Source organism: Papaver somniferum, unplaced genomic scaffold, assembly GCF_003573695.1.
Source record: "Papaver somniferum cultivar HN1 unplaced genomic scaffold, ASM357369v1 unplaced-scaffold_137, whole genome shotgun sequence".
In the NCBI taxonomy this organism is placed as follows: domain Eukaryota; kingdom Viridiplantae; phylum Streptophyta; class Magnoliopsida; order Ranunculales; family Papaveraceae; genus Papaver; species Papaver somniferum.
The window spans coordinates 20,846,131-20,918,219 of record NW_020622934.1 but is presented as its reverse complement, the minus strand read 5'-3'; the positions used below and the strand labels follow the sequence as shown (position 1 = coordinate 20,918,219).

General features: G+C 35.3%; 1 protein-coding gene, 1 long non-coding RNA gene, 1 other non-coding gene and 1 pseudogene across 6 annotated transcripts; all 4 read left to right on the top strand.

Moving 5' to 3' along the window:
• Positions 1–15,661: 15,661 nt before the first annotated feature.
• On the top strand, positions 15,662–18,156 carry LOC113334676 (glycoprotein 3-alpha-L-fucosyltransferase A-like). Its single transcript, XM_026580875.1, has 4 exons — positions 15,662–15,769; positions 16,716–16,885; positions 17,275–17,513; positions 18,152–18,156. The coding sequence occupies exons 1-4, from the start codon at positions 15,662–15,664 to the stop codon at positions 18,154–18,156; spliced, it is 522 nt and encodes a 173-aa protein (XP_026436660.1).
• An 851-nt stretch (positions 18,157–19,007) lies between these two features.
• LOC113334920 lies at positions 19,008–23,185 on the top strand. Of its 4 annotated transcripts, none has more exons than XR_003353046.1 (8): positions 19,008–19,254; positions 19,358–19,437; positions 19,621–19,806; positions 19,985–20,066; positions 20,634–20,714; positions 20,812–21,177; positions 22,629–22,698; positions 22,799–23,185. It is a non-coding gene; the product is annotated as an uncharacterized LOC113334920 (long non-coding RNA). The 4 variants fall into 4 exon arrangements; XR_003353044.1 differs by having other exon boundaries at positions 19,358–19,450; XR_003353047.1 differs by having other exon boundaries at positions 19,358–19,450; positions 20,600–20,714.
• A 2,592-nt stretch (positions 23,186–25,777) lies between these two features.
• Positions 25,778–53,767, top strand: LOC113334675 (annotated as a pseudogene).
• A 7,452-nt stretch (positions 53,768–61,219) lies between these two features.
• On the top strand, positions 61,220–61,291 carry TRNAD-GUC. The gene has a single exon. It is a non-coding gene; the product is annotated as a tRNA-Asp (tRNA).
• Positions 61,292–72,089: the final 10,798 nt, after the last annotated feature.

The following is a 72,089-nucleotide window of genomic DNA, read 5'->3' as shown; positions in this document are numbered from 1 at the left end:
CGATCTCTAAGAAAAGAAATCAACCACTATTATCGAGGATGAGATTACTTACTCACCTTCACATCCGATTGCCAATTATGATAACACCACTCTCACGGCATCCAATAGAAACGTCTTCGCTCCTCATTTTCATCTTCTTGGTCGTCGTCTTCGGCTTCAACTATTGATGATAAATGCTCGAACTTCGTAATTCCTTGACAATTTGTAACTTTCTTCCTCAAAATCCTTGTCGCTTGAAACTTCCTAATAGATTTTCCTTCCCCACGGCTTATTAAATAAATAAAAACAAAAATTTCTCTTGTCTCATTTTTTTTTAGAGACAAGAGAAATAAAATACAAAACAAAGTGAAAATAAAAACAAACCATGGCCGTGGGAAAAGTACTTTACCGCTTGATTCTTCACAACTTGTATCGTCTCGAAATCATAAACTTCAATAATTCTCACCTTTTGTTTTTCTTTGCTCTTGTAAATAAGTCTTCAACTTGGATATAAAATTATGCTCATTGCTATGTAAGTCTTCAACATGTATATATAAAAATCCGCTCATTTTATGTTGTTTTACTTGGATATGAAATTTACTCTTTTCTTGTTCCGTTGCTTGTAAACCTTGAACATTTTCAACTTTCCTTCTAGATTTTGATGTCGCTCCCTTGTTGATGATGATGGTGTTTCTATGGATCCGTTGTTGTCGAGAGAGAGAATGGTGCTAACTGCAAATCGAATTACAAGAAGGAGGCTTTCATCTATAGACGTCACCCTCATGATTGACAAAATTAGCACTCAAGAGATCAAAGAGTAGTGCTTCTATTGGTGGGAGGTTGGATAGCTCACCATTCTACCCGGAATTAATGTACGGTGACACACACTCAAAAGAAAGCTCTTAAGTTATTTATAAATAAATCTGGTCGGTGCCTCGCATGATATAAATAGGGTAGTCTCCACTAATGATTGATCAGCAACTCTAATAATGCATGTCTCCCTGATCCTAATCTGCATCACCGACATTATTAAATCCATTATTTAACACTCTAACAAGCAAGAAATCCGAATGTAGTTCCCTAACACTTCCAAGTTCAGTTATGTCGGTCAGAATTCTCTATGTAAACATACCTAGAAGTATGCTAGTGACTCTAAAATCTCTAAAAGTTGGAGGTTTTATGCAATTTTTTTTTTAAAATATGCTTAACCACTCCCCCACACTTAAACCTTACATTGTCCTCAATGTAATTGAATCGTCCAAGTAAAGTCAAGGTGGGAAATCCTAGTATGATATGGAATAAGAAAAATAAATAAGCCAAACAAAAAGAAAATAAAAAGTAAAAGGATAAGAAATACAAAACCTATGGGTTGCCTCCCGTTAAGCGCTTGTTTTAAAGTCGACGGCCCGACTTAGCTTCTTGTAAGATTCACTCCCCATATACTAACAATATGAAAATTTGGGGATCCACCCACAGTACCTGTTTTGCAAACAATAACTCCATACAAATGTTAGCACAAGAAAATAATAATAATTTTATCGCTCGATAGAAATTTCCCCCACACTTAGTCTTGTCCACACTCGGAAGTGTATAAAGAACATAGAATTTGGGAACTTCCATGTATTTCTGTTGGCAAACTTGCATAGTGTTAGCATCAAGTGTTTCCAATGGTGGATATCTAGAAACAAAATCATCCAAAAATACTTTCGAAGCACATACATTCAAACCAATAAGAGGTAAAGGAGAAGAATCAATATGCAAAGGGTTTGACAAACCTTGCACAATTTCTTGTATGACGGAATCCTCTTCATCCTTAAAAAATTCAAGTGAATTACTTACCTCTTGTATATCGTGGTCCTCTATCAAACCTTGCAACCATTCTTCGTCGTTTTCTACCTTAACCAAAGTCTCGGCATCATTAAAATCATTGGCAAGTTCAATTGGGTCTTCCACAAAATCAATGAATTTGGTTTCATCCTCTAGCATCATCTCTTCAACATTCTCATCATCGAAATCGGGCCATTCACTTGGTCGTTTAGTGTTCAGCATTAGACACTTTATGGAGCCTCACAGTGATACATAAAATATGGATCAGGAAAGATCAATACTGCGGAATAACACAAGGATTCATTTTATTTTCCATCACTATTCGCATAACGACATTCAATAGACATAATCCTTACAAACAAAAGATTTTAACCTATATTCCATCAATAATTGACATAATAGGCTTAACTTTTGTATTTTTCAAAAGTCTATTCATTCTTTTATCAATACATGCATATCGACATACGAAAGACTTTACTTTTGACAAGGTATGGGACAATCATAGTTCACGGACGCAAACACACATATCCCATAAGAATTGCAATATATGAAACCATAAGGATTAATACTGCAAATATCATCTTCCAAATAAATTTAGAATTTAAACTAATAAATCTAAAAACATGAAGATGAAAACGTTGGACATAGCTATGTGTAAGCACAATAATGGCTATTCCAAACTCTAGTAATACTTCTTAAAAGAAGAATAAATTCTCATAAGAATTTTCCTAGGCATCAGGACAAACTCGTAATGCACATATAAGATGATTTGTCCTTTGAGGGTAGAACCAATCTTTTTCGCCTGGATTTACACCAAGAATAGCTACCAAAGGCGTATAAACATATTTTCTTAACAAAGAAGAACATACAAAGTCATTAACGACCATGCACTACAGTTCACAGAAGATGATTGTGAACATTCAAGAATCCCATAGTGCATGCTACTGCCTGTTCTTGAACTTCCTTCTTTGTGATTCACCAACAACATTCTTTTAAAAGCTACAATGAGCTTAGAAGATTAGTACTCCAAGAATACAAGTGCCAAGTCCAAGAGAAGTGGAACAAGTGTAACGAAACTGAGCAAAACACTCAAAAACAAGAGACAGGACAAATACCAATCTTAACTCATCTACATACAATAATTTTCATATCCATTTTGAATAGAATTCAAAGAGGAAGATAATTCAAAGAGAATGAGGTCATTCCGAGTTCGGACGAAGAAGTTACGGCCAAAACAAGTTTACCGAATATCGACGTCAAGTATGCATACGGGTTTGCAAACGAATTTTCAAGTCCGCGAACTTAAACCCCTGGATTTTTATTTTAAAAGATGTTATGCATACTTGGTAGGTGTACCATGAAGTCCAAACATCCCGAACTACTATTTTCAAACCTAAACGTTTAAGAACCTTAAACACAGATCAAGTTAGGTAGAAAAGAACGATAAGAAAGGTACATGAATCATTATAAGTTCTCAAACAAATAAAAGCACAAATCTCGCTCAAGTGTATAGACATACCTTTTTAGATGAATCCAATTGAATTCTACAGCCTTACCGAACATAATCTGTGCTCCCCAATTTTCGTGCTTCCTCACCGTATACATAGCAGGGCATTCCTTGGTGAGGATGCATTTACAACAGAATCAAGTTGTGTTGGGGTGAACAATGTCTTGTTCACCACAATTGACCTTTGGATTATCATGAAAGGGATCACTTTTAGAGCATTTCACATCCAATTCCATTTTTCCAAAAAACTTGTTAAGTTCCAACATCATGGATACTGCCTTCTCCATAGTCATGGAATTTTCTGGAAGATCATTCCTTTTCACACTCAAAGCATCGTTATCTTTCGTTGGTAGCCACTTCTGAGTACGTTTAGGAACAACCAGAACCTTCTTCCCATTACTCTCTTCAAGATTTCTCGGAAGAGAATTGGATTGACTATTCTTTTGCAAGTTAGTCTTTCTCTAATTGGGAGCATTGGATCTTGTCTTCGTCTTTAAGAAATTATCCTTTTGATAACCATTACGATTGTGAAAAGGCTTAGTATAACGTTTATATGCAAATCTAGGTTTATCACAACGTTTCCTTTGCCTAAAGGTTGAAAAGTTACAACCTGTAATATTAAGGGGATTAGCCTTAGCATATGATCTTGGTTTCACAACTTATATTGATGCCCAAACAATAACATCATGAAGTTTCTTATTCCTTATACGAAAACGACATCTCCTTTCCAGGTGACCTTTATTTCCGCAATAGTGGCAAACATAAGGAATGTTCTTACCTCGATCTGTATGTATTGACTTTGGAGGTTGATATTCTTTGATCTTTCCAACCTTAATTGCTGGTGAAGGTATTTCACTTTTGCCATCAGTGGAAACCTTTTGTTAAGAAGAATCACTATCCTTGACAAATTTTACCTCTTTGCTAATACTTGGAACATCTATTCCCTTATAGCCAAATCCTCGTGTATCACGATGATTTTTACTTGATCCTAGCATAGTGGTTAATTTGCTTGAACTAGTATTGAACTTTTTCAAGTCATCTCCCAACATCTTTATTTTATCAAGAGCAGCAGCTAAATCAGCCTGAAGGCGTTTTACTCGAGCGAGACAAGCACTTTCTCTGTCATCAAAACTAATTTGTTGAGAGTTAAACCTTGCTTCAGATTCTGCAAGTTTCTCTTCCAACAAAAAGTAATTTTGATAAATATTATCACATTCAAGTGACTTCATACATAGGTTTTCCTCAGAAACCTTGAGGATCGATTCGTTAGAACGATTCGAAAAATAAACACCTGCATAACATCTTCTCAATTTCTTGTTTTCTCGACAGAGAGGAGTTAGAAGAGGTGAGACATGAGAAGTTGTAATCTTCTTCATCTTCCACGAATCCAAAAGCTTAACATAATCTGAGACTTCCTCATCAACATCTTTATAAATATCTGAATCACCTTCATCAAAAATTTCATCCAACTGTTCTTCTAGAAGAGTTTCCCAATCAACAGTTTTTACATCAAGAGAATTGTTTAGATATTTACTTAGATGTGATAGTTCTCTCAGGTGAATCCAATATTTTAGAATCATCTGGTAATTTCTTAACTGGTACGTTATTAGAGATAGACTCGTCCATAATCAGATCACTACAAACACAGACTTATAAGGTCTTTAACGTGTTTGCCTGCTCTGATACCAATTGAAAAAGCGGGGGTCTACCAACACCACCCAATATTTCGGTTAGAAATCTGTATGGACAAACTCGAATATAATTTCAAGAGAATCAACATGACTCAATCAATTAAAAGTATATCAACGAGTTTATATCTCTCTGTTGATATGATTTACTCAAGCAGGAACTGCGAGTTCTAATCAAATACAAGGAATAACTTGGATGGTACCAAAGACCAATATCCAAGGATCAATCAATGACAATCAACAACCAAAGGTTGGATTATTCTAATTGATGATCTAAATGCACAACCTGTATTATTTCAATTATAAAGATAAAAAAATATAATGCGGAAATAGAAATAACACAGACACCAGAAATTTTGTTAACAAGGAAACCGCAAATGCAGAAAAAACCTGGGACCTAGTCCATATTGAAAACACATTGTATTAAGCTGCTACAGACACTAGCCTACTCCAAGCTAACTTCGGACTGGACTGTAGTTGAACCCCAATCAGTCTCTCACTGATCCAAGGTACAGTTGTACTCCCTACGCCTCTGATCCCAACAGGATACGACGCACTTGATTCCCTCAGCTGATCTCAACCACAACTAAGAGTTTCTACGATCCAAAATCGTAGGATTTGACAATAAACAAATCGGCCTCACACAGACAAGTCTATCAAAGGATCAATCTGTCTCCCACAGATAAACCCTAAAGGTTTTGTTCCGTCTTTTGATAATAATCAAGGTGAATAGAAACCAGTTGATAATCCGGTCTTATATTCCTGAAGAACAGCCTAGAGTTATCAATCACCTCACAACAATCTTAATCATATGGTAGCGAAATAAGATGTTGTGGAATCACAAAAAATGAGATGAAGATGTTTGTGATTACTTTTTATATCTTGCCTATCAGAGATATCAATCTCATGCCAATAAATATGATTGTACTCGTACGATAAAATATGTAAGATCAGATCACACAACTACGATAAAAGTAGTATCGGTCTGGCTTCACAATCCCAATGAAGTCTTTAAGTCGTTAACCTGGTTTTAGAAGAAGAAAACCAAAGGTTAAAGGAGAAACGACTCTAGCACGCAAACTAGTATCACACGTAAGGTGTGGGAATTAGTTTTGCACAATATTATATGTCTCCTTCATATAGTCTTTCAAATCAGGGTTTGCAATTAGGTTACCTTGGTAACAAAGCAATCAATATCCACCGTTAGATGAAAACCTGATTTAGATTCAAGCTAATATTTCTAAACCGTTAGATCAAAAACTTAGCTTGTTATACACACTTGACGATGCACATTTCTAGGTTTGTTAACCGTAACCAAACTATGCACTTGTTGGTTCAACAATAGTTAACCAAATGCTTAGCCATATGAGCATTTCATACCAACCATGTTCTTCTTCATCATAACTAGTTCAAATGACTTCAAATGAACTAGTTAGAGAGTTGTTCAATTGCAAGGAAATCTTATGTACTACACAAGACACAATTGAATCAAGGATGATCTGATTCACTTGAATCGGTTCATGAACTTTTATAGTCACGGTTTGCAAACTGCATTCCTTAGTATTTTTAAGTTTAAGTTCAGAAATTATCTTCAGATATATAACCTTATCAAGTTCGCAGACTAGGTTCGCGGATTTAAGTTACCGGGTAGAGTTTACAAACTCCAGCAGAAATTCCCGGGTTTGAGAACTTCGCCGGTTCGCGGACTGGGTTCGCGGACTGAATTCACAGACTTAGCTTCACGCAAGTAGTTTGTCAACTCCAGCAGAAATTCTCGGGTTTGAGAACTTCGAAAGTTCGCGGAATTGGATCACACCATTCTTCTGGTTCTCTTGATCAACAAAGTTCGCAAACTTTGGTTCAAGGAATATGACTTATACATAAATGTGTTTCCACAACAATGCTTATGTCCACCGTTGGTTAAATAATCTGAACTCTCATTTCAATCATTGAAACATTCTTAGAGGATGTTATATAGTTGTTACACCGTTTCTCGTCAAAGCAATTTTCAAGATGATTGAAACATATCATGGCTTTCGTCACATGATAAAGATAAACTTGATCGAAGCGAAAAGCTTACCAACACATATTTCGAGATACAGATAGGCGAGGTATACTCGGCTCGAAATACCAAATGTGTATAATCCAAGTTTATATATATAGCATACGACTTCTTGTCTCAAAGAGTGGGAGATAGAGTAGATAGACTTTTGAGTGACAGATAAGTTCAAGTCTTCACATACCTTTTTGTCGAGAAGTTCCACTGGTTTCTTGAGTAGTTCTTCTACTTGTATGATGAATCGCCATGAAGTCCTTGAGCTCAACTACACTTTTTATCCTAGTCCGAGACTTAGCTATAATAGACTAGAAATCAACACTTATAGTTTTGATCACTAACATTGACAAACATGCTTGAGATAGAAACGCATGCGAGTTCGACCGAGCAATGCTCTAACATAATCAACTCTAGCTTATGCAACTAGTAACACACATGAGGTGTGGGGATTAGGTTTCCCAGTTGCTAGAGTTATCCTTTATATAGTTTTGAAATCAGGGTTTACAATCTAAGTTACCTTGGTAAGCAAGCATTCAATATTCACCGTTAGATGAAAACCTGATTAGATTCAAGATAATATCTTTCAACTGTTAGATTGATCTTAGCTTGTTATACACAGAAAAAATGCACTTTTTATTTAGGTTTGAGTAACCATACCTAAAGATGTACACCGGGTTGGCTCAACAGTAGTTAACCGAGGTTAGATATATGAACACTTTCATATCAACCTTATTCATATTAACCACAACTAGTTCAAATGACTTCAAATGAACTAGTTCTAGAGTTGTGCAATTGTTATATTCTCATAGAAGTATACAAGAACATAATTGAAGCAAAATCAGTTTGATTCACTTGAATCAATTCATGAACATTAGAGCCACGGTTTGCAAAGATTGCATTCTTATATATATAAATGTATTATTTCATGAACAAACCGATTCTAGAACAATAACAACTCAAGTATGCAAACGGGTCCGCATACTTAAGTAGCCGGACCAAGTTTGGTTTTCGCCAGTATGCGAACTGGTACGCATACCTCCAAATCCAGCTGAAATTCTCGGATATGAACCTTACGCCAGCACGCATACGGTTACACATACTAAGGTTCACGGACTTCTCAAACCAACAGGTACGCACACGGGTACACATAATTTGGTTTCCATGGATTCAGACACGTGCCGCACACTACGTTTATATCCGCTTCTTCTAAACTCTATTTGAATCATTGAAACTTTCTTAGAGGATGACAATAGTCGTTTTCACACACTATTAGCATCAAAGCGATTTTCAAGTTATTGAAATAATCATAACGTAACATTCCAAAACTACACCAAATGATTGTATCACACAAACCATGTAATATGTTACTTGGCAATTTTCACATAATCATCTTTTGACTTGCGTCAAGAATATAAGATGAACTTGGTTGAAGCGAAATCTTACCAACACATATTTCGAAAAATATATAAGCGATTTAAACTCAACTCGAAATCTCAAATGTGTATGAACAAAAACTATCGTAATACGACTTATGCTTCAAAGATAGGAGATAAAATAGGAATATACTTTCCAAGTGATAGATGAGTTTCAGTCTCCACATACCTTTTTATTGATGAAGTTCCACAATCTCTCCTTAGTAGTTCTTCGTCTTCAATGATGAACCATGAAGTCTAATGCTCAACTACATAAAACTATCCTAGTCCGAGACATCACTATAAGCAGACTAGAAATCTGGACTTTTTGATCACTAACATTGACAAACAATCTTGAGATAACAATGCTTGCGAGTTCGACTGAGCAACACTCTAACACATACAGCTGATGCATAGTGTGATGATCTAGCAACAAGAATGGATTCTCAACTAAAATAAGATGATTTACCTTTTGAAGTCCCTAAAGATGTAGCTGAACTAAATTAAGATCACAAATACACTTTGATCATCACCACAATAACAAAAAGAGAATATGGTTTAAACATCCTTTACAACATTCTCCAAAGATCATGAAGATCATCCAGTGACATTGAGATTTCTAGTTTCAGTCAAGCCATATACCGAGTAAATTTTGAGCTAGGTTGTGACCATAAAAATGTTATTATGAGATTTTCATGGGCTCTCAATGAAGGCGTGCTACTTTTAGAGGTGTGTGATCCGGATAAACTACCGCATGAATATGATTTCCAGTATGCATATTTTACAATAAAAGTACATGGATTATCAATGAGTATTCAGAAGTTCAAAATGGTGGAATTTGTGGCATCAAAAATTGGAAAACCTTATCTAATACAACCAGCAGAACTAACAAAATAGGGAAGTTTTGTTGAGGTTAGGATAAAGACCGATGTCACACAACCTATCAGGAAGGAGTTGACATTTATACTCCCTTCAAAGAAAAAATTCCAGTGAATCTAAGGTATGAACATCTTCCCAAAATCTGTTTCATTTTTGGACGATTTGCCACATCATGAAGCAATCCTCCTTTCACCGAAAATATTCATTGAAAATATGCAAGATATAAAGTTTGCTCATCTCACGTGTGGAATCGATGCAAACTTCAAACCTTAGATGCAGTATGATCATCAAAATGCAGAAACAAACCAAAAATTTTCCCAGGAAAAGAAAATTTGAGCGACATTCTTTCTCCAAATATTTCGGCTAATTCTCAGTCACTACCTTATACTAGTTAACCACCATGAAAAAAAATCCCTATAATTACTCCATTCCCACAAGTCAATTGCTGGAAAATTTTAAACCCCAGAAATATCATAACATCCGCGATATCTAGTGAAAACCATGAAACTCTATATATGCAGAAGCATACTCATTAAATGGAAAATTATCCTTTCGTGCATGTAAATTTTTGAAAGTCGACTACTAAGAGGATGAGGGAATGCTGAGGCTAACTCAACGGTTTCATCTCTAACTCAACCCATGCATCAACCAGAAAAAAAAATCCACCAACCATGCCCATAAAAAAAAACCACAAAAACCCCTAACAATTGCACCCACTTCTGGTAATCCATCCAAAACCCATGACACCCATACTACCATACTTCCTGAGAAATCCAAAACCATCAATTCAATATCCACCATCCAATCCAAGACCATCATACTTAAGAAATATTACCCCCAAAATCAGTACCCTCCATAAAAAGCCATCGTCCATTATCCCACCTCAACCTACATCCACTATTACATCACCACAAGAACATTATCTTTTAACTACCTCAGCTAAACCAAGTCAACATAGTTCATCCCATGATAAAGTTAAGATGGTCTGATAATGGAAACATTTTCCTAGAGATACCCAGAAATCTGATGCATCCTATATGATGGATCAAATTGGGAGTAAAAGGAATGTTGAACCATTGGACTATGATTCAACAATAAAACAACAATGTTGCAATATCAAATATGATGTGGAGACTTTCCTAAAAAAATTGTAGGAAAGATGTTAGTACAATCCTGGAACTGTCGTGGCCTAGGAAATGATACAACATTTTTAAAATTAAAATCATTCTTGCACCGCTGCAATGCTTCGATTAATTTTCTCTTTGAAATAAGACTGAACGAAAATAATTATAGAAAGGTTTGCATCTTTTTAAACTTCAGATTGAAAATATGATACACCTTTAAGACTTCAAAATATGGGGAGAGTCTAAAGAAATAGAGCAGAAAAACATTTGGTGACACAAGAAGAGAGATATAAAATGAGAAACAAAAAATTTGAATTACAGGTTACAACTCATCTGACTGAAATAAGAGAGGATGAGAAAGATATATGCAACAATATTGCATGTCTTAAGAAAAGAGAGAAAATGTTTTGGCCAAAAGAAAAGAGAAAAAAGAAAAATCCAAATGAGTGCCCTCCATTGACAAGAACACATATGTATCTCATGTATCTGTCATTCATAGAATAAAAAGAATAAAATAACAGCTTGATATATGTTATTTCAAATAAAATTTAATTAACAATATAGGTTTCGGGAATGAGATAATATATATATATATATATATATATATATATATATATATATATATATATGATATCATGAGTTTCCTCGTTTTTTTAGAAATTGAAACAGTAGCTCTAAACTGGACCTTTTTTTTATTATCTGGTAGTCTGATATATCTTGTTGTCTTTATTACAAATAATGTTTTAGTTTCGACACGTTTTGTGGTGAGAGAATAGATATGGTAGCAATGAGATCCTCCTTTTTCAAAAAATGAAAGAGGAACTCTAGATTAGATTTATTATTTAGTAGCTAGTAGTTTAATAGTACATAATAAAACATTGATACTTTTATAATAATAAAAATTTAGAATCAGTACGTTTCGGGGATTAGAGATGATAATAAAGAGGTTTTCATATTTCAAAATGAAATAACTTGATACTTTTACTATCCAGCACCTTGATATATGTTTAATTCTAATAAAGGTTAATTAACATTAAGTTTTGGAATGAGAGATTAGATATGATAGAATGAGTTAAACTCATTTGTAGAAAATAAAACAAGAGCTCTTATCTGGATCTCTTTTTAATATTCAACAGCTTGATATGTTTTTTATGTTTATTACAGATAAAGTTTTAGTAGGTTTTGTAGTGATGAAAAATATGATTCTTAGAAAATGAAAAAGAGATTTAAACTTGATTTATTATTTACGAGGTAGTACTTTAATAGTCTTTGGAGAATATAAAATATTGGTACTTTTACAATAATAAAATTTTAGAATTAGTATGTTTTGGGAATTATAGGTGATAATAAAGAGCTTTACATATTTCACAATGAAATAGGAGCCCAAACTTTTTTTTTTTAAAAGCATATGAGCTCAAATCTTGGTCAGTTACCATCCAACAACTTGATATATATGTTAATTTTGAATGAATTTTAATTAATAATAGGTTTTGAAAATGAGGAATATATATCATAAAATGAGTTACCTCACTTTTTAGAAAATGGAACATGAACTCTAGTCTGGATTTCTTTTTATTATCTAGTAGTTTAATATAGTTTGTTATGTTTATTATAAATAAAGTTGTAGTGTGTAAAATCATAAATCTAGTATATTGATATGTTTGTTATAATTACCAAAAATGGGTTCGTGATCGAGTAATGATCAGACCCATGTTTTGATGTAACTAAATCGCCTTAGTATATGCAGATTTTTTGTTTTTTCAGACATGAAAGAGGATTATTAGCTTGATATGTTTATCATAATTAATGTGGAGTCACCAAATCAAAATGGGTTTGTGATCATGTTATGATCAGAACGGGAAAACTTGGATTTTTCTTTCGTTTGCTTTTTTCACATTAATAATTATATTTAGTGCTTATGTGGATCAAAAAGTTAAGTATATTCTTTGTCCTAAGATGGAGATTCTTGTATTTCACATTGGGAACAGGTGTAAAAAGAGTGTAGTCAAATTGTTTTCTACTTTTTTTTTGCATTCATGTCAAAGAGATGTCAGTGGGGGATTCTCGATGTTCAGATGAGCTCTAGCTTGATGAAGCTTTATATATAGTTGTATTTGTGCTATGAAGAGAAATCTTCTTTATTTTCTATTTTTTTTCTTTAATGAATCGTTTTTCCATCTTTCTTTTTTTTCTCTTTCTCTATTCATGTCAAAGAGATATCAGTGAGGACTTCTTGATGTTCATATGAGCTTTAGTTCGATGAATCTCTAATAAATAGTTGTACTTATTTTATGAAGAGAAATCTTTTTTATTTTTTTCTTTAATGTAATTGTTTTTCATCTCTTTTTTTTTTCTTTTTTTTTGGAAAAAAAATATGTCAAAGAGATATCGGCGGGGGTTTCTCGATGTTCAGATGATCTCTAACTTCAATAAAACTCTAATAAATGTATTCATTCATGAAGATAAATCTTTTTTTATTATTTATTTGATATAAATTGTTTCGTCTTTTCTTTTTTCTTTTTAATTTTTCATGTCAAAGAGATATCAATGAGCTTCTCGTTTTTGAGATGAACTCTTGAACAAACTCTAATACTTTTTGTATTTGTGTTATGTTCTTTTCTTTAAGTTGTTTTAAAGATGAAGATGTTTTAACTAGTTTTTTGATTAAATTAATTTTCTTATACGCAGAAGTAGAAGAAATGTTTTCTTAGGGTGTTTGCATGTTTCATATTTGGAATTAAGTTTGCTATGTACCTTCAAGAGAGATGTGCAAGGAAGGTTCAACATGATTTTGATAAGAAATATCAAAAAGGATGGTATGAATGATTGAGAAATGTTTCACTACTATGATGAAATTTTGGGATGGTTTAACGATAAACCTTTCTAGGGGTTCGTATTTTATTGTTTCGATGGTGGTGGTGTTTTTTTTTCGATGACGGAAGAATTCTGAGGTTTATTTTAGCTGGTGGTTTGGGAGCTATGTATATTTTTCAAGGATCATTAAGTTATAACCCTATCTTATTTTATTCAACGGCTTCTGCTAGGTTGCTTTCCCAAATAGCTTTTGTTTATCACAGTAATCTATTAGGATTGTCTGAAGGTATTTTTACTTGCTACATGGCATCACATATGATTCTCACGAGCGGTCGAAAATACCTAAAATCCCTTATTTGTTTGTTGGTTAGGGCTTTCCACTTTATTAGTTGCTTATCAAGAAATACATCCTACTACTGAGCATGCTCGTGGGGACTAGCAGCAATATGAAAGATGAGGAGAAAAAAAACTTTTGGTTTAGATTATCTTTTGTTTTTCTCTGTTTTCTTTAGCAGATTAGTAGTATTATGATTTGGTTTATTTAGATTAGATGTTGTTTTTGTTCTTCCTTTTTGTTGTTATGGATTACTGTCTGTAATTAATGAACAAAATCAATGAAATATATGTTATGTTTTCCTTTCAACGGATTGTTTTGGAATCAGGCAATTTAGTTGATTTTGAATCGTATCAGTGATGATCAAGAAAATATAGAGTGAACTGTTATATTATGAATCAAAAAAAGAAGAAGAGGGAATTAAGATTTCTATCCAAGGATGCGGCTTCATAATTTTACCGATGCATCATTGGGTGCGCCATTTTCGGGTGGAGGCCTCCTTAATTGTTTGGTTATATTACCATTTTTTTATCTTGTAATTTTATGTTTGTTTTTCGGGAAATTCCTCTCCATTTTTTCTATCTTCTTAATAATATTCAGTCTTAAAAAAAAAAATATATATATATATATAGCAATAATGTACCGATAGACGTTCATAATTTGTGTCACTCTTTTATCTATTATTTTTATTTGTTATCTTTTTGTATCACATGTAGCAGTTATGATTTTGTTGACGCGGATGAGGGACACATATGTATTTAATATGTATGTCTCTTATATATTAGGCCTTTAAAATATGGTTTCAAGCTTTTGCTACTCATGTTAACATGTTATCATGGATATAAAACTCGTTAAGTTCTCCAACTTATTACCTTAATCATTCTTACAAAAACAAATGTTTTGATGATCTGACGGTTCTGGATGGGTCTTTTATTTCTATCCACGGCCACCATTTTCTTTCAGAGTGGTGAAAAGTTGAGAGATAAATCGTGGCCCAAAACGAACCCCTCTCGTACGTTCTCATCCAACGTCCCATGTTCAACCTCTTCATGCGTTACACACATAAAGGGGAGTTCATAAACTCACTCTTTACAGTTACAAAACTAGTCATAAAACACCAAGGTGACCAAATTAGTGATACAAAAACTCCAGCCATATGTTGAGAGTTATAAGAACTCCATTTCCTCCAAAAGTGATACAAAAACTCCAAATCCAAAATAATAATCTAAATTAGATCTTTTCCTATTTCAGAAATACCAGGCTTACCCTTTTTTATGCTTTTCTTTGTACGAGATATTAATTCCTCAATCTCTCTTAAACTCTCAAACCATCACTGAAACCAGTACCGCGTATATCTTTCATTAACACCATCGCCGCCTCCTTCACCAGCAGCAACACCTCAACCTCCTACTCTTGCACCACCACTAAACCCACTGCAATATCCTGATCCTCCACCAAAATCACCTCCACAACTCCTCTTCCTACCATTACACCTCAATCAAACCCATTTCCATGTCCTTATCTACAAGCAAATTCGAAATACAGATCTCGATTCAACGAAGATTGGGTATTAATTTTTTGAGTTAAATCGATTTGTATCAATGATGATGACGATGGTGGTACTCCAAATCATATAATTTTACCGAACCTCCTACTCCTCCTCTTCCGATCCAACCTTCAATTTCTGACCATCTCCGAGAATCACTAAACAAAAAATTGAATCACAATGATGATATATCATTATCATCATCATCTATTGTTTGATTTGAAGAAATTTCACCTCAACCTCAACTATTACAAGAGGTGCGTATTTCATTTTAGGGTTTTTTTATATCTAATTTCCAATCAGAAACTGATTTCTAAAGAATTTGGTTTTAATTTTATGAATATCAGCTTTCAAAAGATTAACATCGGTATGAATACCTGATGGTGCTGGAATTCGGTCTTTTGTATGGAAGGTAATCAGTTTTCTTTTGATTTTTTAGGTTAAAAATTGAATGAATTTTGAGTTGGGTTTTTACAACAATTAAGGTAAATAAAAATGAATTTTATCTATTTATATGAGAAGAAATGTTTTGTTGTAAATGTGGTTGGAGATGTGTTAAGATCATATGAAACAACAACTGCATCACTAGTGTGGTCTGATGAGGTTTACAAGCGAAGCGAAGTGAAGATTTAGTCATGTATGGGTAGACCTTATAGTCATATGGAGATGTATTTTTCCTATTTGACTGTTCTGAATGGGATTTTTGTATCTAACTCTTCTGCTGTTTAGATTTATGATGTAGTTACATTCTATTTTGTTTATATTTGCTCCAAACTTATACAACGGTATATAGAATGTGGAACAGACTTCCACCTAATGTTGCTAGCAACTAGTAACCATAGGTAGGGAGAACATAGATGCACTAATCCACTGGATACGTGTTATTGTTGAGGTGAATGTTATTGTAAAATGGTGAATAGGATGTGGGACGGGCTGGAGCCTAGTAACTATGAGTGTTTTCTAGCAGGTTCAAATGTGTAGAAACTTTTTATTCTCATTGTGGAAATCCAAAATTGGTTTTTGCGCAGTTTTTTCCTTCCTGATTAGTTTTGTATTTGGTGCAGCATATGCTTAGTTGCAGTCCTCAACGTGTGGATGCTTGTTAGTTATGTGTTTACCAAGTTGAGTGATTCATTAATAGATACTTGTGAAATGATTTGTTTGTTTCAATAGTTGATACCTCTGTGTGTGTCCATGCCTTACAATATTTGTGCGAGTTTCAAGTTATTTTTTTTATAAACCAACACAGGTTATTGATATTGGTGTGGTCAAACAGAATGAATCATGGTTTGCAATTTTTCTTGCAGTTGAATTCTGACGAAACCAATTACGGTTTCATCTTATTTATGATGAAACTGAAAATTGGTTCCATCGTATTTATGATGAAACCATAATTGGTTCCATCTAATCTTATCCTTACTTAAATTGAATTTTGTTTATGAGTTTGAATTGTTGTTGTGCTTGATAATGGATTAGATGTATGCTAGGATTTGTTACATGAAATTGAAGAAAATGCCTGAAAATGGTTAGTTTTTGTATGTGCATATAGGCTCAGGAGTGGGATACTTGCTCTGTTGGATGTCATTTTGGACATAAAAGTGGAGATGATAAGACGCCGGATGCTTCGTTTGGTCAACCTGGTAATGGAGTGCCTGGGATTCTTCGGAAAATGGAGTCATCGCATTATTATTCAGAGAATAACGTTGCTCCGACACGAGAGTGGGTAAGCACAATCCAAAATGTCTTTTTATAAATAAGATTGATGCACTAGCTAGTCTTGTTAGTTTGATAGTTCAGACTTTAAACGATGAATTTGCAAGATTGTGGATATATGCGAGGCGCTGAATTAGAAGTAATCCCTTTTGTGACTTGATAACCGTTCCAGTAAGCATTAAATGAACACTGCTAAATTGAAAATATCTATTTAGTGTTCACAGGCATCCCTACAAGTCTAAATTTTAGGCTACAAAAGTTAACCTTAGAACATCAGAATGAAACTACTGGCGAGTAACCATCTTTGACATCATCTGTGTCTTATTGTTGTTACCACTCTAGAACTATCAAGAGTTGCTAAAGACTAACGGTTGCTATAATTTCTTTTGTATTAGGAAAGGGTTTAAAGTTGTAATGACAACTAATCTCTCATCATATGTTCCTGTTGGTTATTTTTCGTGGGCTGAGTATGACATTATGGCACCCTTACAACCACAGACAGGAAAGGCCCTTGCGGCTTCCTTCATTTCCGACTGTGGTGCCCGAAACTTCCTTTTGCAGGCCCTTGAGATGCTTGAGAAGTCAAATATTCTAATAGATTCCTATGGTGGTTGCCATCAGAACCGTAATGGAGGTAGAAATCATACATATTACTCTGTATATCGTATCCCATTTTGGTGCCTTATTTTGAAACTTTTGTCCAGCTCCTAGATGGGGTTTATAAAATCATGTTAGAATTATATGCTTAGTGTTGTCTAGTTGGCTTGTGAAGAGATTTTTAATTCTATTAGAGACATAGACCACAAAAGTTTAATTTAGCAACTCCGTAAGTGCATGCTACAGCTGCAACATTTATATTATTATTCGACAGCCTACCATGTATCTTCTGTTGCCTGCTGTTGCTAATAGATAATAGTTTGTTGAGGTTCTTGACGACTAAAATAGGATACCTGTTTTTAGCAATAAACTTTGCACCTGCAATGTCAAATCTCTTGATATATAGTGGTCATGTTTGCTTAACTATTCACCAATCACGTCAAGCTTTCTAGATGTTCATATGGGTATCTTTTGTTATTCATAGTGTACAATTAAATAATAAACTTTCTATGACATATAAGTTAGTAGACAAGGAAACTTTTTTTAGGTGATCAACTTGATTTTCGATTAGTGATCAACTTGATTTTGGATTGTCTATTGAGAATTTACTTTTTGTTCATTCTTGAGTATTTAAGTTGTATCACTGCTTGCTGACATTAGTTCACTTTGTTGCAGGCTGACACTCGGTTCGCACCAATTATGGTTTCATCTTATTTATGATGAAACTAAAACCGGTTTCATCGTATTTATGATGAAACCAAAACCGGTTTATGATGAAACCAAAACTGGTTTCATCGTATTTATGATGAAACCAAATTTGGTTTCATCTAATTTTTAGTCGGTGGTGGTGAGCGGTCGTGGTGCTGGTGGCGGTGGTGCTGGTTTTGGGCGGTGGTGGTCGACGGTGGTTGACAGTGGTGGTGGTGGTCGGCGGTGGCTGATAGTGGTGGTGCAATGGCGCAGTGGCGGTGGTGGCGACGCGGTGGTGGTCGGCGGTGGTGGCGCGGTGGTGGCGCGATGATAGTCGTCGCCGGCGGTGGTCAGCGGTGGCGGTGGTGGCCGGTGGTCGATGGAGGAGGTGGTGGTTGGCTGCGCGGTGGTCGGTGGCGGCGACGGTGGTAGTGACGGTGGGCGGTCGTGGTGCGTGGCTGGTGGCGGTGCGGCATGTGTTGGAGGTGGTGGTGGTTTTGGTCGGTGGCGGCGATGTGTGGTGGTCGGTGGCGGCGGCGATGTGTGGTGGTCGGTGGCGGCGGTGGTGGTGGTTGCGGCGATGGCGGTCAGTGGTAGTGGCACGGTGGTGGTGTTGCTGTGGTGTGTTGTTGTGAGAATATAATAAAAATTAAAGGTGGGGTTGATTTTTATTTTTTTTGGGTGATTTAAATTAGAAGGATAATATTGACAGTTTATGGTAAATGGGGTTTTTGTGAACAATTTATTTTGTTGGAGTTTTTGTACATAGATAGTGACACCCATGGGGTTATAACTCGCGGCCCGTTACGATTACAATAAAAAATTCAATACCTACCCAATTTCTCCACAATTGATCTTCCATAACGCCAGAAACAGCATTCACTGCATTAAGTTCCTCATTCATGTTCCAAGGTTTATCATCACTCCACCAGATTAAGATCCCATTTTCAACTTCTTCATCTTCTTTTCCCTCTTGGGGATACCATCAGACAGAAGATGCTTGGGTTAATACATCTCAAATATTACTTCCTCAGTGGCAGCAACACTCTGTCACTTCATCTTCTTCTTCTTCTTCTTCTTCTTCTCAGGTTCTCCCTTTTTTTCCCAAACAAATGTTTTTTTTTTACTCAGTTGTACTATTTAATTTTCTAGGGTTTTAAGGTTTTTCTTCAATTTGTTGTTGACATCCAGCGATATCTAGAGTGAATCAAGTGGATTCGGCAAGATTAGATATCGAGATATCGGGGATGTTGAAAGAACAATTAGTTAAGGTTTTCTGTTAAGGTTTTCAATTTGTTAACTATTTATATTTTCTTTTCCCAAATTGTAACTTTAATGATCTCTCTAATCAGTAATCTAAATCTTCTTAAACTGATAGGGAGTGGGGTTTGCTAATAGGTTCATTTCAGATTGTTGGTTTGTTTTGAATTTTGATTTGGTGTTTTTATGTACAGGAATTTCACTTCACAGATTGTATATGAAGCTCAGAAATCGGTTGGATGGTTTTCTGATGAATCTGATCGCGGATCCAAGAAGTGCATAGTTCCAATAGATTAATTGGGTTTCTTTTGTATCTTCAATTTTTGAGAAATTAAGTAGACATGGTGGTGAAATATGATCTATTAACACCAACAATTCAGGTAAGATTAATTGTCTGATTTTTCATAAATTTTTGGTTTGGTTTAATTTCAGTTGTATTCATAAATCATAATCATAACAAACATTTTGAGTTCAGTTTGGTGATAGGCATGTAAGTATTTGGTTTGAATTCAGTTTGCTTATTAGCTGGAGTTTTTATCCTCAAATGTTTTGTTTCAGGTTTTTGCAGAAATAATGGGAGTTTAATTGTTGCAAATTTTGTGGAGATTATTGTTGTGTTGCATGCCAGCATCCGTCTCAGGTATGTATAGATTGAATTTCACTTGATTTATCGGTTTGGGATGTATTTGTCACACAGTTTGAGTTCAATAAGAACTGTTACAATTGAGCCATACAATTATTTCTTAATTGATTTCTGTGTTAGGTTTAGATGTTGTTGTTGTTAGATATATGTAAAGTTTAGTTTTTAAGATACTCAAGTTTGATGTTAACTGATCCTAAAGTTTCATTTTGAAATCTATTAAATTTTGGAGTGATTCAGTGATTTTAATCTCTGAGTTTTGATAAATACTGTTTGATATAAGAGCGGATAAATCTAACATTGACTCAGACCATGGTCAAATTTTTGTTTGATTTGGGTAATGTGCTCTTTTTCCCTGTCAGTTGAATTTATCAGGGACTCATTTTTGTTCATGTATATGCTTCCTTATGCTTCCTTAAGTACTTTTTGTTAATATAATCCACTGGAAGTTCAGAGCAATTATCTGGATATTTACAATACTTATTATCTGCAGTTCTGCACATACTTTCTTACGTGCTTTCTCTTCAATGCAGAAAATTACATCTTTCCCTGTGATTTTTTTCCCAGCTTTACTATGGAGTCAATAGTTGTGCAAAGGTGTTTGTTGTTAGATACAAGAATATACTGAAGCCACTTTTCTCTGTGCAGGTGAGAATGGGTGGCAACCTCTGGTGGGTTGCTATTGTTTGTGCAACTTTTGTTGGGACTTTTAGTAAATTGACTATCTATTCTGTTATATTTGCAGCTACTACCAAATATGAGCATGAGTGGGGACTACCTGCATCAGTTTTTAATGTACAAAATATGGCGATAAAGATGAAAGTGACAAATAGGAACCTTCGTGTCATGATCAAATTCATCCCAACAGTCATATGATGAAAAAATGGATCAGTGAATAGTGGGATTAAGAATTTAAGATAGAAGGATGAATTTGCACGTCCTGAAATGATAATATACCTAGTGGGATTAAGATGGATGGATGAATTTGCACGTCCTGAAATGGTGATATTCATGAGCTTACCAAGGTTTACATATTCATAACCAAGCTTAGCCAGACCAGTTGATCCTAAAGCATCAGTTTTTATTGATCCAACAAACACGACACTTAGAGGTAAATAAGTGTGATTTTCTTACTGATTTATTTATTATAATGTTATTGAAACATGTTTCTAGAAGGAAAAACTGAGTCACCATTTGTTTAATGTTAGAATCACACCATTCGTGTGCCATGTCGAAATCTACCAATTGAACCAACTGAAAACCATTCCTTCGCCTTAAACCAATTGGTCAGTTTGATTATTAAGGGTTTAATGGTGTATTAGCACTTTACAAATTTCAGAATGATATAGATCTAGATTTGTTTAATATTACACCAGAAGATATCGGAATAAAAGGAGTACCTTGAGCTGATTGTGAAACTTTAATATATAATTTTGTCAGCGTTTGTTAGGGACAGCCATTAAAGACCACCCCATTTTTGTTAATCAGTCCCACCACCGTCAATTACAGTTGTACCCCATGCTACCATGTTAGTTTCCCCTCCGAACTGTGATATTTATCGCACATCAAGTCTTTGTTGCTATTAGACTTACTGTTTCGAAGTAAGAAATATGAAACGGTAAAAAAGATAATTAAAGTGAATTGTATCGATCTTAGTAGATTCTGATGAAGGTCTAGAAACCACAGCAGAAAATAAAATAAAATAATTAGCCACTATCACTACTCCAACTTCATACACCATTTTCTTCTCGAATCTTAATATCAGATCGACTCATTAAGCTTAATAATTCTAATCTTAATATAGAATGCTCCCATACAGATACTGTGTGTTTATCTCAAATTAATATTCTTATATCTTTCTCCAACAGATCAACTCATTTGGGGTAAGCTTTAGTTTTCTGATTCTCAATCTCTTTTTTTTTTGTATAGAATTCATTGTTCTTATTTTTGAAAATTAAGATTTTTGAATTTGGCATGTAAGGTAATTTCTTTCAACCTTTTCTACATTCATTATTAGAGTTTTGTGCATTGATATTCCCCTTTCCGTTAGCACTTCAATTCCTTAAATTGTTTTTTTCTTTGGGTCTTTAAAGTGCTTTTTGATCGTTTCAAGTGTAAACTTTCTTATTGTGTTCCCATTTAGCTAATGCGCATGTGCTGAAAATGTAAATATTCGATCTGTGTTCATGATGCTGGTGTTCAAGTTGTATTTTTCCGATACAGAAATCAGTCTAAACAAATACAACAGATTACTGTGTACCTCAATACGAGGGTGATCCAGATTAATGCTAGAAAAATGAGAGTGCAGAATAAGATTGCTGCATTCCAGTTTATGGTAGCATGGACTAATTTAAATTATATATCTTGGGCCACGGCACACATTGCATTGTAGCAGTATACGTGTTCAGCTATTGTCTCTTGATGCTTAACAATATTATGGCAAGTTTCTTCAGCACCAGCTTTGATCTACACACAATATTTTTTCTGGATTTCGAAATTTGTTAATGTAAGAGTGCTACTGTTTCTCTTAATAAACTAGGATTTACGATGGTGGTATTTCAGGCACAGGGTTAAAGCTTTGAGGAGTTTCTTGGATGGTAGCACTGGTGATCTTGGTGCCTATGAAGTTCAGGTAGATAATAACCCTGATTCATTGGTTTTCAAATTCACTAGTCACCACAAGCGCTGGCATGTAAATAATCTAATACTACTGTGTTTCATTTGTTACGCAGCACTGAATTGCCACGATGAACAAAATTACAGCTGCACATGACAAGTTTGGTGCAGTAGAATCTACTACAATCAAAGATATCTCAAGTGGGACTCTCGGTGCCTCATTGTACATGCATTCGGATGAAGTTTGCAACAACGATACACCTTTAATATTTTGACAGTGGTATACAACAATACATGACAAGTAGCATGTTAAGATGAAAGCTACATCTTACAGTGTATCGATTCATCCCGTGTTTCTGCTATAGAATTTTCGGAATATTGTGCTTAGTAATCCACAATCTAAAGGACCTCTACTGGCGTCTGAGTTGGTGTTGGTGGTTATAAACTTTGTTGAGGTATTAAGAAAAACATTATAATAAAGCCGTGGCATTTAAACCTGGTAAGACGGGGTCCTTCCTGTGTGCATTTTCTGTGAAATTCTCATGTATTACATACCCATCACATGAAAGAGAGTTGACCTGACGAACGACCTTAAATTCATCGTTGATATAGGTAATGAGCATCCGATACATTGCCAATTGGTGTAGTTTACCTTTATGTGTATACAACTGCAATCCACTTTCCATTCATGATTAAAACTTGATAATTAAGCTACCTGACAAGAGTTGTGTTTGAATCAGTTTGCATTTCCTATTGGGCACCCGGGCCATTACGGCACGGGCCATACACCAGTGTATTTATAAAAATAAATAATATTAACTTAACTATGAAACTATTATGTTAAAGTTATAGTAATATAAATGAGTGAGGATTCATGGACATTCTTAGATGGACAAGGTCAGACATGATTTACGTCATTTTCTCCACAAACCCCATACGAAAATGAATTTAAATCTAATATTTTGATGATATGTTCCTCTTATAAGACTTTACATTTCTACCAAAACTGAACACATTTCGAAATAGCAAACCCCACCACCTACCGTTCTTAATTTCAACCATTAACTTTGAACGGCTGATATTCAAAAGGGTAGATGGTGGTTTTATACATTTCGAATTTTGCTCATTTTTTGTGGGAATGTAGATTCTTATAAGAGGAACATATCATCAAAATTTTAGACTTAAATTTCATTGTCGTTTGAGTTTTGCGGAGAAAATGATGAAAATCATGTCTGAACTTGTCCATCTAAAAGTATCCATGGATCCTCCCTCAATATAAATATACGATTTATAAATTAATATAATCAATTGTTCATTTTTATGACACCTAATTTATAAATGTTTTATTGAAATTTTTTGTTAGTTCATTTTAACTAATAATAATATAACTGACCGTGGTAATATAACTCTGATACTTTTTGCTGCCACACACCTTACACACAATCCGGCCTTGCTATGATTCAGAAGGAGATGAAAAAGCACATCTTGATAGTTTATATTCGACAGTACTGCAGAGATATACGAGCATGATAGTTAGTGTTGCTCATAAAGAGCTTTTAGTAAAGGAGTAGATGAGGCAAGAGTAACTCTCTTATTATTAATTTTATTTTTTAAGTTACAAATGGATTTATTACTGCTTATTTTCACCTCTCCAAAACATTTCACACTTACTAACCGAATTTCAGAGTAAATTTCTATAAACTATTTTGACTTGGTAAGTAGATTATTCTAGCTACACATACGACCTTATACGGGAACTAAGAAACACTTTAGATTTTTTTTACACATATGACTACTTTAAATGATTTCTTAAATTTGTACATCTACATAATTCTAGAGGTTGAAGGAAGTACCGTTGGTTCTTGTTAATTTGTGCTCATGGTCGAGCGAAAAGTCCTTTGTTTCTCTTTCTCTTAAACTTCATAGGTATGAATTTGGTGGTTTGTTTCCTTTTTTGGGTAACCCCTAGTATTTTTATTTGTCCATAGTAAAATAATGCAGTTCATCACTTGAAGAAAAATGAAGCCCACCACTTTTCCAAAATTGATTTGGAGACATCCGATTTACAACCGAGGCCACTGATTCACAGGTACGCTAGTGAAGATCTCTCAGGCAATACTTTGTGAAATGGTTCCAGAATAGGCCACTGATTCATAGGATCGCGTTCAAGTGCCATTCTTGGACATTTAAAATTTTTTTTATCTAGTATCTTTAGAACCTCGCTAATTTGTGGCCTATGGATTTCTTCATCTACCTGATAGAGAAGAATAAGGGGTGTCTAAAAATGGCGAAAGTACTAAGGTACCTCATTATAATTACCTAATTCTAAACATAATTTTTCTAACTATCAAATCTACTAGTAAACTAAAATTTCAATAAAATCATATCTCTCTCAACAATGAAACCTAAAATTAACCACACCTATATCATATTAATTCATTCTCTGGTTTGATTTTTTTTTCTTAAACTAAACATCGTTGATTGCAGCAATATGATGGTGTAATTTTATTAACCCGTCCCTTTTAATTAGGTTTTTGATTGATCTAAGCTTTCAAGATTTAGATATCCAGATTTCATGTGTTTAACCAGAATCGGTTGATGTCCATGTATATAATATATTGATTCCATCATAATCGGTCGACGATCATACACGTGGTCGACCGTTTTTTAATGGTGTTCTTCGTGGTTGAAGAAAACAGACTAGAATCTGTTGATTTGGACATTCACATAAACGGTTGAGGAACACAATCCGCAATCGGTTAATACGGACACTAACATAAACATATTCCGGTGATGTATACTCGAACTGAAAATGCGTATTACCGAAGACAATCTTATACCCGAATTAAGAATTAGTTTGGGTATGATTTTAATCTTGGATTTATACTCGAAAATGAGTATGAATTTAGGAACTGAAAGAGAGTATGACTTTGTACACATTCTCGAATATGGTATGATTCAATGAGTATGGAATCATATTCATTTTCAAATAGAAGAGTATGATTCATACTCAATGTGAGAATGAGTATGAAATCATGATCATTCTTAACTCAAGGGTATTATTTGCGGATGATATCTATCCAAAGTAGTCAACCATGGTTCAATGTTACCGTCATCCCACTGTCAGTGCATTGGATAATTCATACTATCATTTTAACGAACGCCAAATGACATTGAGGAAGGATGTGGAACTAGCTTTTGGAATTGTGAAGAGGAAGTTCGCTATCATTTATGATCCATATTGTGGTTTAAGTCATCGTGAAATGTACAAGACTATGCTCACTTGCATAATTCTACATAACATGGAAATTCAGGAAACCCTTCATGACAAGGAGTGGACTAACTATGAAGATGAAGATTTGAGTCCTGAGATTCAACCAAAAAGAGGCGTGCCTGTAAGAAACTATGGGAAAATGACTAATTACATTCATAACTAGAATCTGTATGACCGATAAAGATAAGATCAGAGAGGGAATCTTTGGGCAAAGTATGGAATAGCCAGTAGGCGTAATTATTAAGTTTTATTTTATGTATAAGTTTAAACTTTTAATTGTTAGTTTGTTTGTAGTTTGTTTATTCAATATTCTGAAAAGACGACGGTACCCAAATACACAACAATATTTTTATTTCAATCTACAAGTCCTCTACCGAATGTGATCGTCTATGGACAAAGAAAAGAAAATACGACAATTTGGTTCACACTTCGTGTGATCGTCTATGGATACGAGATCGAGACAATACGACAACAAGATAACTTGTGTGATTGACTATGAATACAAGATCGAGACAATACAATAAAAATGTGTGATACTTGATAATAGGTTCGGAGATCACCAAACTCTATAGGATCACTATCAAGTATTTCCGAGTTAATGTATGTGTAATTTACTTAATTATAGTAACAATTATAATGCGGAAAAACAACGTAAATGACACCGCAAGATTTTGTTAACGAGGAAAACCGCAAATGCAGAAAAACCCTGGGACCTAATTTAGAATTGAATACTCTCAGAATTAATCCTCTATACAAAATCTAAAACCAACTTCGTATAGGTGAGACCAAGTAGACTCCCGAAGCTACTTAGTTCCCTCAGTATCCCTGTGCCTTCGACTTCTAGAGTCACGCACGTGAACCACAATATTCCTTTGGATTGTATTCCAAAGAGTAAAGGATAGAAATCTGTTTGGTAACCACTCTATTCAAACTGAAAACAAAGTCTCTTCCATTTAATCTAATAAACTCCTTTGTCGGGTAGATCAATATAACCAATAACTATCGAAATAGTTAAGTTTAGATTCACACTCAATTAATATAGATCTCAAATAGAAATATAGAGAATGCCAATCTCACGAAACTAATCAATCAGATCTATTAAAGATATATTGATTTTAGTTGGATCACATCCGCTCAAGGTTTGTGCATAAATATTCACAAGATACGAAAACGAATAAGAAATCTTATTCGTCTTCAAATCTTCTTTTATCTTCAAAACCTACACAACACATCTCGAATCTCTTGTGATCAATTGCACACAAAATGGAGTCTGTTAACAATGGATTATCACAAGATGTGTTTAGATCTACAAACAGTTCTAAAGATCCCAGCGATACTTCGATCTAGTTTGAGTGAATCTTATATCAAAAGAGATGATTCTCAAGCATAAACAAACTAGGTGCAATCAAAGTTTCAACAAACGTTAGTCAATCAATCGAAAAGAAAATCAAAAACTAATAACACTGCAATTATCTAGTTTCCCACCAACGATACTTGTAGATCTTCTTGATCCCGCAGAAGTCTTTAAACGAGCAGTGGTAAGAGATTTCGCCTAATTAGAGTAATTTCCTCTCCGATTAGAAGGCTCCACCAGAAACAACAAGAAATGAAGTTTTCCTGGATTTTAGTTTAGTGCCTCAAAACCTAGCAGCTGACTAATCCAAGAGATTAACTAAATAAAGAGGCACTTAGGATCTAATCATTTACTTTAACATTCAATTAAGAAATATCTTATAAAACTTAAACCAAAAACTATCCCCGCTCTGAAATACATATATGCAATAACTCCTCTCAAATGATACATATACAATAGTCATTTGGTACATAAATAAAACATACGACATAATAAATATAGCCGAAGTTAACCAACTAACGGGCTCAACTCCTCGAAGCTTCTGATACGCAACTTGATCTGTTTTTGAATTTGAAGGTGGGAATGGGTGAGCACATCATCCCTAAAAGGGATTCCCAGTAGGAATAACATTTAAATTTTAAGTAAACATTGGCATGATTTGGAAAACAATCCATGTTTTCCCAAATATTAAAAGACAACCAACACACTAAATAAAACAACATGTATATGGAACTAACTCCTTCTTGCAATACTTATTTCTGTGGTGACATTTACACACCGTAATATTTGGTGACAATTACGCACCAAACAGTTATTTCTGTGGTGACATTTACACAAGGTAATATTGGTGACAATTACACACCTAGATGGTTTGTGGGTGACTGCACACACCCGTAATATTGGTACAATTACATACCTAGATAAAGCCTGAAATATAAATGAAGGAGTGTATCCTATATACCACAGATGAAAATTCTTATTTCCCAAACAATTCATAAAGACAAACCAAGCATTACAGTTCCTTTCCAAAAATGGAAAGATTAAAAGAAATAACAGAACTTTCGTAATTCAAAGTTAAACAATGCATTCCTTTCCAAGCAATGGAAAGTTTAAAAGAGTCAACCTAACTTTTAGAATTTGAATTAAACAATGCATGGAAAGCACAACCATACAATGCATGAGTTTGTTAAATAAAAATCTTTGAAAAAAAAATCAATGGTTACAAAAGAGTTAATGTAAATTCCCACCTCTTTTGATGACAACCACGCCTACCTCGAGATCTACGATTCACTGGTTCATCCTTTGAATCGATCATTGTTAATATTGAAAAAGTGGGGGTCTAACAACCACATCCAATATTTCGCTTTGCAATCTGTATAGGAAAACTCCAATATAATTCCAAGAGAATTAACTAGACAGTCAGACTCAATCAATGGAAATATATCTAAGAGTTGTATCTCAGTTTCTCAAATCAATCTTCAATCGAATAAATAGAAATCTATGAGCCGGATTAATAAGAGAAACAACTTGAACGGTACCAAAGACCAATGTTCAAGGGTCAATCAATTTATATCAACAACCAAAGGTTGGATTATCTAATTGATTGAACTACGCACAACCTGTGATAATTCAATTATATAAACAAATATAATGCGGAAAAAAAAAGCACAGATACCAGAAATCTTGTTAACGAGGAAACCGCAAATGCAGAAAAACCTCGGGACCTAGTCCAAATTTGAACACCACACTGTATTAAGCCGCTACAGACACTAGCCTACTCCAAGTTAACTTCAAACTGGAATGTAGTTGAGACCAAATCAATCTCACACTGACCAAGGTACAATCTTGTTCTTTACGCCTCTGAATCCCAGCAGGACTCTGCGCACTTGATTCTCTTAGACGATCTCACCCACAACTAATAATTGCTACGACCCAAAGTCGAAGACTTGATAAACCAATCTGTCTCACACACAGAAGTCTATTGAATAGATAAATCTGTCTCCCGCAGATAAACCTATGAGTTTTGTTCCTTCTTTTGATAAATCAAGGTGAACAGGAACCAATTGATATACCAGACTTATATTCCCAAAGAACATCCTAGAAATATCAATCACCTCACGATAATCTTAATCGTATGGTAGTGAAACAAGATATTGTGGAATCACAAATGATGCGACGAAGATATTTGTGACTACTTTTTATCTTGCCTATCGGAGATTAAATCTCGAGCAAATCTTAGAGAAGATAGTACTCAATCACGATAGGAAACAACAAGATCAAAACAAGCAACTACAGAGAAAATAGTTGGGTTTGGCTTCACAATCCCAATGAAGTCTTCAAGTCGTTAACGTACAGAGTTTCGTGAAAAACCTAAGGTTAAAGGAGAATCGACTCTAGTCGCAACTAGTATCACACATGAGGTGTGGGGATTAGGCTTCCTAGTTGCTAGAGTTCTCCTTTATATATAGTTTTCAAATCAAGGTTTGATAGCTTTGAAACAAAGCAATCAATATTCACTGTTAGATGATCTACGAGTCAAGCTAAGTTTGGTTGAAACTAAAGCAATATATCTCCATCGTTAGATGGTCATAGCTTGTTACACACAAATGAAATGTACCTTCATTTAGATATGAGTAATTGTACCTAAACATGTACACCTTGTTGTCTCAACAATAGTTAACCGGAGTTAGCCACATGAACACTTTCATATCAACCTTATTCATCTTAGCAACAACTAGTTCAAATGACTCAATTGAAACTAGTTATAGAGTTGTTCAATTGTTTATATTCTTATAGAAGTGTACAAGACACAATTGAAGCAAAATCGATTTTGATTCACTCGAATCAAGTCCTGAACATTATAGCCACGGTTTGCGAAAGATTGCATTCCTTATTATATAAATGTATTAGTTCATGAACAAAACCGATTTTAGAACTTAACCCACTCACGTATGCAAATGGGTACGTACACTAAAGTAGCCGGACTTGGACTGTGTCCGACGGTATGCGAACGGGTACGCATACTATCACACATTCAAAACAACAGTTGAATTAGTACGCGTACGGGTACGCATATAATAGTTCCCGGACTTCAGCTGAGTTCTTCAGTATGCGTACATGTACGCATACCAAGGCTCCTGGACTCTACCCGACCTTCCCAGTACGCATACGGGTATGCATACTATACCGGTCTTGGATCAACATATATGCAAGTGTGCATACTATGTCTATAATCAAATTATGGTTAAGTGTTCTAAACTCTATTTCAATCATTGAAACTTTCTTATAGGATGACAATAGTTGTTTTCACTAACTATTAGCATCAAAGCGATTTTCGAGTTATTGAAATAATCAAGACGAAACATTCTGAGTCTACATCAAATGATTATATCACACAAATCATGTAAGATGTACTTGGAGATTTTCACATGATCATCTTTTGACTTTCGTTAAGAATATAAGATGAACTTGGTTGAAGCAAAAGCTTACCAACACATATCATATAACCAAATACTATATAGTAATACGACTTTTGTCTCAAGAAGGGAGATAAAATAGAAATAGTCTTTATGAGTGGTAGATGAGTTTCAGTATCCACATACCTTTTGTTGATGAAGTTCCACAAGGTCCCCTTAGTAGTTCTTCTTCTTCAATTAATGAACGCCGTGAAGTCTAAAGCTCAACTACACACAATCTATCCTAATCCGAGACATAGCTATAAGTAGACTAGAAATCAAGACTTATATTTTTGATCACTAAACTTGACAAACAAACTTGAGATAGCAACGCTTGCGAGTTCGACCGAGTAGTGCTCTAAAATCTCCCCCTTTATCAATTTTAGTGAAAAAACTATTAATACATATGGACTACAAAATAAATAAAATTTTGTAGCTTCTCATCCAAATGCTTGATTTCCTTGGTTCTTCAACATTACTCAAAATATTCGTCACTTCCAAGTACTCCATGATTCTAAAGGTGGTCAACTCACTATCATAGTTGTTGAAGATCTGTAGCCATAACAATAAGAAAACCATTATTCTCAATTATTGTTATACAGTGTTATAGTATTATTACACAACATTAAAGTTCAATTGTATCACAACTTTGACAACAATACTATGGTGATATGTATCACTCCCCCTTAGTCAATACTTTATCTCACATGAAAACCACTCCCTCTTACATAATGATCCGTAAACCATATGTATTTGTAGTGTGAACTACACATTAATTCTCCCCTTTTTTGTCAATATAAATTGGCAAAAGTACGAAAACTAGTGGGATCCTAATGAAATTTTCATAGAGATACTTCATGACCAACAACATATCAACTTGTTTAGATGCAATCATATAGCCGAAGCTAAATGCATTCATTAAGGAGTTTATAAAGATACAAGAAAATTTCTACAATATTCCACAGCCGTACTCCCCACAAATATTTGTCAATTAAGCACAAGTTAAATTAAGAACTCTACCCCATAAAATGTCATTCCCGAAAGTAACAACAAGAGCGACCTTACTTTCACAAGAAAAAAAAGATTTATTTGGACATTAACAAATCACATAAAACATGAATTTGTATCCAGGAAACTCAATTAAATTAATCACAAGAAAACCCATGATTAATTTAATCAGAACTGCTCAACATAAGAGAACTTACAGAGCCATACATTACTTTCACATAGAAGTGGATCAGGGAAAGATTAATACTGCAGAATATTCAAAGATTAATTCTATATGTCATCAATATTTGCATAATGATACCATAGACTTAATCTTTGCAAATCAAAAGTCCATTCTATTTTCCATCACTATTTGCATAATGACAGAATAAACTTAACTTTTGACACATATGGGACAATCACAGTTCACGGACGCAAACACTCATATCCCATAACAATTTTTGCAATATATAAAACCAATAAAGATAAAAACTGCATAATCATCTTCCGAATAAACTTTAGAATTAAAATATATTGCAAGATGAAAATTGTTGGCAATAGCAATGTGTAATCACGATATAGGCTATTCGAACCCTAGTTATCCTTCTTAAAACACAAGAATAAATTCTCATAAGAAGTTTCCTAGATTTTGTAGAGCTTTCTCGGAGCATCTACTGAGAATTCCTTCTCATTATTGAAGAACTTACTGATTATAGGATCATTTAATTCCTCCATATTTTAGAAATATCAGTTAACTCACTAAGTTCATTTTTCAGTTCACACAGGGTGTTCTTTATCAGAGATAACATGTGTTCATAGTGAGCTAACCTTTTCAAAGAGAACATGATTTGAGTTTTTAAATTATTTCTTTTACTGATGAAATCCTTCACCATATCCCTAAAGTTCTTATCATCTAGACAAATAGACAAAAAACAGTTAGAGTAAGAACCCTTTTCATCATTTGTAGATTTCCCATTCTTCTTTCTTGCGGAATGAATTCCTTCACAAAGATACACATTAACTGCTTCCTATTGCATCTCTTTTTGTGGTACCTCTAGTTACGGGAGCCATGAAACTGTATCTTTCAAAGAGAAGGAAGTGAAGGGAATTTTAATCACAAATGAATATAAATAGAGTATCAGATAACTAAATCCTTAAAAAAAACTTTGAAAAAGTCTTCACGGTTCATGATCCATTATCTATTTTTGATAAGAAAATATTAAATTGAAAATCTTAACTTAAATAATCTTTAACTGCCAAGAGTAAGAATTTGACAACTATTCAAGGCTTGAGAAACCTTGACGCAATCCTCGTATTCTCAAGTTAATAATGAGGATGCAAACATCACTATAATTAAATAGTAATGGAGTGAGAAGAATGCTCACATCTTGTGTCACAAGGTGACTTATCAAGGTTTGTTGCATAAACATATTTCTTACCTCGTCTGACTCTGGTTGTCTTAGACTTCTTCTTGCCTTTAGGAGTTCCCGATTACGCAAAACCAGATTCATTCTTTGCATGTCATGCTGAAGTTTGACAATTCGTTTGTTGTTCCTCTTGAATTTCCAAAATTTACTTTGCACATGATTTGCATTTCCACAAAACATACACTTCAGATATTAATTTTCGTTTTGCATAATTGACTCATGTGTATCACAACTTTTAATATCCTTAGTTCCATAACCGGCCGGAACAAAGGAATTATTTGTGATCACAGTCTGGCGCTTTTGAACCCTAAACCATTTGTGTTTCCAAAAACATTCTAACCAAATAACATTACTGAAATCTTATCAGAGCTTCCAGAGAACCTTTGCAGGTCACACCTAAGAGTATCGATCTCTTTTTCTTTTAAAGATAGGGTCCTGGTGAATTCATCATTAAGACTCAATCTCAAGATTTTTCACATGAAGTGATGATTCAATTTTCTCCAACTTCATTTTTAGTTGAAGATTTTCCTGGTGAATTCTTAATTTTTATCCAAGAATTCAAAAATCTCAGTGTTAAAGTCATATTCTGAATCAGAATTTGAGGTGGTAGAAGTTTCTGCGGCGAGCGCTGAAATTTCTGTGCAGACTTCGGAAGTATGCGGATTGACCAACTGAATTGATTTCCTTTGTATTGAATCATCTGAAGCATCAGAAAGAGAGAGGCATTTCTCAGATCTCTTGCTTCTTCTAACAATATCCTTGATCTTTTGTAAAATCAATGACCTGTTAGGATCAATATGATTTGAACAATATTCATCATCCCAAGACAAGTAAGGAAGAGTACTTGTGTTGGTCACAGCATTACACGCGGAAGTTCTGGCCATGGTGTGATCAAGATCAAGAACTTTTAACTTTCCAATGAGTGAGTTTCTGGAAAGAATATCAAGGTTATTTCCTTCACGATGGCATGCTTCTTATGGTCGTATTTGGATGGCAACGATCCGAAAATTTTCATCACAATGTCCTTTTCAGGAATAGTCATACCCAATGCAAGAGATGCATCAACAATTTCAGACACTTTGTGATTATAGTCATCAAATGAATCTTCATCAGCCATACAAAGGTTTTCTCAATCAGAATTTAGGTTTTGAAGCCTAGCTTCTTTCTCAGAGGAATTTCCTTCGAATACAGTTTCTCCTGAACATTTTGACTACCCTCTCTATGATTATCCCAAGTATAATCATAGCCAGAAAATCATAGGTCATATAAACCAGCTATTTCTAAGATTTTAAAATAACATTCACTGTTAGACTTATTAAAAAACAGACTTCCTAATTTTCAGATTGATGAAAAATCATATTGAAGTTCCCTAACACTATCCATGACATATTTTTAAGAGAAATTTGGATAATTATTTCTTCTAGAAAGTCTCAGGCTATGTTTCTATTACAGGAATAAGGGATACGAACCAAGTTAGATCCTATTGTTTTGTATCAAAAAAAGTGTTTGCAATTATTTAAATGATATTTGAATTCCATTGTACTATTTCAAAGTGAAAGCCATCAATGAAAGCAACAATTATACCCCTTTTTTTTCCTATAGGGTTAACTACATGGTAGTTAGGAAATGATGAGACTAGAGATTTGACTAGGTGTATCTGATTTTTGGTTTCTGAGAGGAAAAGAACTTCAGGCTTTTCCTTACAGATGATATTTTTTAGATGGTTCTAAGTTAAATGGTTTCTACAACTCTGAACATTCCATGCTAGTATTTTCATGTTAACAATATAAAAGAAAATGGTACCTATCGTTTTAAGTCTAATCAAAGCTAAAGAAATTGAGTCTACCTAATTTTGCAATCTAATTATAACAAACTATAAAGAGTAGTACAGAGCCGCTAGACAACATGCCTGCTAGTATAGAGCCATCAATTAATTATCTCTAATTGTTAACTGAATATTCAACAATTTTCTACGATTTTTCGTAATATTTCGTCACTTCAATTTGTGGTTCTTCTCAGCAGAATTTCACGGGTTAGTGATAAATATTCAATGTACGAGCATCTGAGCAGCTCTCGAGTAAGCCCCGACCAAAATGGTGCAAGTGTACTCAGCAATAATGCACAAACGAGCACCTGAATGCACAAACGAGCATTCCAAAACACGAAGGAAAAATGAACCTATGCAAAATAGGAAGAAAATAATAAATAATAAATATTAATCGAGGTTCTGGGAGACTAGGCTCACCGGCTAACCGGTCGTGCCGTGGCAAGTCCCACGCCCAATTTTATATTTTATCATATTTTTATTATTTTTCCCGATCTCATGAAAATCTCTTCATTTGAGCAAATATCCTTCGTTTCATGAAAAAACTCCTTGAATTCATGAAATTTCCTTCAAGTCAAAGAAATAATAAAAATTAGGAAAGGTGTCATGGGACCAAGCTCACTAGCCGGCCGGCCATGCCCTAGCCGTGGCCGGTCCTACACCTCATGGTTCTTTATTATTTTTATTATTTCCCTCATCCCATGAAAATTCCCTGATTTCATGATATTTCCTTAAACCCATAAAAAATAATATAAAATTAGGGAAACTCGTGGGACCAGGCCCTAGCCGGCCGGTCATGCCCTTGCCGGACCCACACGCCCCTTATTTTGTTATTATTAATTTTTATGTTTCCCTCATCTCATGAAAACTCCTTCATTTCAACAAATTCCTTGGTTTCAACAAACTCCTTGATTTTATGATACCTAAAATCATGAAAAATATTGTAAAATTAGGAAAAATACCTTGGGACCAGGCTCTTTGGCCGGACGGCCATGCCTTAGCCATAGCCGGTCCCACACTTCATGATTTCTTCATTTTTTATTATTATTTTCCTTCATCTCATGAAGTTTTCACGGTTTCAGCAAAAATCTCTGATTTCTTCATATTTTCTCAAAATGTTGCTCAAACGCACACCAGAAAATATAAAAATTCTCAGGACTGAGACACTGACACTTTGGTGACGTGAGCACGTTACCTTGACCGACCAAGGTTGGCTCTTTCGCTTGCAAGGATCCGGTCCCATATACTTTTCATGATTTTACCTAATTTGCACAATTGCACGTATTAGGTCCAAAACTCTTCCAAACAACTTGGAACTTCATAAAAATGATCAACATACGATCCCATGACCAACCAAGGCCGGTTTCATGATTCCTTGGTCGGTCTTTCATCTCTTCATAGTTAGGTTTTAACACCTAATGCTGAAATAAGCATTACTTTTCAGCAACAAATGATTAAACCAGCATTTAATCATCCTTTCACCAACTGGTCTTCAAGATACTTTAATATTTTGCTCACCTAAGCATCTGGGCGCTACATAGTCAATTCATCATCCCATGTAGCCGGTCCCTCCTTCATTTCATAAATAATTTTCAATTAATCATCAATTCAGCAATTGATCAAAATTAGGGTTTTGAGTTCAAGGTTCATAATTCCAGATTCAAACACTAAATTTTATGTTGATCCCATGTTCAGCACTCTAATTTATTATACTTGGTTTGGTCGCCAGTATTTTAATTTAATTTTTATTGGGTCATGCTACCAATACTTAATCAAATGAGCAACATTTGCTCAAACGAGAAATATTTGCTCAGACTAAGGAATATTGGTTCAACTATCAATATTCAACAATTCATCAAATGAGCAACATTTGCTCAGATGAACAATATTTGTTCGCACTGATGAATATTGGTGCAACTATCAATATTCAATAATTCATCAAATGAGCAACATTTGCTCAGACAACAAAATATTTGCTCAGTCCATGAATATTGGTTCAACTATCAATATTCAATATTTGCTAAGTCCATGAATACTGGTTCAACTATCAATATTCAATATTTGTTCAGTCCATGAATATTGATTATCAACATTCAACAATTTATCAAACGAGCAATATTTTGTCACCTTAACAACTAACATAATTATACCTCTGTCTCAACAGACATGTTCAATTCATGAGTCTCAGAACATTTTCAAAGCCACGTTCAACTCAGCAACACAAGGACTCATTGTCCCATAAAGTCTACAACTGACTCCACAATCACGAGATGTAATCGTGTCACATGGGGGGATATTAACTAGGGTTTTGGTCTTGCGGTCTACGGTACGTGTGTTCATACACACGATGAGAATGTGGGCAAGTCGTTCAATCAGTTGGAGGAGTTATCAAAGTAGTGGGTGGAAAGTTAACCATGTCTCCGCACGATGAGCAACTGGTTTCAACACTATTTTCACTTCCCTACTCTTTGACTCCAGCAACTGTCACACTTCATTGGATCATGGTGTTTTCAATTCAGCAATATAAAAGGCCTCTGAATCATGATTGAAAAAAAGGACATTCGTCTAGACAAGAATTTCTCGACAAGTTCATACAGACAATTTTTCGTCTACACGAACTCATCGTCTGAGCAATCACTCTCAACTGAGTAAATTCAATCATTCAGAACTTTCTTACGCAGAATACACAACACACCTACAATCTCGATCACCACTGATGTCACACATTTCTTAGCTTCCCTCCTACAGATTAACCCATCCTCTCTTGTGACCGAATTTACTCTGGAACGGCCATTGTCTTGGTTTAGGCCGGAGTCCTACAGATTGATTTCTCGAACTTAAAGCACTCCCTTCTTGCAGTGCATCTGTGTGAGGTTGAGCATTTGCTAGGTTCAAAGAGTCTTCGTACGTTCATCTCCTCAATTCCGTAAAAACCAGCAAATCGTTTTTCTCCATCTACAGATTGGCGACCACAGTGGGAGATCATTCTCTCGGTTGCAATCTCCGAATCACAAAGATGGATGGTCTTAGGTCTGGGTTAGTTATAGGTTCCAACATAAACGATGCTAGCACTAGCAACAATAACAATGAGGATATCCCGGAAACCATTCCGACCTCTAACACTGACGGTGGTGATGTTATTCCTCCCCACGCTAACATGAAAAGTCACCCCATGTTCGGCCGACACCCTGAAGAAGTCAGGGGGAATCCACCACCTACCTTGGATGATTTCATCAAGGTGCGAGAGACTCTTGCAAAGAATCAAACTGACATGGTTGCAACACAGAAGGAGCTATTCAATTATCTCAAGACTCTCGCTGACAAAATGTCAGAGAAGACTCAAGGAAAAGGAAAAGAAAAGGAAGCATCCTCAGATGCTGATCCTGAAGTAGTTCCAATTCATACAGTGGATGACAACGAAGTACGCAAAGCTGCAGACGATCCATCAGCGAAGGAATCATCAAATTTCATTACTCGGGAAGATTTGGAACGCCTCTTGGAGAACCATGGAAAAGACAAGACGTCACATATACATCGTCACCAACCTCCATACCCTGCTGCAACGCAAAGGATTCCTCTTCCAAAAGGTTATACCTCTCCAACCTGTACTTTATATGACAGAACAGGCAATGCTCGGGAGCATGTTTCTCGGTTCCTGGAAGCCTTGGGCGAACATGAGCATAACCATGTTGTTCGCCTCAAAGAATTTTCAAAATTCTTGAAAGGCAGGGCATACACCTGGTACAACAACATCGCACCGGGAACTATCAACAATATGGGAGAAATGATTAACGCCTTCTACATAAAGTACTTCTTTATGTCAGAGCAGGTTACTCTCTCTGATCTTGGAAGAATATTTCACAGGAACAATGAACATACCAATGACTACGTGAAAATATTCAAAGTCCAGGCCTTGGACTGTCATGATCCAAACGTCACGGAGCAGCAACTTGTAGACTTGTGTATCAACGGCATGATCCCGGTCTACAGAACTTTACTGGAAAATCTCCGGTTCCAGACCTTTTCAGAACTTCATGAAGCAACTAAGATGGAGAGAACTAAAGCTACAAAAGCTTAAGAACTACGAGAAACTCGACGTAGCAAATGTTTGATCAAAAAACAGTACATCCTCCAACCTTCCACAAACGTTATTGCAGAAGGGAGCAAACGAAAAGCCGAGCCACAACGCAAGCATACTTTCTCAGCTCCTTCAAAAGCACAAAGGAAGGATAATCAAACTCGGAATGCACAAGCTCCAACCCAGCACGGAAGCTGATCAAGCAGAAGATGACTTCCCTTTTCCCATTTAAGAGGTGATCAAATTGTTAGAAGTATGGATCCAGTATGGTGCAATCAAGTTTCCATATGTCAGGAAAGAACCAACTGAAGAAAAATGGAGAATCCTAGGTACTGTCACCTTCATAGATTCATCAATCTTCCAACAAGTAACTGCAATATTTTGAAGAACATCTTCAAAGAGAAGGTTGATCCACAATATATTTAATTGGGGACTGAAGGAGTAGAATCCTCTCCAAATCAGAACCTTTACACTCACCGAACAACCATTCAAAGAAGCAGTTGATCGAGCGTATCTGTGAATTGCTCTATCTGTCTAAGGTACAGAGGAAAGACATGTTCAACACTGAATTACATTGAGTCAGACACCTGTCCATCCCGGAAATACTCCTTGAACCTTCATCCACGGACAAGGAGATGCACAACTGGGGACTTCTTACCACAGTCCATCTCAAAGGAAATGAATTCAAAAGAATGTTGATCGATTCTGACGCCACCATCAACATCATTCCACTGAAAACCCTCAGAGTCGCAGGCATCACTCGACAAGAAGTTACTCGTGATCCCATCTCTATCAGAGACCTTGAAGGAACGCTCGGAAAAACTTATGGCTACATCACTCTCAAAGTGAAAATAAGTTCAACCTGGGCATAAACCAAGTTTCACATAATCAGGAAGATCCAGGATACGATATGTTCTTCAGACGAGCTTGGATCCATACTGAGAAGATGGCTACTGACAAAGCGCCTTTGGTTGCACATCTCTCCAACGAAGAAATTTCTTATCCAGAAGATTTAACGGACATTCCATCATCAGAGTACTTGGAGGAATTGCAAACTTTGACGAGGTTGAAGCAAGAACCTGCAATAGATGCATAGACATTCATCAAGAAGTTCCTCACTCAGGCAAGTCTCATTCCATGTCTATGTCATGTATTTCCTCACATGCTATCCTACATGGGGACTTAATTCTGCTAGCAACGCTGCAATACGTTATGAATGGTAGCTTCACCACATTAGTATTTTACCAAGTGGTTGAATCTGACGTTTCTCCGAATCAAGCACTGAAACATTCATTACTGATATGATGTCTAAACATGGCAAAGAACACTTTGGGCGTTTCTTCTGCAAGTCCATGTGTTCCACAAAATCAGAAAGCTCTGATGTCTGCACAAGTGTCGAATCCCACTACCGCAACGAAAGGTATGCTGAATTAACAGAAGATACTCTAGGGCCGAGATGATAAAACCCCTAATACATTCGATACTTAAGGAATGTACGCTTCAACGCTCAAGCATCTAAGAAGAATTGTACTCCCAATCAAAGAGTACACCTTCGATAATGGCGCGTCTGGATTCAGCACAAATATCTCGACGATGACACACTGATTCAACACCAGCGCAATCAAAGTATAACTAAATTACAATCGCTAATTCTTCATTATCCCAAGATAAGACTTCTGAAGCAGATGCAACACCATTCATCCATGGATGACAGAAAATCCTTCAACATACACTAGGGACTTGATCTTTTTGGAATTTTCAATCTGATGTGATTCCATGAAACTTCATCAACGGAACCTCTCTACATCACAAGCCTTGCACGACCAAGGAACTTTCTCTCCTCACATCCATAATGGAGACTGCCGCTGTTATCTTCCACAACAACATCGATTCCCTGACAAACCCACTTCACAGTAAAGTCATATTCAGGATAATTTGGGATGAAATCCTAGAACATCTTCATCTTATGAATGCTCAACTTACCAACTAGTTCGTGAATGTAAAAGGCTCACTGGATGAAGGAGAAAAGGTTATATCGGTAATCATGGTTCTATCCTTTATCGGTCTCTGGAGCAACTCCAACCATAGTACCTGCATCAACAAGGATATGTGGAGGAACTCCGTTCATGGTCTCAGCATCAACAAGAATTTCTGGAGAAATGTCAATCGTGATCTAGCATCAACAACGGTCTCAAGAGTAACATCCTCATGACAGGGCTTTATCAATTAACCATTCTCTGAAGTATTGCTCGACGAAGCGAACTTCTCCAAGAACTAATGATTCATATCAAGATGTGTAGACCTGATTACATTCTCACATGAAAGTCTTCCCAAAGCTTGCACGACTGGTGGGCACAATCCAAAGTCTTCTACAAGATGTTCTCATCACCTCTACAAATGAGATACAATACATTTCAGGCCATGGGTTTACAAAAACGTACTAATGGGTGAGGAATGGGCAATGCTTCCTCAAAAAAAGATGTTCGTCTATGTCTCTTCTATAACATATCAAAAGGGAACCTCAATCGGACATACGAGCTGAAAGATATGTCCTTTACCTTCAGGTCTACGAAATGTGAAAAATTTATACGAGATTACAAATTACAAATGTGTACGCTTCGTTGGATGACCTTTACAACTCCAAATTGAGTGATTCTTGTCTCATGAGATAACTAAGTCTCTTAGATTCAAAATTTGGGGTCAAGCATGAAATTCCGACGTCGTATGAGGTTCCTGCAGCATACAACATGCAAGCAGCAATTCTTAGACGGGATTCATAACTTCCACAGTCAATCGATGTCCACCGGGTCTTTCCACTAAGTCTTTCATCAAGGTACCTTCAACTTCGACCACCTAGGTCTTTACATCAATTTTTTGTACCTGGGTCCTCTATCCAAGTCTTGCCAGAAGAAGAGAAAACGAAAAGGAGAGATTTAACAAAATACTGGGGACTGACGGTCCACTGATCATGATGATCAGTTTCACAGTCCAAGACCCGTGGCACCAGACTCTCATGTGCTAATAATTCATCATAAAAGGAATGCTACCACCAGGACATGCAACCATGGTCATTACATCATCTCCTCTTGAAACCAACCTCAGTTATGGTCCCGTGACCAGGGATTCAGAAGTGATGTTTCTACGGCCGACAGAAACAAGATGGCACTGCAAGCACCATGCTCATGTATCAATCAATGGGTATTGTTCTTAAATGAATCAATGACATTAAAATCCTTCACCAACCGTTCCAGACACAAGCGAATGGTCTAAAGACACAACATGAGTGTTTTACAACAAGCTCGTCTGAGATGATTTTACACTGTCACGCACAAAGCAGCAAGCTGAGATAAATAAGTGAAGAATCTAGGGATACGTCATATATCATTCTCTTCGTATGGTTGTCCTCCACAACATATCCAAAATTCATAGCAATTGGAGAAATGAGCAAAAAGATGTGTCCAAAACATTGGACTACATACCAGCTGAAAAATTTCTAGAAGTCTCCTGGAAATTTACTGTTTCGTCAATTTAGGCCCTTAGACGTTCTCAAAAATCGAAAATCTTCTTTCCTAAAGCTTGGAAATTTTCTAAGGATGAAAAACATGAGTAGACCGCGAAAATCCAACATCGGACGAAGATTCTACAACGTTTTTACTGAAAGACCGACTTCTGAATTTTCTGATGACGAATTATGACGAAGTTCTTCGTTCATCCACATCTGAATCAGGATCTACACCATCAACGCAAATCCTGACTTCATCTTCCGCCGATAGTCTCATTTGCTGAAGACGGCAGTGCTTCTACTGATAAGGAACGACTCCGAGATGATCAAGAGACATACAAAGTACCAGCTTTCCAATGTCTCTGAAAGGTTGATTCACCTCGGCATGAATATCTGCAGCAGTCTTCATCTTTAACTTAGATATTTCTGGAGCGTTCGCCGGAAGAGCCAAAAGGGTGGTTGTAACCAGAATTCACCACTATCTGAGGCGAAAAACATGGAGTCATGGATATATCGATAACAAACGCGTAACAAAAATGGCAACAATCCAACTCTTACCTATTTACAATTTCACTAGCTGTAGTGATTATAACGTCAGAATTTCGAAAACTTGCTCGTTCCTTCAAACCTGGAAAGACGAGCAAAGTTCGTTATTCAAAATCATGACTTGATTTTCATAAAACCGTGAACAACCCACGTGAATTTTAACATCCACTGGTTTTTCAAAAAATTGGACAGACGTTCATTCTACAATTGTGAAAACTTACATACAGACATTATTTCACCATGTATAATTGTCTACTTTCAACAGTTGTTCAAAATCAAAACATTGGTTTTACAAAAGTACATATATTTAACGTAAAACTCACGTAAGTTTGAAAAATCATATATATTTGCTCCCTCGCGCGAGCATCTGTCTTTGAAGCGAGAGTATATTTTCAAAGATTTCTGAAAGCTCAAAGATAAAAAAAATTCATGAAATCTCATAAACAAAATTTTATTATTAACAGACGCACGTCTGTTCAAAAAAATTCTCTCGTACGAGCATCCACCTTTGAAACAAGATTTTATTCCACTTTGTGAAATCTCACGTATTTAACAAATAAAAATTTGTTTTTCATGAAAGATCATAGACAAATTTTTATCATTAGACTCAGGTCTATTTTGTTTGTTTTTTAAACTAACGAACGAACGTCCGTGCTAAAACGGATTCCTTTCTTGGGCCCGGATCCGTGAATCCTAAACCGACCAAGGTTCCATCACCAAATCATCAATGCTACACCACTTTACGCTCGTTAGACAATTCTCAATCATGCCATTGGGATCTTCGTTCAAGCCATGGTTCGCTCGTACAATCGAAAATCCGGTAACATCTTATCTTACGACTAAGTTCAATTACTTATTTCGTTTATGACTAGAAAATCACCATCCAGTGCTGACTGAGGAACATGACTGTCCCTCACTAAACAGGGGACTTAATGTAGATGGTGGATTTTCGACAAGGGTTAATTCGTAAAACAATAATTATACATGCTCCTGATCCGGCAATCAGATGAGTATTGAGGCTCATGTCTCTCATTGAAGCATGAAAGCTCATGCCATAAAATCTCTAACTGAGAATGCTGTCTCTCAGAGTATATGAAGATGTGTAGTCTCTCAGCTGAGGCAACGACACATCTCATGAATGCTGAGCAATTTCAGTAATTGTTTATATATAGGATCGAAAGATTGGACGAATCCTAGACAGCATGCCTGCTAGTATAGAGCAATAACGTCTTCAGGATGCAACAAGGTTTTCCCTGACTATATAAGAGAAATATGACGTTTCAACAATATCATATCTCTCAATTCTCAGATAATTAATGCTCCTAGACAACATGCCTTCTAGTATGGAGCCATCAATTAATTATCTTTAATCGTTAACTGAATATTCAACAATATTCTACGATTTTTCGTAATATTTCGTCACTTCAATTTGTGGTTCTTCCCAGCAGAATTCCACGGGTTAGTGATAAATATTCAATGTACGGGCATCTGAGCAGCTCTCGAGTAAGCCCCGACCAAAATGGTGCAAGTGTACTCAGCAATAATGCACAAACGAGCATTCCAAAACATGAAGGAACGATGAACCTATGCAAAATAGGAAGAAAATAATAAATAATAGGTATTAATCGAGGCGCTGGGAGACTGGGCCCACCGGCCGACCGGTCGTGTCGTGGCCAGTCCCACGCCCAATTTTATATCTTATCATATTTTTATTATTTTCCCTGATCTCATGAAAATCTCTTCATTTGAGCAAATATCGTTCGTTTCATGAAAAAACTCCTTGAATTCATGAAATTTCCCTCAAGTCAAACAAATAATAAAAATTAGGAAGGTGTCATGGGACCAAGCTCACTAGCCGGCCGTGGCCGGTCCTACACCTCATGGTTCCTTATTATTTCCCTCATCCCATGAAAATTCCCTGATTCCATATTTCCCTAAACCCATGAAAAATAATATAAAATTAGGGAAACTCGTGGGACCGGGCCGTAGCCGGCCGGTCATGCCCTAGCCAGTCCCACACGCCCCTTATTTTGTCATTATTATTTTTTATGTTTCCCTCATCTCATGAAAACTCCTTGATTGCAACAAATTCATTGGTTTCAACAAACTCCTTGATTTTATGATATTTCCCTAAAATCATGAAAAATATTGTAAAATTAGGAAAAATACCCTGGGACCGGGCTCTTTGGTCGCTCGGCCGTGCCTTAGCCATAGCCGGCCCCACACTTCATGATTCTTTCATTTTTTTATTATTATTTTCCTTCATCTCATGAAGTTTTCACGGTTTCAGCAAAAATCTCTGATTTCTTCATATATTCTCAAAATGTTGCTCAAACGCACACCAGAAAATATCAAAATTCTCAGGACTGAGACGTGGACACTTTGGTGACATGAGCACGTTACCTTGACCGACCAAGGTTGGCTCTTTCGCTTGCAAGGAGCCGGTCCCATATACTTTTCATGATTTGACCTAATTTGCATAATTGCACGTATTAGGTCCAAAACTCTTCCAAACAACTTGGAACTTCATAAAAATGATCAACATACGATCCCATGACCATGATTCCTTGTACGGTCTTTCATCTCTTCATAGTTAGGTTTTAACACCTAATGCTGAAATAAGCATTATTTTTCAGCTACAAATGATTAAACCAGCATTTAACCATCCTTTCACCAACTGGTCTTCAAGAGACTTTAATATTTTGCTCACCTTAGCATACGGTCGCTACATAATCGATTCATCATCCCATGTAGCCGGTCTCTCCTTCATTTCATAAATGATTTTCAATTAATCATCAATTCAGCAATTGATCAAAATTAGGGTTTTGAGTTCAAGGTTCATAATTCCAGATTCAAACACTAAATTTTATGTTGATCCCATGATCAACACTCTAATTAATTATACTTGGTTTGGTCGCCAGTATTTTAATTTAATTTTTATTTGATCATGCTACCAATACTTCGTCAAATGAGTAACATTTGCTCAGACTAAGGAATATTGGTTCAACTATCAATATTCAACAATTCATCAAATGAGCAACATTTGCTCAGATGAGCAATATTTTTTCGCACTGATGAATATTGGTTCAACTATCAATATTCAATAATTCATCAAATGAGCAACATTTGCTTAGACGAGCAATATTTGGTCAGTCCATGAATATTGGTTCAATTATCAATATTCAATATTTGCTCAGTCCATGAATACTGGTTCAACTATCAATATTCAATATTTGTTCAGTCCATGAATATTAATTATCAACATTCAACAATTTATCAAACGAGCAATATTTTGTCACCTTAACAACCAACATAATTATACCTCTGTCTCAACAGACATGTTCAATTCATGAGTCTCAGAACATTTGCAAAGCCACGTTCAACTCAGCAACACAAGGACTCATCGTCCCATAAAGTCAACAACTGACTCCACAATCACGAGATGTCAATCGTGTCACATGGGGTGATATTAACTAGGGTTTTGGTCTTGCGATCTACGGCACGTGTGTTCATACACACGATGAGAATGTGGGCAAGTCGTGCAATCAGTTGGAGGAGTTAGCAAAGTAGTGGGTGGAAAGTTAACCAAGTCTCCGCACGATGAGCAACTGGTTTCAACACGATTTTCACTTCCCCACTCTTTGACTCCAGCAACTGTCACACTTCATGGGATCATGGTTTTTTCAATTCAGCAATATAAAAGGCCTCTGAATCATGATTGAAAAAAAGGACATTCGTCTAGACAGGAATTTCTCGACAAGTTCATACAGACAATCTTTCGTCTACACGAACTCATCGTCTGAGCAATCACTCTCAACTAAGTAAATTCAATCATTCAGAACTTTCTTACGCAGAATACACAACACACCTACAATCTCGATCACCACTGATCTCACACATTTCTCAGCTTCCATCCCACAGATCAACCCATCCTCTCTTGTGACCGAATCGACTCTGGAACGACCATTGTCTTGGTTTAGGCCGGAGTCCTACAGATTGATCTCTCGAACTTAAAGCACTCCCTTCTTGCAGTGTGTTTGTGTGAGGTTGAGCATTTGCTAGGTTCAAGGAGTCTCCGCACGGTCATCTCTTCAATTCCGTAAAAACCAACAAATCGTTTTCCCCATATACACACATTACCAAAAGGATATCATGGTCCATTTAATGATATCCAATAGAAATCTTCTTTAGAGAGAAACAAAATAATGAAGACGTTAGAATATACTTTTCTTATCTGAAAACCCACATTTTCTCCCCAAAAATTACTAAGAGCTTCCGTAACTTCCCATGACTTCAGGATATCAATAGACAAAAGTCTAGCTAGAATACTGTGCTTAATACCAAAATCTCTAATGAACTCATGTGGTGTGGGTAATAACCCTGAGTTGCCATTGTTGGCAAAACGGAGAGCTAAGGATAAACCACTAAGATGCCTATAAAAATTAAAATAACCCCCCATCGTAGTAGCTAGAAAAGAAGAGATTATCAGAGAAGATGAGCTTAAGGGACAAAAAGGTACGATATATAAAGCTTTTAGGAGAAAAGGACATCAAAGATATATCAGACCCGTGAATGTTTCCAAAAACTAAAAGAATTATATCCAATTGTTTAACCAATCCATAATCGACAACCTGCTAAAATTCAAATTTAAACAAAAGTATAAGGTACAAATAAAGGTACGTATCAAAGATATTTCGACTATATTAGATTTTGGGGATGTAACAACCTAGGATCAGAAAAACAGCAAAGAAAGACAGATATGAGATAGCCATTACTTGGTTCGCCTTGGGTAGAGGGTTGCTAGGTAGAATTGAAGGTTAACTTTTTCTACGAAGGATGAAAAAGGTTATTATTCTTATGTGCACGGAAAAAGAAGCATACCAGCTCAGATATTTTTGTAATATTATACTTTGGTCAAATTAGTCAAACCACTATCCTAATACATTAGTTAAATCCTTTTAAGTGTTATTAATATTCACAGGCGTGTATCGGTGTCCAACGGAGAAGTCATTAGATTACATTGGAAATGCCAGGATCCTAAAGAAGAAAGAAGATGGAAGAAAGAAGATGGAAGAAAGAAGATGAGAAGTCTTCATCTTCTTTTATACAAGGTGCCATTGTAGTACGGTGGTAAAGTCACTGGATGATGATACCAGTGACCTGAGTTCGAAACTCGCCAGCATCAAATATTTTGAATGTTTGGCTTGTGATTCAGAAGCCTCCCTTCATCCAGATCAGGAAAAATGGTTAGCCTATTGTAATGTGAGCAAGGAGGAGAAATATAAATTGGATGCTAGTGCTAAGACAAGGATTCAAGTTAAGATGGAGCAAGGAATACCTCTAGATGCCCTTATCTATTGCAGTGAGATGCCTTTAGGCTTTGATTATGAGTATTGTTTTGAGGAGAGAGGCACGATATCAGAGGAAAAGAAGGAAAAGTCATTATGAAGAAGCAGAAATGGAAGAAGCTAAAGAAAAAAAAAGGGTACTAGAAGCATCGACTAGAACTAAGGACTTAGTTTAATGAAGTTGAAAATGATGTTATGAAGTTAATATTATCCCAGGCATTTGTTAGTGTTATTAGTGTTTTATGTGTTGATGTGTTAGGAAGGTACTCTCTTTAAAGTTGTTACCTATGTTTGTTCTATGAATCTCTATGAAGTATGCTTCACTTTGTATTATCCTTAAATCTTTGTTTATGTCTTCTAGTTATGAATTCTAATTCTTCACGCGAATTGAGATGCCTTCAAAGTTCCTCATTTAGCTACTTTCTCCTCTATCTTCTAAAGTCCTACCTCGAAAAGAAAACTAGATCAACATCTCCGAATCGAAACTCTAAAGACCATAAGTTAGACTAGAGAACCAAGAGAAGCCAGAGAAATAGATCATAAGAGCATCTCTAATGCTAGGGGTGAAGGTTCTATGAATACCTTTTTGTTGTGGGTCATTCTTATGTGGCTAAAAAAAATTAAAATTATACTTTCTACCTAAAATTTCATCTTCAATGTAAAGGTATTATTACCCTAGAACTTAGAGTAAAATTAATTTTGGAATAAATAAATTAACGATGGGTCATGGAGAAGGTAAATATATGACTTTCTCCTTTACCATTTCCTATGAGACGGTAGCCATGTCATGCTTTCATCTTTACCTTGACCTTGGCATTGGAGATAAACTTTTGGTCGGAAAAGTGTTAAATCTTAGGTGTCATGTCTTTTTAAAACCTTCACCCCTAACATTGGAGATGCTCTAAGGAAAAAGTAAATAAACATTAAAATGTCATATAAACACGATGCAATATGGTAGATATGAAAGTTGATGCAGCACCCAAAATCAGTTTGTTATGAAAAAAATGACCGTAGATGCATTATGGTAGATTTTGTAAAAATGGTAAAGCAACCCAAAAACATTACATTTGAAGAAATAGTATTATAGTCAAAAATCACCATTAAGACCTGTCAGAAGATGAAAGGAGGAAGAGATAATCCTACTGCAGAAACCCTCATTCCAAAATCAGAAACGAAGTTCGATAATATATTAAAATGGATACTAATTTCAACCCTCGCCTATCCGTTACCCACCATTCCATCACCCATTCCAAACTAAGGATTTAGACACAAGTAAAAGGGATTACTCACTTGCCGTTTGCATTTGCAGGAAGAATTCGTGAAGAAAATTTTGTAGAGAAAGAGCCGTGACCCAAAATATTAAACATAGTCTGCGCAGATGAATGAAAGTGGACCCTTTATAACATAGATACGCAAAGGACGCAAAACAACCCAACAAGTGTTGGATGGATCCCACTGCAATCGGTTCTTCCGGGTTAAACCCACACACTTTTTCACTGGATTATTTCATTCACCTTTTTCATTTTCTATCTCTATCCACACTCCACAGCCCAAAACCCCAAGATCATCTCATAAACCCTAGAGTTCCTAACATCTCTCTCCTTTCCTAATTTCTTCTTTAAAAGAGAAGATTCATTGTTCATTCATGGAGTATTTCAGTTTTCTACCTGAAGAGATCAACATTTGAGATATTGACTCAGACTACCAACTGAATTAGCTCTTCAATGTAAATCAGTTTGCACAACTTAGGATCATCTTGTTTCTCAATCTCGAGGATGACGCTATTACATCATCATCTTAATCATGCTGAGGATTCTGGTAAGGGTTTTGTCGCTAAAACTTGGAATTATAAAAATGAAAAATTCTGCTATTTTGAATAAAATGGGAATCATGAGTCAGCACCCATTGAGAGAATTAGAAGGATTAACTTTACCCCTCCGTTTAAGGGATATCTCTCTGTTGGTTCGTGTAATGGTTTATTATGTTTTGCTCAGCACCTTCTGCTTCTACAAATGAGTACATTTTATTATGCTTCCATAAACTAAGATTTATGATACTGATCAGTATATTTTTGTTGGACATGCGGGTTTGCTTTTGTTTCTGAGTACAAAGTTGTTGGAATATGTATGTCGATGAAGCTCCACTTTAAGGAAGTCTGTATATACACTCTCGGCAGTGGCAATGGATGAGGAAACCTTGGTAAGCTCGGACAAGGTATCTTTGCCAATGGAGCTCTTCACTGGATGGGCGTTGAGTTAGAAATGATCGCGACCTTTGATTTGGCCAAGGAAATGTTTAGCGAACACCTTTGATTTGATCATGACCTATTGAACTTGTTGTAGAAGGAGGTTATGATGCATGTCTAGGAATGATGATCATGACATGAAAGAGTGAGAAGATAATCAGTGGGTTGGAGTAAGGAGTTTAGGGTTGAAAAAGGCAGATTATTAGTTGCAAGGGGTGGCAGCGTTTTAAAGTTACATTGGTAACTATCTCTACATCTAAGACACAAAAGCTTCAACCTCGAAATGACTTGTGGATTTTAAGGAACAAGGGAGGCAGTTGAAATTTTGTAGACCAAAAGCCACGGTTAGCCTTTCATCGACCAAATGTAAGAGGATGAGATTCTGGATGCCTATAAACTGGTCATGTTAGTTCTGTCTTTATATCATCTTTTCAACTTTATGCTAATGTGTTATTTAAGGTTAAGCTACATTGCTTTGTTAAATCTGCATTTTGTGTAGTGTTTTGAGATTGCAATAACACATGTCGTGCTACTTGTACTTTCACAGAAAATGTTTGTTAGAGTAGTACTGCACTAAAGTTTGTCATCATTCATCTCTAAATTTTACAAGAAGAGTATGTACCTTGCAGACTACTACTGTGATAGAGAACAATAATTTTGTTTGCAGACTATTAGGTACCATGCGCATTTCATGCCTACTTCCACAGTTGTATCGTTTTTCCAATTGCTTAACTTTGACTCATTTAGATCCAATTTGCATCTTTAGCCACCACTTGTTTATCTGCATTTCTGTTTCTTCCAAAACGACTAGCTGCTTAGTTGATCTTACTAGTTCCTCCATAACTTCATCGAATGATGTGTTGTTAAACAATACTCACTTGGATCCCATTTCCACTTCATATCCTTGTGTCTATATGCTTTGAAATCCCTAGTTGTTATGAAAAGATTATACATGGTGAGAATTGAGATTTCTTCCTAGCATCTGCCTCTTGTAAATTCATCTTTGAATGGTTTACCAAGATTTAAATTCAGAAATTTGGTCATTTAATGAAACATGTGACCAGATGTAGCAGCTAATATATTGTTGATTGATAAATGTAGTCATTAACTGTCCTAGCTGTAAGAGTATCTACCGAATTGATGGATTATATACCCTGCTCTTGTAGTTCCACTTTGAGTAAATATTCATGAACAAGAGGTGCTATTTACTCCCTGCTTCTATTAAACACAACTCTTTTTGGGTCCCTTACATAAGCACTTCCAATGAGGTCTCGACCATTTGCATGGGTTTTCCTGTACGTTCTGTTCTTAACTCTTAGTGACTGATATTCAGATGATAGTTAAGACGCCAAGGCTGATGCCTAAATGGTCAGATAGCCTTGTTGCTGCAACTAGATTAGAGGTATATTTCTTTCTCTCCTCTATTTCTGTCTAGAATAAAGTTTCGGTTGAAGCATAGATGGTAAAAGAACACTCTGGGGGATAAGATATTCTTTTCTTTTCCCCCGTCACATTTTCATTGTCAAACACCTATAAGAGGATCAACAATAGTATGCTGCACTGCTTGTTAAAGCACTTTATGCATGGCAGTGGAATTGCTATATCTAGAATTTAGCATGTATTACTAATGAAAATGGTTTGTGGTAGATGCGTGTACCGATTGCCATATATTGGTTTGACTTTTAAAACCTGCGTTGGAAGTTATCACCGTGTGAATATAGGTGGTTGTAGTTTTGTGGGTTTCAAACCCCTATAATATGAACACTTTTGCGAGTATGGTATTTTTTTTTTTTTTGCTATGAATATATTATGGTTTCAAACCCTTATCCCTTGTTATGAAAAACAGCTATTGGGTTCATAGTCGTATTTCTGAAATATGGTATATTTTTTTGCTCACTGGGAGCAGTTAGTGGGTTGAGTATTTGTGGTTGCATATTTGTAAGAAATTGATTAGCTGTCAGCATTCAGTACTACTAACTCTTTTAAGAAAGTATTATCCCGTGTGATCATCCCGTGATCTTCTTTAGGCTCAGAACTACTGTGTTAAGTTGGCCAGGTTCAAGTTGCACCTGCTTTCTCGTTTCTAGGTTGCACAGTTTTAAGACCTGCATCTTTGTTTTCACATGAATGCTTTTATTCCCATTGCTTGTCTCTTGTCTGGTGACACTAGGAGATGTCATTTCAGTTCTATCTGCACTGCACAGTGCACAATTCATTATCTTATACTTGGCGTATTGGTTTAATATTGCAGAACCTGCTGGATGTACAGGAGGATTAGGAACAAACCATGCCTAAAGTCTAGGTGCTGTTGTGGTGTACCTGACCCCAATGACTTGAATTTATGATGTTGGGATGAAAAGGAAAGGAGTTGATGAGTTCTCCTTCTGTGTCCACTTGGTGAGTTGGGAGAAGGAAAATGTTTGCGGTGAGGGTTTGAAGGCTTCCCGTATTGCCTGCAACGAATACATGACCAAGTTTGCTGGGAAGGATGCTTTCCTTTTGAGAGTCAGGGTGCATCCTATCCATGTCTTGCGTATCAACAATATACTTTCATGTGATGGAGCTGATAACTCTAGACTGGTAAGAGAGGAGCATCCAGTAAACCCCTGGGCACCTGTGCCAGAGTTAGCATCGGTCAAGTCCTACTATCTGTCCGTGGTAAGGGTACAACCATGCTCAGGAGGCCCTTCATCGTTCCAAGTTCAAGTTCTCTGGATGCTAAAGGATCGTTGGGAGCAGGAAGCGGTATGATTTCTACTAATAAGACATCTAGTTTATTAGATAAAATGTAAACAAAGGGAAAAAACAAACTCCCTTCAGTCTTCAGTAGATTTCTAATTTGTAACTGTTCGACCGTTCATACATCTTTATTCTAGGATTAGTTTGTATTTTCTCAGATAAAATCCCCCTAATGTCAGAGGTCTTCTGTTTTTCCTGAAGTTAAGATCTCATTCACTGGCCGTTTTTTTATCGTATTCCCTAGGGGATTCACAAAATTCAGCTGTACCGACTATATGAAGGGTTTCTTTCTTCATGTCCAGTAAATAGTTTTTTCTGAGCGGTCATAGGTATCCATTTTTCTAAGACCAAAGCATGCTTTCTCAGTTGGCCTTGAATTAATCAATTTTTAGGATAACCCTAATTAGGGTTTAGGTTTTGTTGAATTTTTTGAGTTGTTGATACTGATGTATGTGAATTTCGTATAATTCTTGTTTGACTAATGGAAGCCGGATAACCTTGTAATTGGAATATTCTGGATGTTACTTGTGTTATGTTCAGTTCTCCCAAGAAACGCAGTTTCTCTTGAAGCGTGTGCTGCCATATTTGGTGTATTTGCTATTAGTATGAGGCAAGGCTATTCAATTCTTCTTCCGCCTATTAAACTATATTACTGCTGCATCAGTGGAGGGTCGACCAAAAACGTTCAATTTTGATCCGATTAAATTTACATTTACTTCGTGGCGTTTATATCATCTAGTAACGATTGAAAATGTTCCTAAATGATTTCTTACATACTTCCGCTTTGAAATTTCGTTTCATAGCGCGTTCCTTTTTCAATTTTATGGAGGAGGTCTATGAGGCGGTACTGTTTAAAAGAAGAATACTCCTAAGTTTAGTATTAGCATTTTACAAAATTGGGAATTAGAAATTAGATGTTATTAATTTCTAAAAAGTGTTAAAAAAAGGTTTTAGTAAATGTAAACTCATGACTCCGTGTGTCGCTGCTCTTACATGCATGAGTGGTAATAATGGGTACTCCCTCTGTTTTAGGAAAAGTGATATTTTCAATTTGATCTATTTTTAGGTAAAAATAAAAAAGTGAAAGTATCACTTTTTCTAAAATGGAGGTATTATTTTTTATTTTTAAGCATCGCTAGCATCCAATAAGTTTAGGCCTTTAGGAACGTAAATACATCGTTGTGCCACCGTATCATTTATGAGGCCCGTTAGATGGTCGTATATTTATTTACTGTATTTTTCTTTTCTTTTTTTCTTTTGGTGAAAGGATAACGACCGTTTATAAACAAGCTTATTTATAGGGACACATGGTTTATTAGAGGAGCGGCATTGTAATAGTAATGTTCATTTAGTAGGTTAGGGGATGTAAATTGACTAGATTACTCTTTTCACCTTAAATCAATCAAAATCAAATCAATTTTTTTTTAAACCTAATGAATCAGAAAAAATCAAATCAGTTTTTTTTTATTATCTTCTCTTCTCCATCAACCGTAATCTCCATTAAAACTGAAAATTTCATCGTCTTCGATTAATCGGCGGTTTGAAAAATGTTTGGAAAAACCCAGTTAGGGTTTAATTTATCATGTTGGATTTAAGTTAATTTTGTATCAAAAATTAGGGTTTTGTATGAAAATTGAAATTGAAATTTCTGGTTGCATGTGAGTTACCGTTGGTAATAACTCAAATACGAACCGTAACTGTAGATTGGGTTGATGTTACGGTTGGTTTTAACCCAAATACCAACCGTAAGTTCTTAGTTTTGAGAAATATGTTCAGTTACGGTTTGTATTTGCATCATATTTATCAACCGTAATTGAGTTACGGTTTGTTACTCAAACAACCATACCAACCGTAAATAATCTTGTGTCTTAAGAATTTATCAAATAATGATTTACGGTTCAAAAGTTAAGTTGACACACCAACCGTAGGGTAGTTACGGTTGGTCTCGATTCATTAGTTACCAACCGTAATTTAGTTACGGTTGTTGTCCAAATTTAATTACCAACCATAACTGGTTTTACGATTGGATCTTTCCAAAATTTAACCAGTTACGGTTGGTCACGAGCTAATTGCAACCGTAAGTTCTTCTGAAAATTTAAAAGTTTTGATTTTGTTACGTCTTTCAGATAATTTTGAGCGAGAAAAATCTAATGGGAACTATTTTAGAAGTATATCGGGTCACTGGAATCACTCATTTTGGGGTTTTAACTCTAAAAATCTGATTTTAAGGTTTCACAAATATCACAAAAGTTTTCTTTTTCTTCTCCTCTGAACTTTTTTTTTAACTCTAAAAATCTGATTTTGTTTTGATTTTGAGTTAATATAAGTGAAATTGATTATCATCACTAAATTAGGTTATCAATAATGAGGGTTAATTTGTCATTTCCAGTTTTTTGATAAGGGACACCTTGAATGATCTTGTAATGACCCTTTTTATCCTATTAGAATGCCGCCCCTCTAATAACCCATGCCGCCCCTGTATAATAAACTTGTTTTTTAACTTCTTCCGTATTTGAACTTCCTACCACACAAAAATCAGTGTTTTTATTCAATGACGTCGTCTTCTACTTCGATTGATCGACACTTTGATTGGATTTTGAGTCATGGGTTATGGGAAGAATGATCAGATCTGATTTACTTCACGTTTTAGTGCCCGATGGAAAAGAAGTTTGTTTTTCTGTATTTGAGCTCTTGCGTGAAAGGTATTTTATTCTTCTTTATGGTCAAATACTCCCTCCGTTTCTAAAAAATAGGAAGGTTTCTTTTTATGGATATGTCAAAAAAATACACAAAATTAGTTAAAAAGACCAAAATCAATAATTCCTGGGTGAAATAGATTTATAGGATTTGATACTGTTTAAATATCCAAAGATATCTAAAATAGTTTTCTAATATCGAAAGTGGATATTTCACCCATTTTTTATAACTGATTTTTGTATCCCATGTACTAAAATACCCTTCCTACCGACAAACCTTTTTTTCCCTTCGGTTCGTTACCTCCAACATCTGTTATTACTTGTTCATCCATGAATCATAGGAATACCATTTAAGGATAGAGAGGTTATAAGTTAAATTCTCGAATTAGTATGAGCCAATAAAGTAGCTCCAACTCCGGAGGCATCCTGGAACTGTTTTACAACTACTAATTGACCAACTAGCTCGGTGACTACTTTTTTGAGATATCTTCTTTATTGTTATATTTCTCATATAAAGTTCCATTAATTGCCACCACGACCCTCTTCTCATGAATCAGGCCCCCCTTATTAACTGGTTCCATTTTACGAAGAATTACGACTATGCCTGCACCAGTTAAATGTGCTTCTCTTTGGACAGTAGTATCAATCACCTCTGAAACATTTATTTTCACGGCCAAGGTGGTCTCTACCTGTTCACAGATTAAAACGTAATACAATTTGTGTTCATTAGTGATTTGAATTAGACAGTTATCAATTGAGAATTCGATACCAAACAGACAGACAAGAGAATTTACTTTCACTTTTTGCTTAATATTGATCCAACAGTTTCGAGTCCATATAAATTGTCACTGTGGGTGTCATTTAAATCTTTCGTCCAAACCAGAATACAGATTCCCCTAAGATGACAATTACCAGAGATGACAATAACCCAATAACCAAGAATGTCATTTTCTAATTGTTAAAGCTTGGGCTGAATTTTAGGCCAGATGTGTTGGCTTTCTATGTTGGTTGATTTGATTGTATATGAGGTGTTATATACATTAAAGAAAAATGATTAATTGACGAGTTTCGACTTGCATAGAAACTGTTTGGTAGAATGTCTCAAAGGCATATACAATAGAATTTGTGTTCATTTGTCGAAATTTTATATTGAATTTCGTAATGTACAATTAAATATGGCCTAGCTGTTGCCGAAGAACGTAATGTCGAGTACACAAATTTTACTAATTATATAGAATTTCAACTTTTGTTTTTAGTCTCTAGAGCTACAGAAATTGAGATAGAGGAAAATATAAATATGAGCAAGCTAAGGAAGATCAAGGGAAGTTTGTACTAGCTAAGATCAAACAGTTAAAGACTCAAGAATTTATTTGAAGCAACAAACAAGTCACTTGGAAGTGGAAATCGAGTCCCTTAGTAAGGCAGTACTTTTAATTATTGTAAGTACAAATGATGATGCTTTTTTTTTTGGTTTAATCAATTTTAGATGTTGTTCATTTTCAATGCTAACACTTGAATTAGTCTGAGTACATCACGGAATAAACATAGATGAAACTAGTTTCATCCTACATATTTTGGGCAGGATAAAACTGGTTTCATTATGCATATTCTGAGAAGAAAAAAACAGATTCATCCTGCACAATCTAATGAAAATACATTTTCGTAACGATGATACCACTTTCATCCTGCATATTTTGACAAAAACGTTTTTTTTCATCAGGATGTATCTGGTTTCATCCGACATATTCTTACAAGATTTTCAATAGATAACAATGTAAGCTAATTTAAGTTAATTTTTTTCATAGACGAATCTAGTTTCATCAATGGCATAGAGTTTTACAAACAAAAAACTTAAACTTAAACTACATAAATAGCTTTTTTCTATCAATCTAATACTAAATAATATAATGAAACAACCGTCTTAGTTTTCGTTCAACTTCCAACAACTAATTTCAATGTTGAGTATTTCAATACGAGGTCTACTTGTTTTGTGCTCATTTTCTTCCATAGAATTTCTTCGTCTTCAAAGGCGTAACCGTTACTCATCATCCATTGAAGTAGAGAACATACATTCCAGAGTTAGGACTGCAAAATCAAGTATTTTCTTGGCTTGTATTTTATAAACAAAAAAAAGTACACTAACAAATGTCAAAACATGATGAAACCTGAATGAAACTAGGCTCATATAATGACAACACATGATGAAACCAGTTTCATCCAATGTAATCACAAGATGGAACCAATTTCATTCAATGGAAACACATGATAAAACCATGAAAAAAATATCATAGAGCACACCAACATAAACTACATTAGCTTTTATAGCAGATTTAACAAAATTCAGAATTGAGAAATGAGTTAATCACATTAAATTAAAATTGCTAAAGCATCATGCCAATAATATATTTTAGGTTTAACGATACTAAATTAGATAGCTTGTCATGAGAGTATGTAACAATAACACATGATGTACCAAGATTTCATCTAGTGGCAACACATGATGAAACCGGTTTCACCCAGCCCAATTTTTTTTTTTTTAGAATATGCAAGATGAAATCGGTTTCATCAGGTCTAATCAGGATGTAGACTCAAAAGGAAAATATTCAACAAAAATGTAAACAAGGATGTGCTCAATTACATCAGATGTAATACAAGGATTTAAACAAATTCAACAAACTAGTATATATCCAAATGTATCAAAAATAAAAACAAAGCATTACAATTTACATACACATTTCACATTTATAAACAGGTCTAAAAAAATATGTACATAGGTGCATCAATTTTTTTACTAAAATGAAACCAATCTGAAATCAAATGTACTCATATAGAAAATTATGATATGGGAACTTACCAATTTGAGTATGTTCTTTATTTTTCATCTCCTGAAATTTATTTGACGCAAAAACCTAATTATTTTGGTTTATGAATTTGAATTTTTCAATTAAATTAGGGCATTTAGATAATTTACAGTGGATGTTGGTGACATTAGCACTTGTGTCGATGATAGTGTTACAGATACATGATGATGTCGATGGTAATGGTGGTGGAGATGGGTGGTGTTGTCTACGATGGTGGCGGAAGAAGATGATTTCGGCGATGGTGGTGGAGATGGTATTAGTGAAATCGTTGATGGTGGTGGAGGAAAATCATGTTGTCGATGGGGATGTTGGGGTTTTTTGGTGGTGGAGATGGTGTAGGAAGATGATGTCTATGGCGGAAAAGAAAATCAATGTTTTTGAAAAGAGAAGTTGTGAAATCTCTTTTTGTTTTTGGAGGAAGGTGAAGACTGATAAGGATATAATTGTCTGATTTAAAATGACGTGTCTCTTGTCCATTTCACCCAACACAATTGTTTACCAGTCCATCACAATCAGGTTTGATGGGTTTCTGTCCATTTAACCCATTTTTTGAAAAAAATAGGCTTGTTTCCATATGTGGAAAGTCAAATGTTATAATTTTAATACTATACTCATAGAGGGACCACTTCTCTCTCAATTTTCTCTCCTAAAACAAAAAGGAGACCACTTCTCTCCTCTTTCTCTAATAACAAATAAGTGGGGACCAAAGAATAGATTAAGAAAAAACATGGAGAAGTGGCTCCAATAATTAGTTTTCTTAATTTTTCTGAAACCAAACAAGCCTATTTTTTAGAAACGGAAGGAGTAATTAGTTATTATCTTTGACAGGTTGATGAAGAATCAATCAAGTTTTTACTTCTTGCTAGAACTTTTGAATTTTATTGTTTTTTTTTTCATTTGATTTTGAATCAATCAAGTTATAACTTAATGTTCTTTTTCATCACAGTATTTTTTTTCTTTTCCAGGAACTTATAACGCGGATCCGACCTGTTTACCCGTCATCTTCTTCGCCCATTCTCTACTACTGCAGAAATGTAGAAATTTTTTCCTGCTACTGTAATTTCCATTGATTTCAAGCTACTACTTTCATCTGATTCTCTTGGTAGTTTATTGGGTGTTTTTGAATCAAATTAAAGTATGAAAAGGTTAATTCAATCGAATTTATAAAACTGACGAATTTTTTTTTTGTTCTGTTGTTGGAGAAATTGATCGATTCTGATCGATTTAGTGGATTATTTCAAGAAGTTTGAACTGATAATCTGTCCATTTGGTTGTGTTTAATGAAAATTTCTAATTAATTTGGATGATTATCTCAAGATGATCATCAATTTCATGACATTTGAAAAATCAAATAACTAATTTTGATTTTTTTGTACATTTATTGTGACTGACAAATTACACTGAAGTGACCATATAGAGGTCTCCCTTCGGTCGACCAATCATTATAGGAATGAGAATTGAGCAACTTGTTGATTTTATGTTGATTACCACTATTTTTCTTGCAGATGTGTTGGGAACTTGGGATTGGAGAAAGATCCTTGAAGTTCTTATGCTGGGACAATTTGTTATCAAGAAGGTAACCGTGTTGCATCTACTACAAAAAGATTAGAGGACCTCATTTGTATACGGAATCATCCTCTTGACATCAGATAACCTTGTTGACTCTGTTGAGAATTCGATAGACGTTTACAGCTCAACTAAATTCGAAACACAAAATTGATTAAAAAGACCAAAATCAACAATTCGTGGGTGAAATGGACAGTTAGATTTTGATACTGTTTAAATGGACAAAAATGTAAAAATAGGTAGGATGTAACCAGTTTCATCGTGCCCATTTTCAAATATTTTTTCTTATTTTTAATTTACACAAGATGTATCCAGTTTCATCCTTGCTATTTTTTAAATTTAAGCTAGGATGAAACTAGTTTCATCCTTACTATTTTTTTTCTGACCATGACACCCAAATTATTTTTTACTCGTCCATTTGAACCGTGATTTAAAAATATTTGGACAAATGACCCATTTTCTGAATTCGAAACGCGTATGGAATTATGATTTTGCTGTGCAAAACTCAATGTCTTCATCGAATTGTTACATGGTAAGATTTAGTGGTTGCAATTTTTTGACTTGCTATGCTGATCAGAGCTATTAGATGAGTTAAAATAGTTTATTAATAACTTAGGTCTTAAGAACACATCAAGTCGTTGTAGTATAGTGGTAAGTATTCCCGCCTGTCACGCGGGTGATCCGGGTTTGATCCCCGGCAACGGCGTTTTTCATTTTGTTAAACCGGTTTTCGGTGTCTTGATGTTTCAGTTGAATTTCTAGAAAAATGTGATTTCTTTTTAAGAAATTAAATTGTGCAAATTGAAAACTAGAAAGTCTTACCTTCATTTATGACTGTTTTATTGTACCAGTATAACTTGTTAGAATTTGAGTTCAGAGACTCAATCACATCACTACTTTAGCATCACGAATAAAACAAATTTTCACCAATCTTCTTTTCTGTGCCCATTGAACTGCCTCCAATAAAGGGAAAAATACGGTTTAGTTCAAAATCCCATCCAAATATACTATTTAGTCCTAACCCATTCAACTAGGTACAAATTAGTCCTTTTTTATGGAAAGTACAGAAATAACCTTTTGGTTTACAATTTAGTCCAAACCCATGCAACGACGTTTTTCATTTTGTTAAACCGGTTTTTGGTGTCATGATGTTTCAGTTGAATTTCTAGAAAAATGTGATTTCTTTATAAGAAATTAAATTGTGCAAATTGAAAACTAGAAAGAAAAGACTTACCGTCATCTATGACTGTTTTATTGTACCAGTATAACTTGTTAGAATTTGAGTCCAGAGACTCAATCACTACTTTAGCATCACGAATAAAACAAACTTTCACCAATCTTCTTTCGTGTGCCCATTGAACTGCCTCCAATAAAGGGAAAAATACGTTTTAGTCCAAAATCCCACCCAAACATACTATTTAGTCCTAACCCATTTAACAAGGTACAAATTAGTCCTTTTTATGGAAAGTACACAAATAACCTTCTGGTTTACAATTTAGTCCAAATATTTGCAGTTTAGTCCAAAGTGACTCACGATGATGTCAGCAGTTTTAAATAATATTAAAAAAAATCAATTTATCTTTCGAACCGTTTGTCCAAAATTCGCAAATTTTATATATTCGGAAAGCTCTTTCCGAGAGCTACATAAAGAGTAGCCATATGACTATATAATTCTCATTTTTTAAAAAACTTCGTTTACATTGGTGTACAAACATGTACACATCTACAAAAATACAACATGTTTACAACCCAAACTCATTACCAACACCAGCTCCAACGCTCAACCACTCTTAACCCTGCTTCTGCAAACAACTACAACACCTCAACCATTCAACTCAATTTTTTATTTGTTTATGTAGCTTTCTAATTTTAGCTGCAAATCTATTGCATCACCTATGGTTTCACTAGCATTTCTGGGTAAGAAGAGTAAGTGATCAGAGCTAAGAAAGAACAAACCTTGGCTTGACAAATATCTTCAATTGCATCACCTAGCGACTTTACCTGTTGGTGTATCCCAATCAGGCTCACCCTTGTGCATACAGAAATCATCAGTTGTAGGAAGCACATCTGCTGCCATTGTCTCAAATGCACCTGATAATTTAGCATGTTCATTCCCAAAAACAATTGCGGCTCCAATTCTGCTACCACCTTCGCATGAATTACTCGGTCTAATCATGGGAAAAGTCTATGTGTTTGCATTTCTTCCAAATGGGTTATTACATCTTAGCCCACTGAACCAGTTATAATATTTCTTCTCTCTTCGTAACAAATAAAAGTAATCAGATTAGTTCCCAGAACAAACAAATTCAAATAAACCCAAACTTATTTTAACAATTTCATAATACAAAGGCACCCTCATAATACTAGTTGCAAGCTCTTATAAAACTAGGCACTCATCTGCTTCACAAAAATAGGCATATTTTCTATTTATAGTTTACTAAAAATGACAGGTATGTTTGTTCAAAGAAAAATACAATAGGCTTGTTTCTAGGATGAGAATGGCAGTGAAATCCACCATCTCAGTTCTACAAAAGGCTTGTTTCTTGGATGAAATGGCAGTGAAATCCACATGCACTCATCTTTTTACATATGCACCAATATGTACACTTGTATTCATATACAGAGCTAACAAAAAAAAAATCTAACCTCTCTTTAAATTCACTACCAGCAAGAGCCATTGCACGATGAAAGCGTCATTCAGCTGGCTGATCAGGATCGACCAAGTTCAGATTAAGCCTTCCGACTCTTGCAGAAATACCTGTGTTATTCCATATCTTGGAGGAAGATTCATATCATTAATAGTATCAATTTCCTGTAACAAGTAGAAGAGAACAACAAACTTTAATAACTAGTCTTGTCTGAAACACCTCACAAATGAATCTATCTTGTTCAAAATATTTTACATTTAACAAACTTCTAAAGTACACACATATGTTTATCTTCATAAAACCCTAATACTAAATAGAAACTAACGCACACATAAGCTTGTGCGATATATGTCCACCATCTTGTGATTTTTGTCACATGTGCACGACAATGTACACATGTATTAAAAAGTGCACAACAATGTACACTTGTATTACATGTGCGCTATTATGTATACATGTAATTTCTATCACATGTGTACAACAATATACACTTATATTATAAGTGTACTAATATGTACACATGTAGTTTATGTCATAACAGTCAGTGCCTTATAGCATCAATGATTCAACATCTGAGAAATGAAAAAAGATTGTTCACTAAAATTTGATTAAGAGTCATAGAGTGGCTTATTAGGCACACATGCAATTTTTGTCACATGTGTACAACAATGTACACTTATATCATAGGTGTACAAATATATACACATCTAATTTTTGTCATAACCAACAGGAGTGAGTCTTCAATATAGCAGTTGAGCTTAATAACAACACTACATTTTATAATTCATAATTCTATACCAAAAACTTTGATATAACATTAAGATGAACACGGGGACTTAGTCATAAGAAGAGTTATCTAATTAAAAAAAATTCTAAATGAACATGTGCAAAATTATGTACACATTAAGAATTACGGGAGAATCCAAATAAAATCATCTCGTATCCGTTTTTTATTAGTCTACGTAGAATCCAAACAAAATCTTTATCAACCCATAGAAAAACCATATATCAAGTAATTATACCCAATGCAGTAAATTCAACAAAACTAGAGAGTGAGTTCAAAAGAAAAACCAATTAGTCATCCTCATTAGACTTGGAATCACCCAAACCTCTACCGTGGAATTTTTCATCCATGTCGTTTCCTACATCATCCATTTCATAATCATCCCCCATGTAGTCCATATCGTCAACTGGGACCTGTTATCCTCCAAAAACTGCGAAAATTGTCAAAACAAACCTCATAATTAACACAAATCAAGCCAATCGAAATCAAATTCAACTTTTATAATCATACAAAACAAAAATCAGATCTTTGAATTGTTTAATACATAAAGGTAAAAATGGTCTGAAACAAATAGAACCACAAGTGCCAATATGCATACCTTGATAAAAACCACTAAAATAGGTTGAGAAGGTGCATCAGTCGTTACAAGGTTGACATGCACCACTAAAACATTTGATGAAGAGCCTTCTGTGTGACTAGAATTAGGACCAGACACTGAATCAGAACTCAAAGATACAGCAGTTCCTTCATTATGTTTCAAAGATGGATCCTGAGAAGAGTCTGATGCATCGATTGAATAGAAAGAGATGGGGAAAATGGCAACAACCCATAAATAATCGATATAGTTCCTCAAGTGTACAATTATGTATACCTAAATAATCAATATGTAGACAGCTATGTACACCTAAATAACATAACATGATGTACAACTATATATACATTGGTGTTTTTCCTATTTTCCTGAACTTCAAAATGAATAACAAGTGTAAAATTATGTACACCTAATTAATCAACATGTATACAAATATGTACACATTAATAGTTCCATTGACTAGTACATGATGATGTACCAATATTAGCTTAGTAACCTTAGCAATAAAATGGGAAAATATCATAATCCTAAGAGGCCAAGTATGACACTAAAAAAGAAACCAATATAATTACATTTATCTGGACTTGGTGAGAGATGTATGATTTTTAATTTTTTGTAGTAATAAAGATTCGAACTCTGAGACTTGTGAAGATTAAATTTAAAGGTTTAATGAAAATAATAGATAAAAACGAGAGTTACTGGGACTAGGATTTCACTGAATTCATAATCATAAGGCTCGTTCATTCTCAAAAATTATCGCTCAATAAATAAAACAACATGGACTCTTATTTTTTCCAAGGTAGATTCTCAAAATATTAGTTATAAATCGTAAGCATGGGACATCAAACATCTAGGCAAGCATGACCCATCAAATAAAATGGTAACTAATTAATCAAAATCATAATTCAATTTTAATTAGTGCAAAAGTCATAAAAAGAATTAATTAAAATTACCCATGTATGACATTCGGCTTCCTCCGTCGTCCCAGAGAAAGGATTAGCTCCACAAAGTGAAAAACACGCTCAAAATATATTTTTATAGCTCAAATGGTGTTTACAAAGAAGAAAAGAGAGGAAAATAATATAAACCAAAAGTTTGCAACACTTAATGGTCGTTACAACTCACTGTTACAACTGTTGCGAAGAACTATAGTTATATGGTGTCGCAGAAGAACTGTTGTTTATCGTATGAATATGTGATGGTCAAGAACGACAGTTCTTATTGGTTATTTGTTCTTCAGCTTCTCCTTCTCTGCAGCAGCAGAGAAATCTGCTCTGCGGCTTCTTATTCTTCTCTGTAGACTCTCCAAACTCTCGATGCCAGTCTATGTGGTTCGAGCACCTTATTTATACTCCACTGGATCATCAAATCTCTGTCATAAATAAAGAATATTTTCTTTTACTCGGGGATGATATTCTTCTATATTTACGTGATTCTTCCCTTGTTTTTTTCCTCCACGCATATCTTTTATTTCAGCACACTCCTTACACGCTGAATACAACTCCAAGACAGAGTAAAACTCGTGCAAGCATGGAATATTCACGTAATCTTCTTAACAGAACCCCATGAAACTCTCATGCTCTGTTTTATCCAATCCACGTAACTATCCCACTTTTCTAGATTCCAACTCATATACCAGCCGTGTTTTAGTCAAACAGGATATTCTGAACTGATTTCATCAATTCAATCTCCTTCGAAAATTTTCAAATCCAAAACAGCACCTCTCGAGTCTTCAAACTCCCTGATTTACTTCAAATAACCAATCCAGTCCGAATAGATTGAAGAAATCACCCATATCCTCTCTGTTTAGCCTTAACAGGACCATACAAGTCCAAAACCCTCAAAGAATCCCCATAAAATCTTCCCAAACTCGATTCAGCAATTACGCAGGTGACAACATATTTCTCTCATGCATGGAGCTGCCCTGTTTTAATCTCTTCGATTATCTAGCCAAATTCAGTCGAATCAATTACCCATACAAGCCTTGTTAAGTAGATTCCTGTCCAGCCCAACCTAATTTGGTGATTGAATCTCAAGAAATCACGTCCAGAATTCAAACCCTAAAATTCATCCATCGTTGCAAATTCTTCCCGCCAAAATTCAGATTTAAAATGTTGAAGATGGATGCCCCTTAACTACAGCTCGGTTGCCAAAAGTAATTTGGGTGCTGAGAACAAATTTGGGCTGCACATAACCGTGGGTGCCACTTAGCCAAATCTGGGGTCCGCTTAGCAAGTGTCCTCCGGGGGTGCCTTTAGCATTTTTTCGAGCTGATTCTTCCAAAAACGTTTATTTCTTAAAACTACATACAAACAAGTTTATTAGGGATAAAATGAGTCTCGGCTAATATATTTATGGGTGAATATGCGTCGTGCTTTCGTGCTTATCAAATTCCCCCACACTTACATTTTGCTAGTCCTCGAGCAAAACAGTAGAAGACCCGCTACACAGCTGGTCATATAATAAGAGAGAGAGAGAGAGAGACACCCGCTACATAGCAAAATGATTAGATTTTTGTAGTTGTCGTTGTTGTAATAAAGATTCGAACTCTAAGACTTGTGAAGATTAAATTTAAAGGTTTAATGAAAATAATAGACAAAAACGAGAGTTACTGGGACTAGGAATTCACCGAATTCATAACATAAGGCTCAATTATTTATTCTCAACAATTATGGCTCAATAATTAAAAAAACATGGACTCTTATTTTTGCCAAGGTAGATTCTCAAAATATTAGTTATAAATCATAAGCATGGGACATCAAACATTTAAGCAAGTATGACCCATCAAATAAAATGATAACTAATTAATTCAAATCATAATTCTATTTTAATTAGTGCAAAAGTAAAATAGAGAATAAAATAAGTTCACCCATGTATGAAGTTCGGCTTCCTCCGTCGACCCAATGTCGGGGTTTAGCTTCTCATGATGAAAACACACTCAAAAATATAATTCATAGCTCAAATGGTGTTTTTATTAAAGAAAACTAATATACAATGAATCTGCAACGCTGAAGATCGTTACAGAAGTCACTGTTACAAGAGCTGTTGCAAATTCAAATTAAGCGTACCAAACTGATTGTTACGAGTACTGTTTATAAACGACAGTTCTCTGCGACAGTCAGTGGACGTCAATTGTTTTATTCTTCTTCTTCTTCTCTGCAGCAGCATAGAAGTTGCTCTGCAACTCTCGATTGTTCTCCCCAAACACTCGATGCCATTCTATGTGGTCCGAGCACCTTATTTATACTCTACTGGATCATCAAATATCTGTCATAAATCAAGAATATTTTCTTTTACTCGGGGATGATATTCTTCCATATTTACGTGATTCTTCCCTTGTTTCTTTCCTCCACGCATCTGTTTTATTTCTGCACACTCCTTACACGCTGAATACAACTCCAAGACAGAGTAAAACTCGTGCAAGCCTGGAATATTCACGTAATCTTCTTAACAGAACCCCATGAAACTCTCATGCTCTGTTTTATCCAATCCACGTAACCATCCCACTTTTTTAGATTCCAACTCGTATACCAGCCGTGTTTTAGTCAAACAGGATATTCTGAACTGATTTCATCGATTCAATCTCCTTCGAAAATTTCCAAATCCAAAACAGCACCTCTCGGGTCTTCGAACTCCCTGATTTGCTTCAAATAACCAATCCAGTCCGAATAGATTGAAGAAATCACCCATATCCTCTATGTTTAGCCTTAACAGGCCCATACAAGTCCAAAACCCTCAAACAATCCCCACAAAATCTTCCCAAACTTGATTCAGCAATTACGCAGGTGACAACATATTTCTCTCATGCACGGAGCTGCCCTGTTTTGATCTCTTCGATTATCTAGCCAAATTCAGTTGAATAAATTACCCATACAATCCCTGTTAAGTAGATTCATGTCCATCCTAATTTAATTTGGTGATTGAATCTCAAGAAATCACGTCCAGAATTCAAACCCTAAAATTCATGCATCGCTGCAAATTCTTCCCGCCAAAATTCAGATTTAAAATGTTGAAGATGGATGCCCCTTAACTACATCTCGGTTGCCAATAGTAATTTGGGTGCCGAGAACAAATTTGGGTTGCACATAACCGTGGGTGCCCCTTAGACAAATCTGGGGTCCGCTTAGCAAGTGTCCTCCGGGGGTTCCTTTAGCAGTTTTTCGAGCTGATTCTTCCAAAAACGTTTATTTCTTAAAACTACATACAAACAAGTTTATTAATGATAAAATGAGTCCCAGCTAATATATTTATGGGTGAAAATGCGTCGCACTTTCGTGCTTATCAAGAGACAATGGTGAACTGCAATGGTAGTCGTGATCCAATTTTCCCCTTCACCAAAAAGAAGCCGATACTATCATCAGTATTAGTTTGTTCGATGAAAAGGTTTCATATTTAAATAAAATAAAAGCAAAGATACTTAATAGAGGTTGTTTTAATTAGAACATACCCTAAAGAAGCTAAATAAAATTGGAATCAAATTAATAATCAATATATGTACTATGTACACGTTAAATATCAATATGTGTACACTTATATACACATTATTAATTAACATGTGTACAACTGTATACACATAAACTAAAAGGGCATGAAAGTTATGTTGGATCCTTATATGCTATACCTAAACTTGTGAAATTCATGTATGTTGGTTTACATAGTCTCTCCACGAGCTAAAAAAATCTTGTTAATGACAGTATAACTAAAACAAGTTCCCTGAGCCTGTCAGTTAATATTGTCCTACAATAACACATACTACAATAAAAAGGAAGAAGAAAGGCCATGTCGATAATAAAGCACAGTATGACAAACTGTTTGGAAATAACAGGAAACTAGCACTACATAAAACATTTTTTTTCATAAAAGAATGCACTCCTAACACCCTTAGGTACACAACTGGTACAATGTGCATCCTCTATAATATATGAAAAATAATCATATATCTGGAACCAAAAGAAAGGTATCAACACTGCCAACTCGAAAACCCTGATGTTCAAATCCCAACTTGGACATAAGTTCAACATCTTCCTGTTTTATAAATGAATTTTATGATGATGTATATGGGTTGTGCTACCAGGAGTAAGGATCCTTAACACAGTTTCTCAATAAAGGACAATAAAAAGCTTAACTAAATAAAAGAAACTATGAATTAACGTGCACTACCGTAATTCCATTAAGTCCGCTGATTAGCTAACCCCATCAGCAGTCCATGACAATGCCCCACTATCTACCATGTACTATGTGGTATGAAAGCTTAGTATATAACCCTAGCTATCACTTGTAATTACCACTTCCACTTTCTTTTCCGGTGACCTCAATTACCTAACCAAGATTTATAGCACACCCAAATTCCATTATGTACATCAATTATCCAATTAGGCACTTATCCGTTCATATATGATTCTTTATGTTAACCCAAAATTAATCATCCAACCAACAGTGCTAGACCATGTATTGAAAGACGGAGAAAGATGATAATTGGTTCCATTTCCCACTTCATAAAACTAAAAATAATCACCTAATTATCAATATATTCCATCTTAAAAATTATACACAAAATTTTCTCTTTACAAATTATTATGTCAATCATCCGTGATCAATTTATCTCTAAAAACAAAATATTAATAACCACTTATTGAATCAAAAAACGTTACATTTTGGTAAAATTCAAACAAAACAAAGATATTAAGAGATGAAATTAAGAATATTGAACCTATTTAACAAGAGAATCAACAATTTGCAAGGAAATATTTAAGAAATTTAGAAGAACGGGGAAAGAAAGATGGAATTGATCGGATCAACATCTTTAGTTCTCAGAATCATCAAACAAAAACTCAAAGAATTAAACGAGACCCTAAGATTTTCAAAAAAAAAAAAAAACTAGAAAAAAATGATCTGGAATTAACTGAGATCTGGAAGATTTTGTGGAGAGATTCGATGATCTAACTTAGATCTCATATACAAATTAAAATTGTTAAAAAGCTTCGGATAATCGAGTTGAAACGTGAATAATAACTAAACCTAAATCATTTTCGCTACAGAGCTTTGTGGACACAGGACAATGAAGAAATGGAAATGAAACATATTAATTTTCCTGGTTTGTACATGAAGGTCAGTTTTGTCATAGAAAAAATAAGTTTTGTACTAAATCGTTCAAATACGGACCGACTCGTTTGAGATTAGGTAAATTTGGATTAGAGAGTACCAGGCTTGAGAGAGCTGGACTAGAGCGTCCAAAGCCCATTATAAATTGGACTAAACGTCAATTTCTACTCCAATAAATCCAGACTTTCTGCTTCTTCAGCATTCCTTACTGACCCTGCCTTGAGTTTGCATCCAATGAAGTTACCTGAAATATTAGTCAAGATTAGACCCGTTCCAGAAATTTTAGTATCATTATTAAATGTTGCATCACAAAATACAATAGCACAATCTTGTGGTAAGGAAGTAGTGACAGAAGATAATTTTTTGTCTTCGACAGACATTGGGAGAAACATGGTAGCTGGTATCATGTCTTAAGTAAGTTTCAGTGTCTACAACTAGTTTAAGAGCAATCCTAGCAGTAGATTGATGATTCAGAGTTTTCCCCTGAAAAATATGGAAACATCTATCTTTCCATATATTCCAGGCAATAGTGAAAACAGCGCCAGCCCTGTCTTTCAATATATTATCAGTTATCCACTTAGTGACCCAGTCCTGAATACTAATAGAAGAAGCACTGTCATGTTCAATTAAATCTGCATAAGGAGTTAGTCCCCAAATTGACTTAGCAAACAAACAATGAAGAACAATATGTTCAGGGGTTTCTAAGTGCCCCAAATTGCACATAGTGTAATAAGAATTGTTGATATTATTGTACCTGGAAAGAACGAAATTAGCGGGTAAGATATTTTCATAACACTTCCATATAAATAATTGAACTTTAGGAAGAATATAGAGTTTCCAAAGAGCCTTATAAACAGGGTTACTGGCTTGATTGTTATTTGTGAAGTTAATGTCCCCAGAAATAACTTTATAGGCAGACTTGACAGAGAATTGGCCATTTTTTGAGAATGGCCAGATGAGAATATCCTCCCCTGAAAAGGGAATCCTGGAATCAAGAATAACCTTGGCATTTTGTGGAGTGAAGAAGGCATTAACAAGTTCATATCTCCAACTTTTAGTTTCTTCATCGATGAGAGCAGAAACAGTGAGATTAGGGTTAGGCCTAGCTTGTAGGATAGGTTCTACAGGATTAGGAATCCACTTATCTTCAAAAGCACAAATGTTCTTACCATTCTTAACTTCCCAAACAGCATTTTGAGCAATGAAATCAAGGCCTCTACTTATACTTCTCCAAGCCCAAAAACAATCAATTTTTTTGGGATGATGGAGAGGATGACAATTTCTAAAGTACTTATATCTTAGGATAATTACCCACAAAGAATCAGGATTATGTATCAATTTCCAAGCAGTTAGAGCAAGATTTCTAAAACCTAAACCT

Excerpts from the sequence above, each read along its gene's own strand:
- LOC113334676 (XM_026580875.1), top strand. The coding sequence starts at position 15,662 with ATGAATTTTATCTATTTATATGAGAAGAAATGTTTTGTTGTAAATGTG. Across the intron at positions 15,770-16,715 it reads CACTAGTGTGGTCTGATGAG|GCTCAGGAGTGGGATACTTG; the intron begins GTTTACAAGCGA and ends ATGTGCATATAG. Across the intron at positions 16,886-17,274 it reads AACGTTGCTCCGACACGAGA|GAAAGGGTTTAAAGTTGTAA; the intron begins GTGGGTAAGCAC and ends CTTTTGTATTAG.